The sequence below is a fragment of the Siphateles boraxobius genome, unplaced genomic scaffold, assembly GCF_051911475.1.
Source record: "Siphateles boraxobius isolate OS27281-9 unplaced genomic scaffold, OSU_SipBor_1 56, whole genome shotgun sequence".
In the NCBI taxonomy this organism is placed as follows: Eukaryota; Metazoa; Chordata; class Actinopteri; order Cypriniformes; family Leuciscidae; genus Siphateles; species Siphateles boraxobius.
The window spans coordinates 9966630-10027577 of record NW_027509182.1 but is presented as its reverse complement, the minus strand read 5'-3'; the positions used below and the strand labels follow the sequence as shown (position 1 = coordinate 10027577).

Here is a 60948-nt window from a genome sequence, read left to right as displayed (position 1 = left end):
ATGACAGAATAGCCCATGTTAAATTGTAAATTTAAGTTTTTACTGTATTTTTGATCAAATAAATGCAGAAGAGAATTAAAAATTGTCAAATCATGACATACTGCTCTAGCACAGGAAAGTGCATGTAAGTTCAAGTGCATGCTTTTAAAATTAAAAAGTATTGGTATCGGTATCGATATATCGGCGATACTGGTCCTGTATTTCCTTGGTATCGGATCGATACCGAATTTTGCAGTATCGCCCACCCCTAGACTCCAGGCCAGTTGGTGTCAGTAGAGAGAGCTGAATCCGGCACTCCCGCACAGGAGGGGGCGCTGTGCACTTCTGCTGGTTTACACACGCTAGTAAACACAAGAATCAGATGCTGGAGACGTGCGTCGTGAATTTGATTTCACAGAGTGAAATCGTGTCTTTCAGAATTACATATGTATAACATGTTGGTCTTTCGGAGTTAACGGACATATTGACTTTCGAGATCTCTGATTCTACAAAGCAGGTCGAGGATACATGAGAGAAATCCACAGTTTTTACGCTTCTGTTGGACACGTGGTTAAACTGCAGCATGGCCAAATCAAGCTCTCTTCAGAAAACAACATTAAGGTTAGCTCGTGTCTTCTTTATCTTGTTACCTATCTTTTCAGACATCTAATGTTTTGTTTTTCTTGCATATTTATACGAAACATTGGCTAAAACCAGCACCAGTCTAAAATAACGTTACTTGTTTAACGTTAACTTCTATCCGTGGTTGTCCTTAATATGAGCATCAACGCTTTCCTCTAGCATCTCTTGTTTTGTGTTCCTCCACAGTAAAGGAGTGAAGGTGACTTTCACTATGGCTGCTGATGAAGAGGAGCTTCCCGATGACGAAGAGGAGCTTCCCATTGATGACGAAGAAGCCATCAGTGCCAGTGAAGATGAGGTACTCGTCATCACCGTGGGATGCTGTTATGACTAGTGTACTTTCCATAATGTACATATTTATTTATCTGATGTTTATTTATTTTTTGCCACAAAGAGTTTGTGTGATAAAATTGCCCGTTGTTTTATCTATATAGGACTTGGGTTTCTTCCTGAAGCCAGGAATGGTTTTAAACAAGATATTATTTTATATTATTATTTTAATGTTCCTTGAGGTTCACTTATAATGTTTTTGCACCTTTATTTATATATATATATATATATATTATATATTATCATTTTTATATATGTATATGTGTGTATAATATGTGTATAATCTAAAAGTTTGTGTTTATATAAACATCATGCAACATTATATATACATACATATGCATACATGCGCGCGTATACTAAAATGTATAATGTATTTTGATTAATTTAAATGTTTTGGAGATATAGGCTGATGATAATCGGCCTATATCTTATTAATGCCTATATTATTATTATGCAGTGTCCAAACCTCACAAAACTTGGCACACTTGGACAACAGGAAAGTTTGAGGAAATGTGCCAATTTTCATGAATTTCCGATGCTCAGTGATTTCTTTTTTCTTTTCACAATGAGCCGTCTCAATGTGAATGATAATTTAGGGGCTGCAATACTAATGTTGTCTACTGGAGAATAATATATCCTTTTAGGTCTAATCTTTCTCCAATTTGAATGGTTGATGTTGTTTATGTTTTTTTCTTTAAGTTTTTGGAACTGTCATGTATTTTTGCAAGCGGTTTCATCAACCCATGAACCATGTACCTGTGCAAAATTAACCCAAAATATTTAATTCGTCTTTTTTTTTTTTATACAGGAGGGCAGTGATGATGAGAGAAAACACAACAAGCTCCTGGAAGCCATCAGTTCTCTGGGTGGAAGAAATAGGTTTGAGACATTTGAGATTTATCTTTTTAGAACTGGTCCGTTTAAATGAAAATGCTTCACTGACAAAAGCAAAATTCTGGACAGACTGGACCAGAATATGAAAATTGTAATGTTTGGAATATGGAATAAGTAAATAATTCGAATTGGCCTAATTCCGAATTTGGAAAGGTAGGAAAAATGAATAACACATTCTATGGAGCCCCTAAAGGGACATGGTTATACTTGCTGCGGTTACAGTACATCAGATTTCACTTATCAGGTGAAGATAGTAAGGAGAGATTACTGTGAGGACGATGTGGGAGGATTTGGTGCGCAACAGTTCCTGAGCATTATTGACAAATATAATCTTGTAAAATGTGTGGTCGGTGCCGCTGCTCACTGTACACAGAGGACACATGATTGCGAATTGGAAAGTGACAGGTAAGAGCGATTTCAAAACCCCAAATATTGATAGCAGCTCCCTGATACCTGCGAATTATATTCAATATAAATTACCCAACTATACAATTGTGAGAGAACGCAAAAGCATTGAAATATATTTTTTCCTCCCATCTTGTAATGGATTTATTTATTTTTTTATGCACATTGTGCATATTTTTTTACATTTCTTTTTTAGTTTAGAGCTTTATTAATACCCATTTGGCAATTAGTTTGAGCTTACATGGTGCCTCATAAAACACTTAAACACATTTAAAAAAAATCACCTAAGTTTATTACATAGCCGTATTGCTTCAGGCACGAAAGTAAATTTATAGCGATTTGTAGAACACTTAATTGCCCTTAGACATCGTCCCAGGGGCATCCACTCAAAGTCCAAATGTAGCGGGTGTGTACTATCTCCTATTATTTAATATTTTATGAGCCATCCTCAGCACCTGCTGTTCGTAATAAGATGTAAGGCTTCGTAAGGGAACACCCATAATTTTAGAGCACGCTAACAATTCCCTGCAACCTATTTTTGTTCTTTGTAGACAATGATGAAAACCAACAAACAAAAGAAAAAGACAGGATACTTTCAACAAATGAATTATAAAATAACTTAAGAACAACTCTCTGTACATTAAAAGAATTAAAGGGTTAGTTCACCCAAAAATGAAAATTAAGTCATTAATTACTCACCCCCATGCTGTACCAACCCCGTAAGACCTTCGTTCATCTTCGGAACACAAAGGAAGATATTTCTGATTAAATCTGAGAGGTGGATCACTGCTACATAGGCTTCTTTAGGGATTGAAACTTGACGGCCCAGAAAGTCATTAAAGAACATGTTTAAATATTCCATGTGCCTACAGTGGCTCAACTATAAGTTTATCAAGCGACGAGAATACTTTTTTCCGAAAAAAAAAAACATAAATAACGACTTTATTCGACTATTCCTTTTCTTCCTTGTGGGCCTGAGACGAGAGTTCAAGAGATTTCCACGACGCATGCGCGAGAACTGAGAAGAGGACGTTCTTCTACTACTACTTCTTGTTCAGTTCTCGCGCATGCGTCGTGGAAATCTCTTGAACTCTCGTCTCAGGCCCACAAGGAAGAAAAGGAATAGTCGAATAAAGTCGTTATTTATGTTGTTATTTTCGGGAAAAAAGTAGTCTCGTCGCTTGATAAACTTATTGTTGAGCCACTGTAGGCACATGGAATATTTAAATTTTTAAATAATTTTCATTTTTGGGTGAACTAACCCTTTAAGCTTTATCAGCATGAACAATCTTTGGTGTGACTTTTTGACAATTGCATCAGAATTTTGGTCAAACTTTAAATTATCAAAAACTAGTGGTCGACCTATTTGGGTTTTTTTGATGGCCGATGCCGATATCTTAAAGAGCAGGGTGGTCGATATAAAGCCGATATTTATATATCAAACATATATACACATATATACATACACACACATATATAATATATATATATATATATATATATACACACACACTTTTATATTTATATAAATCAATATTTAATAAATTTAATAAATATTTAAAAATATTTGAAATAAATATGCTTAGGCCTTATACTTTAGATGGCAACTTCTTGAATCTGCAATCCTATTACAGTATTTTTCGCAAATAAAGTAGTTGTTTAAAAATATATGAATATGTGAATAATATGTGAAAAAATGACTTTTGACAAGGTAACGCTAATTTTACATACAGCACACGGTGAAAATGACATGAATATGACGCAACTGGATATAGCACAGCATATTTTAAAATGAAGGATTTAAAGTTTTTCGATCGCGTCTCCTGTGAAGTTGATCTTCTGTTCGCAACTTCGCATTCAATCACTTCGCACGGACCGTCACTCGCAGGAACACTTTATGCAGGCTGCAAATGCACACATCACAAGATATCACAGCTGCATTCGATTAAATCTGCAAGGTTTGTGAAATCAAATGTTTATTAGATATTCAGAGATTTGTTTAAATTATGTAGATGCACATTTGCTGAATGTTGATGGTAAATGAGAAAGTATTTTAGCCTGATTGTTTGCCTTTTCGGTTACAAATAATATAAAAGCAAACGCATTACTTTTTCACATAGCATTTACTTTCTTTGATTACCAGTTCTGTAGCCAGTTCTCTGCGCCGCCCGTCAAAATAAAAGTACCGCTTCAACACATCGGCCAATCAGAAAAACTTATCGGCCGTGGCGATATATCGGTCGACCACTATCAAAAACCGTTCCCAGGTACTTATATTGCTCTACTTCCTCCACAAGTGTGCCATTAATGACAATAGGTTGAAGTGCCAATGTTCTCCTACTAAAATTAATTATCATTTCTTTAGTTTTTGAGACATTCAGATCTAGTTTCATACTATTACACCAAGAAATGAAATTGTACAAAACAGAACCATATTCCTGATCTGAATGTGAAGGCAACACAGTATCATCCGCATATTTCACCAAATAAATATTATCTTGTAAACTCTGACAGTCATTTGTGTATAATGTAAACAAGATAGGAGAGAGCACACATCCTTGAGGGGTACCTGTGGAGTGTAAACAATGCACATTTTTCATTGTTTAAACTCAGTTTTCTAGATAAAGCCCCTCTTGGAATAAATCAGTCGTCCTGAACGATGATGTAAGTTACTTTGGCAATTTTCAATGCAGCATGAATGACTTACAATGGCTAAATGTTTGGCAATCACAAAAGAAAATCAAAACGTACATTAAACTCACCAGCAGGAAGACCTCGCGATCCTCTAAACAAGACAGTTACGCAGAATACAACACGTCAGCTTCACATTCTCCACTATAGATCTATTTCCAGCAGTCAAGAGTTTACCTGCTTGTGTACTAAGTATGTTGATGTACATTGTTCTTATTAACAGTTTGATTCTTGTTTATCCAAGGAAAAAGCAGAACGAGCGTTCTGAAGCAAGTGTGCAGGTCTCCGAGTTCTCTGTCAATGCAGAGGGTAAAAGCAGAATGCATCGCACTTTATTCACATCTTGATCAAGATGGAACATCAGTCTTAGGTTTTATTTATTCTGTATAAAGGCACTGGAGAGAAAGTCAACCTTTCGGACCTCCTGGGAACCGTGGAGAAAGCACCAGGAACCTCTAACAAGACCAAGAAACAGCTGAGGAACCTACAAAACAGTAAAGAGACTTTGGAGCTGCCTCTCAACAAACAGCAGACAGAGAAGGTCATGAAACGCTACGTTTTCAGTTCAGTCACTCGCTCTGATAAACAGAAGCTTGTCACTTTCTTTTTAAATCAGAATGTTTTTAAATGATTAGCAATCATCAAGGATATAATTGTAATCATGTATTCCATATAATCCTCAAATTCACGTCAAAGCAAGTAGCAATCAGGGGTTCATTTCCCAAAAGCATCGTTCGCTAACTATGGTCGCAAGTTCAGTTTAACTCTGTTTGGTAACGATGGATCTTGCGATCATAGTTGCTGTATGGAATCGCACCCCTGAATGGGATCAGTGACATTTAGTTTCAATAATCACTGTCTGGGACCAAGTCATTTACTCTGCTTTGTGCTCAAGACTCAATTTAATGTGATTTTTCTAGTCTGTTTTATTCTGATGCACACTTGAAGAGGGTTTTAGCAAAGTCAGGCCACTTTCAGTTTGAGTTTTTACTAAAAATAGATCTTACACATTCTTGAATATCCTTGAGTGACTTTAGCCTTAGAAGCTGGAATGGGGTGAACATTTTTTTATTTGCTGAATGTTTTCTCTCTACAATGTCCACAGATTCAGAGAGGCATAGCGTATGAGAAGACCGCTCAAGAGGTGTCCTGCTGGAACAACATCATAGTGCAGAACCGTAAGGCTGAACAAGTGGTGTTTCCTCTGAACCAAGAACCCTTAGGACCTAAACGGGTGGAGCAGGTCGTGGCTGGATGGAAGGTGTGGATGTTTGTTTGTTTGTTTATTTATGCACAATTAGACCCTTTGAGGCAGATTCTGATATCCAATGTTGTAACACTGAACGGTTCATTATTTATTTTCAAAAGAGCCTCTTTACCACATTTTTGTGTGTAATAACTTAATAAGCTATGTTGCAGTGAAATGCACCACATTGTACAATTGACCCTTCGCAGGGAGCTTGATTGACAGGTCATCTGACCAATCATACTTCGCCATCCGCCATTTTGTCTGACAAAGCAGTCAGGAGAGTTATTAGATTAACATGGGAGGATTTGAACTTGAAAAACTGAATATACTGACGCCTTTCCGCGGTTAAAACAACATTCCTTCCGATGTTCATTCATGTTTATTTGATGCTATAAATGAACTAGAAGGAAGAGATGATCGGTTCAAGAGCAGCTTTAACTGAGGCTCTACAGCGATCTGTCACGACACATTAAAGAGCCACAAAACGGTATTTATTGTTTAAATATCTTTTTAAAAATGACCAAATTTGAAAGGTGAGACTTTGTTTAATATGTTTAATATCGAAAGTAACCTGGTCTGTCCTGTCTGTCAGCGTATTGTCAGTCTCCTCTCTGATCCGCGATGTATTTTTCACTGCGTGAGAACATGGTGTGTGCGTGAGAGCGGCGTAGCTTGTCGGACATAGCGACAGTAACTAAGGGGGGCTCTCCCTAGTTACTGTTGCTACGGCTGACAAGCTTTCGCGCCTGGCTCGTCTATTACAGTGTGTATGCACGCACCGGTGTCAGACATTCCCAATGAGATAATTAGTAATTTTTGGAGAACATGTGAAATATCTGAGAGAGCAAGACAAAAGGGACTGCAGTATGCATTCGAGGGATATATCCACGACATATTATGCAACCGATTAGAGAATAATTCCATAATTGAAGCTAAAGCCTATAGTCGCAGCAGCAGCCGCCTCATACGCTGACCATTCAAATGGGAACAGCTATGTTTGTGCACAGCAGAGTAGGTGAAATGTAACGGTGTAACACTAACACCGGGAGAGTCGCGATCGGATTGGGTTAAAGTTACTCAGTCAGGGGTAGTAGGCCGTCGATTAACAAAATGCTGAAATATATTTTAAAGTATATCAATAGCCTCCTTCTTGTCTTTAATTGTTTTATTTTACATTAATATATATGCATTATGCATTATATGCATTATAACAAAGAACCGTCATTATTTTCAAGCAATAGGTGTTTTTGTTAATCCTGTCGACATATAGTTGTGAATGGGGTCTCCCACACTGCTGATCCACGCACATCATTTCTCACCTTGGCTTTTAGATTTTCGGGAAGGAAAAAAATTCCGCTCCCCCGTCCAAACTTTTAGGATACCGGGTATCAGATTTGCACAATCCATACGCACAACGCTTCGGCATGTTTCCCTCGCTCGAAAGCTTGCCAGACCTCCCGCGCCTAGTTACGGTTGCTAAGACACGATTGGCCAGTGGCGGTTTTCGGTCGTGGCTTAGCGAAGGGTCAATTGACCGTTCGCAAAGACCCTCCCTCTTTATTTACCGTTGCTATGTCCGGCAAGCCACGCCCCTCTCACGCCACACATGTTCTCACACAGTGAAAAATACACTGCGGAGCAGAGAGGACACTGACAACACACTGAGACCGGACAGACCAGGGGCCTGTACCATGATGGTAGATGAACAAACTCAGGGTTGCAGGATTAGTTTCGAGTTGACAAAACCAAACCAATCCAACCAGGCTTTGTTGGTACCATGATGCTGATCATCAACTTTCTCTGTCAACTCAGGCTTTGATCCTGAGTTTAGGAGTGACATCAGTAGCGAACAGCCAATCACATGCTGAGAAAGAGTGGAACTAGGGCTGTCGCGATAACCGCAATATTGCAGTACCTCGCTACTGACAGGCCAACCGCAGAGGAATGCAAGTAACCGCAGCAACCGCGAACCGCGTTTTCTTTTTTCAGAAGGCCACCCTTCGTGTTTCGTACCATGTGTATTGAATGTTAAATAAGTTAATAATGATAACAAGATTGTTTATCATGGTGATTTGTACAGAGGATTCGTGGATTTGGACTTAAGCCTAAACAGACAGTGAATGTGATCGACTGAGCGCGTGCGATTACCTGCGTCTGTCTTTGAAGTCAAGTCATGTATATTCGTGAAAAGTTTGCCGTTTCCAAGGAACGCGAAATATTTGTCGTAGGCTATTATCATTTTAACGTTTAAGGGTATTTACCATTAATGGCGTCAGCGCTGGTCAGCATTACACAGCGCGAGGAAGCCGTGGGGGGAAAGCAGCGAGTCACGCATTGAATCAATGCCATTGGTCTCTATTAAGTGAAGCATTGCTTCAGCTTTGCCCAAAAGTGAAGCTTTGCTGGGCAGCTGAGCCTTGAAAAGTGGAGCTCAAAGTTAAACAATAATTAGCACCTTGTTTTATTACATCTATCATTTAAGGAATCAGCTTTTTTGAACGTTTTCGTTGAATGAACGGTTTAATGACTCACTCAAAGACAGTCCGTTGGCATAACAACTGCGCGCTGAGTGACAGCCTTTCAATGCGCAGAGACGCTGTTTAGTTTCGGTTACATTGGTTACATTGTTTTTGTGTATGCTGACCACATCATAACACGTATTTATATAGCAACAAATAAATATAAATAAATAAATGGCGGTAAAACCGCATATCGCGCTATTGAGCAACTCAAAATTACCGCAAGGGAAATTCCTTCACCGCGACAGCCCTAAGTGAAACTGCGATTCATTTTCGCGAGAGAAGCAGCGTGATTCCCTTCTCTCTTCTGCATAATATTACGAGAACAAATTTACACAGCAAGAAGAAAATAGCAGTCTAGGAAACGCAACAACCAAAAGAAAAAGTCTTTCTATATCAGTGTAAGTAAAAGTTGTGTAGTTAGTAGGGCCCTATGAAATCCGTTCTATTTTTTTTTCATATTCCGTTTTTTTGGATTTATTTTTAGCCCTTTCGGATTTTTCGGATTTGCTCGTTTTCTTTTCACTTCTAAGCAGTATTGACCGTTAAAAATTCAGTTACACAAACTCACAATTCAGCTTTTTTATTTAAACTGTTAATATATTCAGCAAAGCACATTCAAAATTCAGCCAAACCTTCAACAAATCTCTGGCCAAAAATAACAGTAACATGAAGGTAACCGTTACAAGGTAGGATTGATGAATATTAAATTAAAGATTAAATGCAGACATGCTGCAGGGAGACAGAAACATTGAAACAACGATATGTGCCTGACAGAAAGCCAACACCATTACATTAAAACCACTTTTCCTAAAGTAAAAAATTATTTATAACTACTTGCATACATCATTTATTCTTTCAAGCAGACATATTTATTTGTATGAATTAAATATAATTAATCCTTAAAGCTATTAACAAACAGTGAATGCTTCTCTCTTTTTCTTTTGTTGCTTGACCAATATTAAGGACATGGACCGCATTACGTTTATTACCCACTGTCACTTTAAGACGTCGGATCATGTCCAATGACATGCGGATCCGATACACTCACAACTGTTTAAGACATAACCGACATAGTTTACGTGAATACTCTCCAAAACGGACATTTAGACATAATGTTGTGTGTATTTGTCTATTTAGACACGAAAGAGAGCTCAATTCAGGACTCGCGCGCTGTAGGTCTATTGTGCATGGCTGCACGCTTCGGGTTGGGTGTGTGCGCACAGAAAACCGTACCGAATAGTGCTCTTTTTTGCATCATCACTCTTATTCAGATCGCCTGCTCTAATCATTCTCCCAGACTTTTACATTTTTTAACGTTTTATGAGAACGCTGGTTAGATCAGCACGTTAGAGTATACAAATGGGCGCATCTACCACAAACGCAGCCACCGTTAGCTTATCAGGAGCCACTCGCTTCGACATTTTTTTCCGCGTGACCGTGAGGTCGTATGGTTACTATGCAACATGTTTATCAATGCCATTTGGCCACGGTTTAGGTAGAGACATTTCTACATTTGTTGTTTTAAACTGAAAAATGAGAAGGAAGTAAAAAAAAGTTTATTTAATATGTCAACAAAATATATGCAAATTCCGTTTTCATGTGTAAATTCCGTGATTCCGTCCGCGTTTTCCGCATCACGGAAATCATAGGGCCCTAAGTTAGTTGATGAAGTTATAGAGGGAATTGAACATTTAAACTAACATGTAGTCATTTTATAGCTTTATCTATTGATTCTAAAGCTTATATATTACCGTTATATATTTCTTCCTTTAAACTGTGCGTAAAAATAATTGATAAACTAAAATTGTACATGTGTGATTGATTATTAATTACATAAATAATATCTAAATCATACAAATTATTATTCTAAATAAGCGTTACTAAAAGCCAAAGGCGATTTTGTCTTTAAAATCATTTGCTATGTAGTGACCTTTAATTTGGAGTAGAAACAGGTGGAGTGGCTTTATCCTTTGCTCACAGCTGATTGGTCCAATTTCGGTTTGCGATCTCTTACCTGGAACATCACCTGACCCGGACCAGGTTAGCCGTGGAGCATAAGTTACTATGGTGATGAACACTGCTAAAAGCCATACCACTTTCATGGTGCCTAAAACCAGTGTTGGTGCAAACTTAACAGAAATATACATGGCTTCTAGGGCTGCAGCTATCGATTCTTTTTGTAATTGATTAATCTAGCACTTAATCGATCGATTAATCGAGTAATCAGATATTTTTTTGTGTTTTATTAACAGAATAGTTATATTAAACTTGTGTCTATTTCAGTTAAAGCTGTTACAAGTTATATACTATAAGTTATATAGTATGCAAGTTATAAAGCTATCTCATATGTGAATTTTCCTTTAAGATGTTATAATATAACCACTAAGCATATTTGTGTATTCTGGTAGTTTAACGCTGAAGAAGAGCTGTAACGTGACTTGTTGTTGAAAACACAGTAAAAGCTGACGTACTTTGTTCTGTGCGTTTTAACTGAAAAATGAGTACTCCGAATCTTTATTAAAAACCAACAGGCTGGGGACTTAATTTTTTTGTTGTTGTCTGTATTTGGCCGACGTGAAATACAAACAAGGTCTCGCAAAGACTGCAATACAATATTTGTTCCTCCATCACATCCCGGTGTGTAACGTTACAGTGAATGCATGCTGAAATTATTGTTGCGTGGCTACATAAAAGTTTAAGCATATGTGATGCATTGCTGCAGTGTGTGTGTGTGTGTGTGTGTGTGTGTGTGTGTGTGTGTGTGTGTGTGTGTGTGTGTGTGTGTGTGTGTGTGTGTGTGTGTGTGTGTGTGTGTGTGTGTGTGTGTGTGAGAAGGGTTTCTTTTTTAGGATATACTCTTGCAATTGAACGTGATAGTTACGTTTACTAAAAAATGTCATCAAAGCTAAAAATCATATCTAGTCAAACCGCATCACGACATCGCTACAAATACAGTATGGGATTAAAATCAGCGAACATCAATAGGCTTAGACTACGTTACCTTGTTTCCGCGAGTTAAGTGTATAAAGTGAATTAAGTGTGTAATGATCCCACACTTTAGACAATTTCTGCCGTTTATTTACATATTTATTCTCCGCCATCGCGCCAACTAAATTCAAAATATAAGCTTCCTGAACAGGTCCGTGTGAATAAACGGTCCGTGTGAAACAATCAAATCCCTGCGCCGCGCGTCATAGGAATTTAACGAGGCTTCGAGGCAGAGTTTTTGCCTCGAGGAATTTTTGTAATCGAGTAACTCGAGGAATCGTTTCAGCCCTAATGGCTACCCCCCTTTACCGGCTTCATGGTATAGACCCCAGGTTACATTTGATATGAAACAGTCTCAACATTGGTCTTTTAAAAAAAAAAGAAATTTAAACAATAAATACCGTTTTGTGGCTCTTCAATGTGTCTGACAGATCGCTGTAGAGCCTCAGTTAAAGCTGCTTGTGAACCAGAGTATGTGAGCGGAGTGGAGCGGCAACAATTTCCCCTCCGCGCTCCAAGCATTTAATAATCACTCCGCTCCGGGTTCACCATTTACCGCTCCTGCTCCACTCCTCGCTCACTGATATCTGAAACACCCCTCCGTCTTCGCTCCCACAGGAAATTGCGAATAATGTAGTTAAGTATGCTTTGAAATCTCACAAAATTTCTCCTCATCATAATATATAGGCATATTAAATAAAAATAAATAAAAAACAACATTAGGAGAATAGTTTAAATGTGGTTTATTGGATAATGTGCAAACTTTTCCTGTGACATGCATCTTATTACATGGTTATCATGGTTATCAGCCAGAAATCGATACACACAGGCGGTCAGGTATGCTAAGGCTAGTTTTTTCAAACAGAAATTTGCCAATTGCAGCACTAACTCTAGAAAGGTTTGGGATACAGTAAAATCTATGGAGAATAAGAACACCTTTGCACAGCTACCTACAGCTCTGAAGCTAGATAATGTTATTACCACTGACAAGCCTTCTATGGTTGATAGGGCTGTCACTTTTTATTCGATATTCGAATATGCATTCGAACATGACGTGAAATATCCGTATTCGAACTATAAATAAACTATCCGGTTTTTAAAGTGCCATGTTTAGCGCATTTTTTACAGTCTATGATTAGACCGTTTTTTTTTTTTATTATTGTTTGCCATCTCATCCAGGAGCGGGCGCTCTAAACGTATTGTAGCGTAAGCCCATGACCAAATCAAGCGAATAATAGCCTCCCTGTTTTGAAAATGGAAGATAACGCACAGAACGACAGCCCGAGCGGAGAATTACGACCTCAACTCATCTAAAAAGTCGAGTCTGGAAATATTTTGGGTTCTACAGCTACAGCGTATACCACTTCTCTCAACATTGACGCGCAAATCTGTGTGTGCCAGGCCCTTGTGCGCGCACTGAGCGCGTGTTCTCCACCGCGGGGAACATCGCCAATAAAAAGAGAGCCGCACTTGACCCAGATCAAGTTGATAAATTGGTGTTTCTAGCAAACAATATTAAGAAATGAATTGAAATAAGAAATGAGTCTAGGCTATAGGCCTTACTCCTGCTGTTTAAGCCGTCGTAGAAATTCGAAAATATTCAAATACATTACTTGATATTCGATAACCGTTCGAATTTGATTTTTCTCAAAAGTGACAGCCCCTAATGGTTGAGAACTTTAATAAGCATTTTGCCATGGCCGGTTGTGCTTTTCATTTGGCGAACCCGACCATAATTAATGGCCCCTCACCCTCTGTAGCATCTTGTAATAATCTCTGACGTTTCTCCTTTGCCCATGTCCAGACAGTAGATGTTCTAAGGGAGCTGCAGCATCTTGACCCCTTTAAATCATCAGGATTAGACAATCTGGACCCTTCCTTTTTAAGGTGGTCTGCGGCTACCCCCATCAACAGTCTCTTCAACCTTTCTTTCAATTCATCAGAACTACCGAAAGATTGGAAATCTGCTGCAGTAATTCCGTTATTTAACCCTTCGGAGTCTTGGGCTATTTTGGACGTTTTTGAGTACTTTTATTTTTTTTAAATTTTGCAACATAAACAAATGTTTACCATACCAATGTTTGGTATAATTTTTTTCAGCACAACATCACCTATATGATCAGACAATTAGTTTTTCACTTTGATGTACTCTATCAACATACTGGACCCAAAATCACACAAAAAACACAAAATCCGAATAGAAAAATTATAGCTTTTCTACTACAAAAAACACAAACATGCTCAATGAAGCATTTTAAAATGTTTAAAATGTAAACACAAGTTGTAAATGTCAACATATACAGGTACAATTCAGATATAATCAACCTATATACAAAAAAAATATGATTTACAAAAAAAAGCGGGTGTAGCCATAGGCTTTTTTTCTTTCTTATTAGCTCAGCCACTTTTTAAAAAAATGTTGTGCACACAATTATTCAGAGAGCCATATTTAAGGCCTTGCATTCCCAGAGTATGAGGGTTCGCAAATAGTGCAAAGACAACATAAAAAAAATGTAAAATTGAGATAAAATTAAACTAAATGCAGCAAAAAGCAGGTGTGGCAATAGGCGTTTTTTCTTTTCTTTTTTGCTTAGAAACTCTACAAAACACTTCATGTACAATTACACAGATAGCTACATTACAGGGATTTCATTCCTTGAGTAAGAGGGGTTCCTCAATAGTGCAAATATACCATACAAAAGGTAAAATTAACACAAAATCAAATTATACATACAACTATTTACAACAAATATCAGGTTTTTTTATTTTTATTTTTTATCTGTGCCTCTCCTCAAAACAGTTTATCTAAATCTACTCCTAAACTACCTAAACTACTCCTAAACTACCTAAACTATCTACACTACTCCTAAACTACTCTCAAAATCTACTCAAACTCTTCCAAAAACTAGCAATAATCTCTCTCTCTATGCATAACGTATATATGTCTCTCTTTATCAACTCCGTAAAATCCTCTGCCTTTCAATTTTGCGTCTTAGCTCAGTTGGCTCCTCCTCCATTCCCTAAAATGTGCAGCCTGAAGAGCAGAGTCAGCAGATTCACACATTTTTCTCCGTTTTGTTTTATGACAAAAAACGACGAAGTTATTAGAATAAATGCAACGCCTGACGCATCCCATCTTGCGTTCTTTTACGAACGCGTCAGTATTTTTTTATATAAAGTTTAAATGATCATATCTCCGTTTTTACTTGGTCTATCAACACAAAACAAAAAGTAAAATATAATTTCAAGCCAGCACTTTCGACAAAAGTGGACGGCAGCGCTCAACGTGACTTTGTTTTTATGCTTCGACGTCTTAAACTGGTCATGTAACTTGATCACGCCGGCGTGATCGGCGACCCCGAAGAGTTAAAGGGGATAGATTAGACCCAAACTGCTATAGACCAATCTCTATCCTCCCTTGCATTGCAAAGGTTTTCGAAAGAATTGTTAATAAACAAATTATTCATCATTTCGAATCCCATCGCAGTCTTTCTGACATGCAATCTGGTTTTCGAGCTGGTCATGGGTGCACTTCTGCCACACTTAAAGTCATAAATGATATCATAACTGCTCTTGATCAAAGACACTATTGCGCAGCAGTATTTATTGACCTGCCCAAGGCCTTTGATTCCGTCAATCACAACATTCTAATTGATAGATTGAATAACCTAGGTTTCTCAAATAATTGCCTTGCTTGGTTCACAAATTATTTTTCTGACAGGTTTCAATGCGTTAAGTCAGAGGGACTACTCTCCAGTCCTCTGGCTGTCTCCATGGGGGTGCCTCAGGGTTCTATCCTCGGGCCGACTTTATTTTCTGTATATATCAATGACGTTGCTCTTGCTGCAGGAGATTCAATGATTCACCTCTATGCAGATGACACCATCCTTTATACGGCTGGTCCGGTGTTGGAAACTGTGTTAAAAAACCTCCAAGAAAGTTTTAATAAGATACAACATTCTTTCCGTTCCCTTCAACTGCTTTTAAATTCTAGCAAAACGAAATTTATGTTTTTTAATCGATCTCACACTGTGTTTGACTGTTCAAAAAGTATCACAACACTAGATGGGTTTGCAATAGAGCAGGTAGATACCTATAAATACCTAGGGGTCTGGTTAGACTCTTCACTCTCTTTCCAGACCCACATCAATCAGCTTCAAGCTAAAATCAAAGCTAGGATTGGGTTCTTATTTGGTAATAAAGCCTCCTTCACTTTCCCAGCCAAACTTGCCCTTGTAAAAATGACTATCCTTCCAATTATTGATTTTGGTGATGTTATTTACAGAATTGCTTCAAGTTCTCTCCTTAGGAAATTGGATGTGGTATATCATAGTCTTATCCGCTTTGTCACCAATGCTCCATATAACACTCACCACCATTGTAACCTTTACAGTTTAATTGGCTGGCCTTCATTACATACCCGGCGTCAAAAACATTGGTATCTTTTTATTTATAAATGCTTACTGTGTAACACCCCACCCTATCTACGGTCATTAATTTCCAGAGCAATCCCGTCTATGAACCTTCGTTCAAGCAGGTATGTCACCCTGGTGGCTACTAAAGCTCGTACTTCTTTTGGACGCCTCTACTTCCAGTTCTCTGCTGCTAATGACTGGAATACACTTCAAAAATCCTTGAAGCTTGAATCCATTGTCCCGTTAATCACTTTTAAATTATTGTTAGCAAATTTATTGTCGGACCATTGTACATGCTAACCCGATCTGTGCACATGCTCTACGGATCTGTATATTAATCTTCTATGTTTATTGAGTCTTGTAATTATATGTGTAACTAATGTTTTTGTACCCCAACGCTTTTTTGGCCAGGTCGCCATTGTAAATGAGAAAGTGTTCTCAATGTGCTTACCTGGTTAAATAAAGGTTTTATTATTATTATTATTATTATTATTATAAGTTAAATATCACTACTGCTTTTTGCAGAGTACATTTTGTTTGGAAAGAAGAAAATGACAACTTTTTCATCATTTATTTTATCTACGGGTCACTACATTTCTTACAGATTTCTCCTTATTCAAAATCAAATACCGACAGTAGCCCGCAGTAAGATTACATTTGTTTGAATGCAATGCATTAGTAAGAAAGCGATTGCGTGTGTGACTAAGTGTTACCTGTTTAAAATGTGGTTTTGCCCGATCCATCTCGATCTCATGAAAGTGCGTATAGCCTAGCACAAATTTTATTTCTCGTACCATATACGCCAAAAATAGTTTTTGCTTGCATAGCACGCAGTTTTCGCGTGCATATGATACGCACTTTACACCCCTAATCCTAACCAAGGGGGTTAAGTGCATTTCATTTGCACGCAAAAACTATTCTTTGGTATATAAATGGCACAAGAAATAAAACGTGTGCTATAGATACGCACTTTCATGAGATCGTGTTGCCTGATCATTTTCAGTAGGCTTGAACTAACCTCCCGCAGCCACTCATCTCCATCGGCGTAATCATAACCTTCAAATTTTTCTCTGATTTGAGTGATCCATCTGTACCATGCTAGAGTAATGTGTTTAACGTGTGAATCCTTACTAAAAATGCAGTTCTATAATGAGCCGTTGGAATGAATTGTACTCGTGATGGAGCGGTAGTGGAGCGCTCTCGGAGCGAGTGAAAGCCACAACGCTCCGACTTTTAAAAAATCGGAAGGAATGTTTTTTAACCGCGGAAAGACGTCAGTACACTTTTTCAAGTTCAAATCCTCCAACGTTAATCTACTAACTCTCCCGACTGCTTTGTCAGACAAAAATGGCGGATTATAGATTATGATTGGTCAGATCGGCTGTCAGTCAAACTCCCTGCGAAGAGTCAATTTCAGACAAGAATTTACGTTTAGAAAAATGTCAACATTTAATGTATATAGACTGTTTAAAAGATAGATAAGAATATCAAACACGCCAGATATACTTCTACACTAAAAAGACATGCAATCCAATTTTGGCCTCAACTCTAGTCAGAAATTGGTTTAAATGCAGAACCCGCAACAATGTGAAAGTGTATGATATTGTGGCAAGTCTAAATATATATTTGTGTACATTATTTTCTTACATATCTACAAGTGGGTTGGATTTTATTATTAGGAGCAGGGCCTGTGGATAAATCACTTATTTTATCATGAATTTACTTATTTACTAATTTATTTCATTATTTATTAGTCATTATTAATCGTTGTCTTATCATTTTACGAGAAAAGATGGATTTGGTGATAGAAGAAAAATGTCAATTATACAGTACAGTATTTCGGGGGCCTTAAAGGTGCATTGTGAAATATTTAGGAGGATCTGTTGACAGAAATGGTTGCAATTTGCAACCTCACCACTAGATGCAGCTAAAAATCACACACTGCACCTTAGCGCTGTGTATTGGCAAGAATCTGGCGATACGATACGCATCACGATACATGGGTCACGATTCAATATATTGCAATATATTTTGATACTGTGCATAAGGCGATATATTGGGATTTTTTTAAAGTAGGACTATAATTTTAGAAAAGGTATTTAAAAAAAGAAATGATGTGCATAAAGTCAAACAAGTTTACTTTAGGTAAACAATTCAGTGCACCGAAAATCAAACTGCCAGTTTGGGATTGTGGTTCACAGGTTCTTAGTGAGCAAATTTTTATATGCTCAAGTAGGCCATAATAAAAGAAAATGCAAAGCCCCTGTCACAATACATAACACATACACATTATGTGCAATCTGAAAAAAGAAAAGACATCTGTCTGTCAATAAAAAAAAATGCTTGCACTATTCCTAGTACACAGGGTATCCAACACGTTTTGTTGCAAAACACAAACACGATTCCTTAAGGAAACATTGAGGAACAAATGTAAGTCTAGGCTAATGCATAACACGTAAGGTGCAATCTGTCATGCACCATATAACGGAAACCTTTGGTTTCAACCACACTGAGCGGGCGCATGCAGGTTTCCCATACGTTCATTTATTTGTGGCGGCCCGCCACAATATCAACGCTGACTGCCACGTATTGATTTTCGATTTGTTTTTTAATTAATCTTTTTACTAAGCCTATTTAAAATCGTATTTGATTGCAGAGCGCCGTAGCGCATTCGCGCAGCACTACCTCTTGCTCGTCCCTTTCTCTCTCTTTCTCACTCACTCACCCGTACCTCGCGCGCTCTCTCACTCATCTGTACCTTCTCGCGCTCTCTCCTATCCTATTTTTGCACGTAAACAAAAAAAAACCATATTGCGTTTTTGAAAATCGATACAGTATTGCAAAATAAAATATCGCGATATACTCAAGTGTATCGATTTTTTTCTTACACCTCTACTGCACCTTTATGTAACAGTTCATTCACATTAATAACATGGCTTTCAAAAACTAATGGCCATTTTTTCATGTTTTGTCTTTATGCATTGTTTATTTGAGGGTTTTTTTTTCATCCAACTGTACTGTAATTCAGTGACACGGATAATTACTATTATCTTGAATACAATTCACAAATTGTATTTGTATAGTGCTTTTCACAATAGCTCGTTTCAAAGCAGCTTTACAGAAAATTCATGTTTCTTCAGTAGGCTACAATTTTTAGTGTTATCATCATTGCAAATGTTTCTTCAATGTAATTGTGTTTCTTTGCATGCTGACCAGATGGAACTAAAACATGTTTGATAAAAGCACTTGCTTTTGTTTTATTAATAACTCTGTGTTCTCTGTGACAGGTTCAAACTCCTCTTGAACAAGAGATTTTCAGACTCTTACACAACAACAGCCAGCCGGCGGTTGACCCTGTTTTGACTCCCATCGAGGAGGCATCACTTAAAGCCATGAGCTTGGAGGAGGTATGACTTTGATAAGGGCATGTTGACATCACATGAGTTACTATTGCAACTACTAAGGTGGGGGAAAAATCTATTCTTAGATGCATCGCGATGCGGACGTGGACGATTCTGAATCGATTCACAAATGTCAAAAATCGATTTTCAAAAAAAAAAAATTTTTTTTTTTTTTTTTTTTTAGATATGTAGCCTATTTATAATGACGTAATATTGACGGAACGCAAAAGACGGAACTCTGAAGCGCGGAAGTGCAGTGCCAAGACCGTCTGTCTGTGGCGTGTGCACAAAGCTGACGTGTGGAAATATTTTGGCTTCTATGAAGTTGAAGGGGGAAAGGAGCTGGACAAGAGCCACACTAGTTGTAAGCTTTGTAGAATAAAACTAAAATATTTCGGCAACACGACAAATATGAGAAGCCATATGACACGTTTCCACCCAGAGGAGGAAAAACACTCGGCTGTACCAGAGCCGTGTCTCTCTATGGCTCTGGGTTGCACCGGTGTTCAGACGATTTCTGCTGCCTTGTCGAAAAATGCTACCCAAACGCGAATCGATCACAGATAATGTTGATTCATTCTCTATTGTTTCCATAATGGTGTAAATCTCACAATATTATGACATCGTTATTTCATTTTAATCAGGGTAAGTGTATGGGGAGCACATTTTGATATTTTAAATGAACAAGTAAAAACAAGTAATGAACAAGTTTTTAACAAGTAAAAATGATATTATTATATGAAATAAAATTATAATAAAATTCTAAGTTAATAGTACAGTATAATGTACTGTTTTTATTTTTAAAACGGTGTGAAAAGTAAAAATTATCATCAAATATTCATCTTTGACCTGTCAAAAGTTTCCTACAAGTCTCCACAGCAAGGACGCATAGATTTATGTGCGTGATAAGCAGAAGAAATGAGTCTGCACATGCACATAACCAGAAAGTAGTATCTCGATGGGTAGCATGAATCGTCAGAACACCTGTTGTTATATTATTAATTTACTACAAGTATGCTGCTAGTTCAGGCACACATTTATTTTCCTGTTGGTTCTTTGCAATGTTAATAAAATATATTGTACGTTAATTCCTTATGGGTCACTACTTTGTACTTTTAAAGCAAAGTATTTATATTCACACACACACACACACACACACACACACAAAGATTCAGATAATCGCTTTAGAATCGGATCGCAGGCCTCTGAATCGGAATCGAATCGTGAGGTGCCTAGAGATTCCCACCCCTACACTAAGACTACTACCAGTGCTCAGGGTGCACAAACACAATGGCATGGATCTGCATGTGTGCTTTTCACCACACAGTTCAAACAGAATGTGTTCAACTGGGAAAATGTACAAGCACAATAATCCACAGCTTCCGTACTGTAGAGCTTAGATCGGGCCCAAAAAATCAAGCCCAACCCGACCGGAGCCCGTGCACGTTGTGTCCGAGACCGGCCCAGCCCAACACATTAACTGTGATTATGAGCCCGAGCCCGATTTAAACACGACCATTTTTTAACGCAGGTAATGACTGGGTGCTAGACCATTGACGGGGGATCTGCGCAATTTATATATATATATATATATATATATATATATATATATATATATTATATAAATACTATTAATAAATGTGCAAAAATTGGCCACTTAATATTTAATATTCAGTTATTTTAATTATCACAATGAATGTTTTAATTTTATTAATTTGAACAAGCACAACATTCAGCTTTCAATCAAATATTCTTAAGATTCATTATTATTAATAATGTTATTTCGACATATGTGTGCGTGCAACAAGCAAGATTGTAAATTCAGTGACAAGCGTGCCGAGAATTGATTTAATTTATGATGAGATGGCTCCAGTTCACTTGCTATGGTGACCGCGGCTCACCGGCGCCTCCATGTCATGATTATATTGTCTGCTATATTTGCTTCTTATTAATTAAATCCAGGCAATTGGTTCATGAAAAATGTATTAAAATTAAAGTACAATTTATACAAAACGAAATTCACTTTAAAGAAAGGCTTTCTACAAAACAACAAAACATAATGAAGCGGCCAAAATCATGCCTGAACCACTCCATGTCTCCCGATATTGCGCATCCTCCCATCTACTGTTCACTTTCATAATCAACATAGATGGAAAAAATAACATTATAATATCTTAATAAATATGAAACTAAATGCGCTTATTTAATGGCTACAACACGTAGGCTACAGACTCTCTAGCAGCGCGCCACACTTGCACTCAACAAAGCCAACACATATATGTTGTCACTGCCCACGACTAGTTTAAAATATTTCCATACCTCTGACTTTCCTTCATACTTGCTCAGTTAATTCTCCTGTTTAAATTTTTTTCTTTACTTTTTCAAGCTCCATGTTGCACTTAAGCTACACAGCACAGCGTGCGAGTGGAGGAGACGCTGCGCGTGACACGTGACGTGCTTGATCAAGGGCCCGACCCGAGCATAGTGGCGGGAAATATCGGCCCGGCCCGCGGGTCGTTCTTGGGCAGAGAATCTAAGCTCTACCGTACAGATATTAAGAATAAGCAGCATAGCATCAAGCACTGATCACAGGAGCACAGGAATTGAGATGGAATCTAACAATGTATTAATTATATGCTATGTATTTAATGGATATAAACATAAGGAACAAGAAGCTTTAGTATGGAGGGCTGCCACATCTCAGGCGTCAGCAGAGCGTGAGCAGCACGTGTTAATGAATGAGAGGGTTGGCCGTCACGCTTCCGATGTGAACGCCTTCATTCATTGATATGGGCAGCGACAGAGATGTGAAACACGTTGGTGTTCGAATCGAGATTTCAACCTTTTAATGGATAATAGTGCAGCTCTAGTATGTGCTTCTTTTGCTTTAATGACAACATGTACTTGAGCTAGCATGGACTCCATTGATAGGTGTCCATTTCTATAAGGAAGCCCTTTAGTATGTTGCAGTTATAAATAAAATCTGGTTAGGTAGAATCCACATTTTAGGATAGGATACTGTAGTTTCTTTTCCAGTTGGCACATTTCTGCCGTTGCACTGTGTATATATGAATCCAAATGTATGCTTAGGTTTTCAAGCAGAGCATTAACTATTCTATCTTTGTTTTTAGTCCTGCTCTTATACTCAACACTCTTTTTGTATTTCACTTTGTAACAATTTGTTTTGCCTGGCAGGCGAAGATTCGTCGTGCTGAGCTTCAAAAGGCAAGAGCGCTCCAGTCATACTATGAGGCAAAAGCCAAAAGAGAAAAGAAAATCAAGAGTAAAAAGTGAGTTCTACAGGTGAACGTTTCTGACAACTTTTTGTTCGTCTGTCTATTAATTTAACTACAAAATATATCTTTCTCAGGTATCACAGGGTTCAGAAGAAAGCCAGACGCAAGGAGTTTCTGAAGCAGTTTGAAGATATGTGTAAGACAAATCCTGAAGTTGCTTTGGAAGAGCTCAAAAAGATGGAACTGTCCAGGATGACGGTGTGTGGTGAAACATGGAAAGAGATTATCAATAAGTGAGAATCATTTGGGCTAAAATATCTTTTCCTTACATGTTTTCACTACAGGAGAGGATGTCTCTCAAACATCAGAACAAAGGCAAGTGGGCCAAATCAAAGGCCATCATGGCAAAATATGATGATTCGGTAAGTTATTATTTTTATACCGGAATGAGACTGATATCAAGGGATGGAAATCATGAGTAATATTTAATGTGATTACTAAAACTCAATGGTGATATTTGGGTTGCTCCCATCAGGCACGTAAAGCAATGCAGGAGCAGTTGCAGATGAATAAGGATCTTACACAGAAGATGGTGGTGCTTTCTGATGATGAACATGAAAGTAAGGACGAAGAATTGGAGACCGTTCCTGATTTTGTGAACGATCCTGAGCCGATCATTGACTCGGTCAATCCCTGGATGAAAGGCCAACTTACACGTGAACAGCCCGAGGTCAGGTGCGTCACACCCGAGGAGGCTGAACCCGCAGGAGAGGAACACGAGGAAGAGGAACTTCTTGGAGAATTTGAGAGGAAGAGGAAGCTAAGGCAAGCTGATGAAGAGGGCTCGACTCCTGCGGAAGAGAATGGTATGAGACAAGAAAATAGTTTACACACAAATTACAATTCTTCCATTGTTAACTCGCCCTCATGCTATGATTTCTATCTGCTTGTCCAACATCTTTATATGAGCACTGCTTATTCTTGTCAAACATTTTAGCTAAGCTTGTAAAAAGTCACAGTATACACTACAGTCTCTGGGCTCACGGTGTCCCGAACACCAATATTGAATTGACTGTCTGGCCAACTAAGATTTTTGTATAGAGATAAAGTTTAGGATCATGATTTTTATGTAGTGTTACAGCACGCCGTGAGTGTATATTAGCACAGTTTGTTGTTTGCTTTTGGCATATGACCCAGGCCCTATTCAAAATCGCCCCCTATGACCCTTATTCACTATTACCTTCATTACTCCAGTAATATAGTCCACTTAAAGGATTGAATGAGAACTAACGCGTGGATCGTTGAGCTGCGGGCGCCATCTTCTGGACAGATGCGGGAATACAATTGACACTCTACTCTCCACCTCTCCACAATTGACTACGCTACAATTATTTAAGGGTATAGGGGGCGATTTCGGACACAGCCCTAGAAACGGTGATGCATGACATCAAACTTGACGTGCGAAGTCCAAACATCTAAAGTAGACTGAATCACTGCTTTTGACTCAAAACTATTGAATGTCTTCAGAAGACTTGAATAGTAAATTTGGACCGCTTGACAGACTGACAGTCGCAGTCTACTTGGAAAAGAGCAGATTAAATATTCTGCACAATATCTGCATGTGTTCCACAGGAGAAAGTCGTACAGGTTTTCATCTAAATGTTAATGCAGAGTGTTCAGCATAAAAATTCTGTTCTATTTTTGCATGTTACCAATAAGTAATAAATGACAGACGGTCTGATTGAAATTCACTCTCTGAAAGTTGGTGGCACTTGTAGAAAAGTAGAAATAAAACCAGACAACCGTGATCGTCATGCTGAAGGATGTACAGTATTTAAATGTTTTCAAACGGCCATTCAGTTTTTTGTATTCACTTATGGTGTTTATCAAACAGCACCAACTTCTTATTGTCCATCCACTGAAAGTCCACACAACCAAAATTGTCAAACTTTATAAAGTTTTTGTAAAAAGACATTGTAAAATTGATCCATAGGAATCAAGCAGTTTAATTTAAGTCTTCTGAAGAGAAAATTGCCTTGTTTTAATTCAGGCTTTTATTCAGATATAAACATTGATCAATACACTCATATAAAGCACATCAGATATGGTCAACAACAGAATCTCAACTATTCTGACCTGAAACTGCATTGGTTCTCGCACATCAAGCTAGTACATTTGAGATTCTGTTTGCTGTATTTGATGTGTTTTATATGAGTGAATTGATCAATGTTTTTATCTGAAGAAAAGCCTACATTAAATCTGTTCATCATGTAAAGTGGTCGTGTCTCTTTATGAATGTTTTGAAGCTTGCAAATGTGAATGGACTTTCAGTGGGTGGACTAAAAGGAGTAGGTGCTGTTTGATTATATTTTCACCTGTGTTTTGAAGATGAATGAAATGCTTACGGGTTTGGAATGACATGAGGATAAGTAAATGATGACCATTCTCATTTTGGGGTGAATTAACTCTTTAATTCATTACTTGTTCGTTGAAAAATACCTTGTTCCTTTAACCTCTTGGCAGCTTACTGCTTACTTTTGTAAAATTTTAGGTGATTTAATAGACTTGACCTACTTGAAATTGAATAAAAAATGTAAAAGTTAGAAGTTTAAACTGGCAGTGTATGTGATGATTTTCATTCAAACTATTTGTCTTGTATTCTTGTAGCAGAACATGCAAGCGAGGTGGTTGGTGAAGATGTGGTGGAGATTTCTGACAAGGAGGAGAATGATGATAAAGAAGAAGATGAGGAAGAGGAGGAGGTGGATGTTTCTGAGTTTAACACCCTTTTCAAGCTTATGAGGACTGAGAAGTCACAGGAAGGGCAAGAAGATGGAGAGGGACTTTTGGATGAAGGACCGATTCGAGTCCAGAATATAGAAGATCTGGAGGTTTTGGGTGAGGTTTTCGAGCCCCAGCCTACTGTTGCTCCATCTCGGCCTCAAACAGCTGTTGCAGAGACTCCTTCAGCGCCAACTAATAAAAAGAACAAGGAAATCAACCTCCGTGAAGTTCTTACCAAAGAAGCCAAAGTCATCAAAGTTCCCTTTTTGCCAACAGTGGTTGAAGATGTGAGTTGAATGGGGGGGGTGTATGTAACCAATAGATCTTGAGGGTAGACAACACATTTTATTTTACCAACGTGAAAACAAGACTGTCAGATATAGATGTATAATGTGTTCTCGTGGACAAAAATACTCGAGCATGGGTTGTAAAAATAGACCTAATATTCTGTACATCCCATTGAATCATCAACAATGACTATCTGTCTCCATTAACTTTGACATTTAGTTTTTGAGTTGTTGCAGGAAACATCAAGTGCTGCTTTTTCCTGTTTAAAATGGTTTTACTTTCTTGTTAGGAACATGATGAACAGATTTCTATCATCAAGGAGGCTTTTGCTGGGGATGATGTCATTTCTGATTTCATGAAAGACAAAAGGAAACAGGAAGCTGCAGCGAGGCCCAAAGTGGTGGACCTGACCCTGCCAGGCTGGGGGGAGTGGGGGGGTGTTGGTCTCAAACCCTCCCGCTGGAAACGCAAAAGGTACGAGTGATAAATCTGTTTTTTTATAAAATTTCAAAACGTTTCCCATCTTTCTGGTTTGTGATTGACACGATTATATGTTTTTCTGATTGGTTTGGAGCGATATCCTAAGATCTGACAGCATGCCGTCCAGACCGGCAATTGAAGTAAAACTATAGCCCTATTCGCACGGGATTAGTATTACCTGGTGACCTCTAGTCATTTGTAATAATGGCGGAGGTTGTCTGTGATCTTAATCCCGTGCGAATCGGCCATGTTCATAATTTTTTAAGTAAAAATTCCCCCGCAAATGACCTACCATATTTGGCCGAACACCGAGGTCCTTTGATAATATTAGTCCCATGCGAATCGGCATCTCTGTGATTTGGCCAGGTCGTATATAATTTTTCCAAGGTTTTTGTTTCCCGTGCACCTTTTTTATCCATCTTTCGCGAAGAATGGAGGCTGTGCTGGAGTGTTTTGATAGTAATTTGATATGTTGGGACATATCGCTATACCTACACCACAACTATACAATTGGCAGAAAGACGAGGGTGAAAATCATCAGAAAAGCGAAAACAAAAAGAATGATTAGATGGAGATGGATGACATGCGGTAAGGAACATTATTCTGTTTATGATCATACAGCTAGACCTATAACGACAAGACATTTTCAAGCAATAGCCTATTGACATCATATCCGGGAGATAAGTCAGTAAATTTGAGTAAAATCACAGGCTTCGGTTATCCTGTGCGAATGCGTCACACGAAATTCAGGTGTGAGGGGGTAATGTCTAAATCACACGAGGTCCCCAGATAATACTAATCCCGTGCGAATAGGGCTTCAGACTTTGGATTTCTTTGAATCACTGTAATGATGAAAATCGTTAAGTGCAGTATGTGCACTGGTAATCTTTCATATGCATAACATGGTTATGAGAACAGTATTGAAATGGAATTTTGTTTTCTCAGATTGAATAGCTCTCCGATCGTGAGAAGAGCCGGTGTAAATGCCCTCTGAAACAGGTTTAAAGGTCACTCAAACCACTTCATGAGGTTATCTGAGACGCATTCCTGACGGAACTGGACAAGTGCAAATGCATCTGGTTGTTGAAACCACATTATGTAAATTTTATTAAGACAGTGACTTGCTGCCACCTATTGGCGGTTTTAGTTTCATATTTAAAGCAGCCTTTATTAAAATATAAAAATTAGAAATCATTTCATATTTAAATATTGAATTAAAAAAAAACTCATAGCTTTATTTATGCAATTGTAAATGCAGTGTAAATATATTAATGCCAGTTCTGATGCCGCTTCTGTGTCACCTCTGCACTGCAAAGATGGATTTTGATTTAATGATTTAATTTGACTGGTAACAGTGGTATTATGTTGTTATTCTTATAGAATTTAGTTTTAATGTTAGAATTTGACATAAAAGGTGATGCATACATCTAAAAATGTCCATATATAGCTGAAAATGCCCCAGGAAATTTATTTAATGTGACAAATATTGCCCGTTAATAAAAAAAGTTAATTTCTGTCAATCGAATATGAAAAATTTGAATATCTTCTTGAGTCCGCTGTCAACAACATGCCTAAACCAGCCATGGCACCAGCACAAAAACACAATCAGTAAAATATCAACTAGTTATTATCACCAAAACTTTGAAAGCATCACGTTATGTTTTTAGTAATATTGCACACCCCTAATGTACGGTATTAATTTTGATTTCTCCAGGTCTTAAAAAGACTTAAATTTGACTTAAAAAAATGTGCAACCACCCTGGTTTTGTAAAAACACATTTATGTGACCGAGTGTAAGTGGAATCGTTTTGATAAATCAGATAGCTATCTGATCAGTAAAAACACATGAAGTGACCAGGTGTAAACAGGCCCTTAAATCCAATAGCATTTGCGTCATTTAGCATTGATAAAATTCAATTCCATTTAATTTATAATTTTACATTTGTTGTGTATATGTCTGATGAATCTCATAGAAAGCATTTAATAGCCCTCCATCAAAACAGTTTTTTTGTTCATTCACTCTTCAGCTCACACAACTCAAATGGCAATTCACAAAATTGACTAATTTATTTGCAACAATCTTTTTTTTTAAACTGTTGATGCATTAATAATCTAGCAGTGTAGAATTTACATGATATCATCAATATTACAGAGACCACTACTGATAACTTAGTACAAGTTTTTAAGTCAGCCATCTTGCATGTTTTTGCTGTACCCACAATGCACAGTATTGAAGTGGACTAGGTTTTACATTTACACACAATATTCTATGAACAATGTCAGACATCTTAATTTCTTACAAAACCTTGGAATTTTAAATGTATGCTAAATGCTACTGGCTTTTTTCTTTTTTTTTCTTTTTTTAAAAAGGCAAGTGCTCTTCATGCTTAAATTGGTAATGTCAACACTTCGAGATAAAACCGCTCTTATGAAGCTGATCCACATGGACTTTAATAAGCACAGACAGCTATAAGCCATTTGTTGATTACAATGCAAAACACTGTGTGAGACTCAATGTTCCGTTTGTCTGAGCATTTAACGACCCTAAATGGCGACACTGACTCACACACCGCTTCATTTCAAACTCAAGCTATTGGTTGAGACAAGGGGAGTGTTTGAAAACAGTCATTGTTTTAGCAGTTCTGTCTGGTGATACAAGTTGACCAGAAATTACACACTTGACCTTTAAACGTATAGTCAACATGCAATCCAAATTTTCCCCTTTTTTCTGTTCCTGGTGCACATTATTCCTGAGGAATTTTTTTTTTTTTAATTTGTGATCAAAATGTATCAACTTTCCTTTTTTAACTGATATCAGCTTGGCCACACCGACAGAGAAAATAATGCTAACTAAAGTGATGTAACATTGAGTTGAATGTAACCAATTGACTTTATATTGAATGTATTGTTTTGGGCTGCAGTTTAAGGTAATGCAGCTTTTCTGTTACCAATAGTTAACAACACAGTAATTTAATACTAGAGCCCGACCGATATGGATTTTTGGGGGCCGATGCCGATACCGATATTAGGGAGTAAAAAAAGCCCGATACCGATATATCGGCCGATATTATTTATGTGTATATTATAATACAGTAGCAATATTATTTATGTGTATTATAGTACAGTATACCAGTCAAAAGTTTGGACACTTTCCTATTGGTGTGTACAAACTTTTGATGGGTACTTTACACAGTAGCTATAAACAGAATAAATATGTTTTATAAACACGTTTTGCAATGATCACTCAAATGTGGTAATCAAACACTTGTGTGACACAGATATGTAATGGAGGCAGGGGGAATGATAGAATGAGAATTATACAGCTGAGCTGTAACCAAACTAGTTTGCATTGAATGTTATATTATATTATATTATATTCTAAATACTGTTGCATAATCTTCACTAATGACGACTTTGTCTTTTAATTTAGTCATACCTTGTATCAATAAATATATAAAAAGTGTCACTGACAAAACCTTATTATCTTCTATTTTTACTCTTAATTCCTCTAATCTCTACCAGTGGAGGAAGAACTCAGATCTTTTTACTAAAGTAAAATGAATAATATCATAATGAAAACGTTTTTAATTACATATGTACAGTACTTTTATACTATTTTAAATAATTAGTAAGCAAAATGTACTAAACGTGAAACTAGGCTACTCTTAATGCTAAATGGCCCTATATAAAGTGTTATAATTATATACATTTTTGGAATATTGCTTGATGTTGTAACGTAGCGTTATCAGGCAGAATGAGCTTTAACACTGTGTCTACACCGGACACGGCCGTTACTGCTCGCGTCGCAACAGCTGTTTACCCTAGACAAAGCAGAATCAGTTTACTGTCGGAGATCGCTCGCGCCACGCATTTTAATCAATGTTTCATCAACCAATTGCCTTAATAAATAAGAAGGCCTAAATATAGCAGACTATATAATCAGGACTTCTCAGCTGCGCGCTTGCAATAGTCACAAGCTCACACAATACGTGACAGAGGCTTGTAGCAGAGAAATCAATTCTGTGAATTACACTGCGCAAATCACAAGTAGGCTACTACCCACCGGATGAAGAAGGGTTGGCTCTCAGTCTCCACAGGCTACATAAAATATTCATTTTATTTTATTTTTCGTGTTTGCATTTATGAGGAAAAAACAATGTTACAGACGCGACAGTTCAGCACTACGGACGTGAGCGCTCTGAAAGCGGCACTAATGCTTTGAAACTTTCACATAGACATCAAACAGAAAGCACAAAACCTTTCGTTTCAAAGTGAATTTCGTTTTGTATTAATTGTATCTTAATTTTAATCAATGTTTCATCAGCCATTTGCCTGGATTTAATTTATAAGAAGTAAATTTAGCAGACGATAGATAATCTCGACACAGAGGCGCCTGCGGGTGAACTGGAGCTCGTCTCGTGAACCGAAACTCAGCGTATAGACCTGAGAATTGAAATATATCTATATTGAAATGTCTACTTTTAAACAGAACAATTCAAAACGAAACACAGACAGACTCATGTAATCGTATGAAATGTGCATTTCTCTCTGGCGCGTGCTCACTGAAGATCGCGAGTCAGCATCGTCAACTTCATCTTTGGCTGACACTGACTGAAAACACTTGTTTATTAATAAACAATTAAAATGTCTCCTTGCTATATTTGTTGTATTCATAATCATTATTTTTGCCAGTTCTTGTGACAGCTTTTAGGTGCTTTATTGGCAGCGCCACCCTAACATGAATCACCGTACCCGCATTTTTTAAAATATTCATTTATCGGCCATTATAAATGCCGATACCGATAGTTAGGAAAATGCCTAAAATCGGCCGATAATATCGGCCCTCCGATATATCGGTCGGGCTCTATTTAATACTGTTCATGTAAAAAGGGTTACAACAATAAAAACATAATGAAAGGTTTGAAACAAGTGCCACCGTTAAAGATGACCTGTAATGCCCTTTTACAAAGTCTTGGTTTAGTTTTTGGGCTCTACTTGAATGGGTTTTCGTGAAATAGAAATAGAATGACATTGCTTGAATGTAAAAAATTTTTTATTATTTCTCACATATTTGACATTGTTGCAGCTCCTCTCTTCTCAGTCTGTCAGTATCGCTTGGTTTAGCTTCTGTCTCTATGAAGCCCCTTCTTCCGAAAAGTGAAAAGTCTCTGATTGGCCGGCTGGACCAGTGTTTCGTGATTGGTTAAGGCTTTTGCGAAATGGTCCTAACGGTTAATTTGTCTCTGTAGGTTTAGGGTGAAGATGCCCCCACCGCCTCCAAGGCAAGACCAGAAACTGCCTGATGTCATCATATCGGTGAAGAGAAATGCATCACTCGCTCCACATCAGGTAAACAATCGTCTGGCAAATGCATGCAACACTCAAAAATATGAAATTGATAGTATGATACATTGAGTATTAGAATCCCATTCTTGTGAGGGTGCATTGAATTTGAGATGCAAAAATCTCAACAAAAAAATTTTTTTTGCAAGTGTAACAAGTGTCAGGAGCTGAAATTCAATTCAACATCTTGAGTGCGGTCAATTCAAATGCTATCTGATGAATTAAAAGGAAGTCCAATCCTGCATTTCTCTAATTATTATAGTTTTTTTTTTCTTAGGTTAGTCATCTACCATTCCCCTTTGAAAACACGGCACAGTTCGAATCTTGCATTCGTACTCCTATTGGACCGACGTGGAACACACAGAATGTTGTGAAGAAGATGACGAAACCTAAAGTTGTCACTACAATGGGTGCGATCATCGAGCCTATGGTCAAAGAGGACTTCATAAAGAATAGGACCACAACGCCAGCGGCTAAAGGACCAGCAATCATGTTTAGAGAGGACAAAGGGGCGAGAAGGGGTGCAAAACGGCCGTCAGAAAGAAATCAAAGGAGATCACAGAAGAGGAAAAAGTAACAGACTTGGAAATTTGTGACTTCCGTCAATGGGTATATAAATTTTATTTGTGAGGAAAATGTTTCAAGAAGTCATCTCTAATAAATCACCAAACAAACTTTTTGTATTTCTTTTTATTTCACACATATATCGATTTGTATGTAACTGAGGAATGATAGATGAGTGGACACCCACTACAGGGGCCAGTTGTGTAAACAGCCTCTAAATTCAGACTGTTGTAAGATTAGAAGAGAGGGCTACTCTGAGAAAACAAAGGAAATTATCATTTGAACTCTCTCTAGAAAACTAGCATCCCCGCCATAGATGAAATCAATCACCTCAGTATTGTATTAATGTACATTTCTTTCCCTTCACTTCTTTCCCCCATCTCTTCTCTCTCTCATGCTGAGATCACCTGAAATCCACCCAAAAAGCTATGGTTTAATGTGAACAATTATCATACAACACTATACTACATGTTTGGTATCATTTGAAATGTCTGTGTGACTGGTGCAAAGGTCTCATCCCCTAAGAATTCAAATAAAGGATAATACGTTTTTAAGAGTTTAGAGAGATCTTGCTTACAAAGGAGGGTGTGTCTTCAATACAAATGGTATCTGGCCCTCAAAAGGTGTCAAGTCTGGAGACCATAGTTAACGCAAATTCCCATTGTTAGCACCGGGTTCAGGTTTCAGTCGTGGGCTGAGTTTATAAAGAAATGTCTGAAGAGGCTCAGGGCGATTTGTAATGAGATCAGGCCGTAATGCTGAATGTCTTGCAGACACTTCAGCCTTATGTATAATATTTTCCTGAGTCAGGTACATCTTTTACTTTTCATCTCTGAGCATTTTATGTTTTGTATAGATTATCTTTGAATTGACTATGTAATTGGCATAATAAATTTACCTGACATGATAAATTTTTACATTTGATTTTATTATGACTTAAGTGAATGCGTATGTTGTGGTAAAGCTGTGTCAGATTAGTAACGTACTAAGGTCCAGGTTTGAGTGGAGGATAGGGCACACCAACTGTGATTTTAGAGTTCCGGCTAATATTTGGCACTAATTCAAGTGTACTTTGACTGTAAGGGTATTTTCGTTTAGGACAGCAAACTGTTTCTCGACCAATCTAAATAGGATGAGTCTTACCTCTGTTTTAATGTAATGTTACTCTAGTTAAGTGTACGTGGGAAACCATATGACAAACCAAAGCTACTATCAGAGAAGTAATATTGGTCAGCTTATATCTGTGGTAGTGGCCATGACCTCTGACTAGAGATAGTTATACAGATCCATTGGGGCTGTACAAAATATATTAAGCGTGAATGCGACCATCTAGGATATTAGCCAATTACCTGTTTAGTGACCAAAAACTGGTGAGTTTGTGATCGTGAGACCCGCGGCCATACAGAGGACCTCAGTACAGAGTTGAATAGAATAATCAAATGTGTAGCCAAACTGTTTATATAAATGACCAAAAACCAACGGCCATTCCAACCTAAATTCGTGGTCGTGACCACATGGAGTCAGATAAAAGTTTAAATGGAACTAAATTACTTTTCCACGCTGACAAGACAGTAACGCAGAAACCTTTACCCGCTTACCGGAAACTGTTGTTGGGCCGATTTGGCAGGCCAAGAACAACTAGCTATTAGTTAAGGCTAATCAGTCTTAGACCAATCTACCTTTTTGTGTGACTGCCTTAAAGAAAATTATGACCAGTATGGAAGAAACCTTTTAGAAGACCAACTTAAAGACGCAGCAGTAAAAATCTTTTTAGTTAAAACTAAAATTGTGCCATTTACTCACTCAGTTGTTCCAAACCTATTGTGATAAACCACCTGTGTGAACATGCCTTCAAAAAATCACCTTCACTCCAACTGGTTAACTTTAAGTCATTGCCAAGACGAGTAGAAACGTCTGTCTTCATTTGTTTGCATCTGGTAATTTATTTATTTATTTTTGTGATCATGACTATAAATACTTTAAGGCTGCAGTAGGTCTGTGTACATTTTCTGAATAATAAAGCCTTTAACGTACGTTTTTAACTCTTTAAATAGTGAATGACATCACACTTAAGAAAAAAGGCTGTAGCCTAAATCAAACACAATTCTTAGATCCCCCCCACCCCCCACCGGCCAACCAACCAACCAACCCACCCTCATATCAGTGGGACAGAGCATGAGTCTGGCAAGGAGAATTACACATTTCCATGCCTTTTTCCTTCCCAACAGAGGCTGTCTTTGTTTCTTTGTCCAGATCAATGACAGATTCCCGAAACTGAGGAGAATCGCTCAGTCTCACCTGACCCCACGTGAATACTTCATGCACGGGAGGGGCAGCATGTCGTGTTGCCGTGAAGTATCCGTTTTTTATGCAATTATGACTCAGCAAAAGTGCCTTTCAAAAGGCAAATGTCCACTGCAGGATTTGTATTCATAAATTTGTTTGTGTTGGATGTTGTTATTTCAAATGAGCTGTTAAAAAAGCTGTTTCAGGAACGATGGACGCTGTGTTTTTCGGGTTTGTCGTACTTCAAGTTTTGACGTCTGTTCTGTCCTTTCCAAACGGCGCTCCAGCTTCAACATGTGTGGATATGATGCCGAGGCATGGAGGAATACAGCCCCAGCCGAACCCTGCTCCATACACCATCCAGACCAGCAGCACCACTTTACAGCCTGGAAAACCCATCACAGGTAAGTACCATTTAGAGAAAATGCGACGGGTCACTGCTGTTTTTAGGAGAAACATTTTATAAATTCATTCTTGACATTCTAAATGCATGATTTCTAACAAATTATGCGTGACTGAATTCAAAGTTCTCACTAAACTGTCATGTAAATCATCTATATTTGGAATACCAAGAAGTTTTATGTCATGGAAAAATCTCAATCAAGAAATAAAAGTGTATTTTAAAAAAAATAACAGAGATGACTTGGTTTGGTCCTGTTTTACCTTGTTTATTTAATTGCATCTTCGTCACCATGAAGTTCTTAACACTTAGGCTAATTCCTGTTAATATATTAACTGCATTAATAAGTTATTTTACTATTTCATTTCTTAGGCATACGTACAGTAGTGGCCTTCACCCTATTTTCGAATGATATTCTTCTTTTTTTAAGCATATTGCGTAGATGTGCTTGGTGTAAATTGTTTTATTTCATTATTTTTATTGACAATGCAATGAAACATGGCAAATAATAATTTTGGCCAGGCTGACATACAAAGAAACTAGTAACACATGCAGAAACAAGAGAGAACCAACAAAATATTAATAAATGATTATGTTGTAGTCAGTGTATGCTTTTTCCTGTGAGCTTTTGAGTTTTTTTTTTTTTTTTTGCAATTCTTTTTTATAAAATAAAACCTGTTGCTACAGTTTGCCTTTTTTTTATTTGCTAAATAATATTGTCAGATAAATACCTTAACAAGGTTTAGTTGTGTTTAACCAGGTTTTTTGTTCTTCCCTCATATTTAAAATATATATTTTTTTAAATATAAAATAGTTTCCTCATATTTTGGTTTAATCAAACTTGTAGGTTCATTGAAAACAAATACAATAGTGGCCATAAGTGATGTCTGGAGGGAATATATCATATCAATACCTAAAATGGGGTTAAAGTGGTAATAGCATCTCCAATTGTAAATGTTTATTCATTTGTTGTTTGTCAGTTGTAATCAAAGGTCCAGACTATAGTGGCGTTCTCCTTGAGGCTCGCTCTGGATCCGACACAAAAGCATTAGGAACCTGGCAGACTCCTCCAAGTAACACAAAGTTCTTAGAGGTAAGGCTTTCTTCGGGCTATATCTGACACACACACAAACACACACACACACACACACATCATGGAGACGTCTATTTGATGTCTGCATTTAATGTCTGCATTTAATGTCTCTGTTTCCTGTCAGATGTTAAATTAGACATTTAGAAAATGTCTTTAAGATGTTTATGATTTAGAATGTATGTAAAACTTCTTTTTCTAAGATGCTTATCATATGTTTGTACACAACAGATGTTTTCCAGATTAAGGTCCCTTTAGCAGACATCGTACCTGTGCGATCTGGGGTATAAACATTGTGCTACAATAGAAGCTTAATATGATTAGATATGATTTAAATAATACAGAACCACTTCATTTAGAAATATTAGACTGCACCCCAAAAAATGACCATGATGATCAAAGTTTCTATGCTCCAATGTCATGCAAACTGCAATGCATGAAAGATTCTTCTGAGGGATTTCACATATGTAGCCATTTTGTAAGATTTACATTTACATTTAGTCATTTAGCAGATGCTTTTATCCAAAGCGACTTACAACTGAGGACTAAAGACAAGTAAAGTCATTGTGAAGAGGCAAAAACGCAAGAAGTGCTTAAAATACAAAGGTCAGGCATTGCTCAGAGTAGCATAGGCCAGACAAGGGGCAATTTAAAGGAAAAGGAAAGAATTTATTTTTCTTTTCTTTTTTTTCTTCTTCTGTTAAGTGCTCACGGAAGCACTGGCTTCCTTGTTTTTGTTTGGTGGTATAACCAATTTGTGTTATAAACTATTTTCTATGAATATGCGAGACTTTCGATTCATTGGGGACTAAGCCCTAAATAAGTAGAAGAATAACAAAGTGCAGTAAAGTTAAAACTATCTGCACTACAAACCAGTGTTTTACGACATTACATTCAAATAATATGGTAAGAAATACCAGTTTGCAATATCAAGCAGCATAACGAGCTATTTGTACATCTATAGATAACTGGAAGCGAATTACAGCGGAAGCCAGACACATTCAGTTTACAAATGGTTAACATTTCCACGCTTGTGTTGAAAATAAGGTTGATAGATTTGGTAATTGTAGTTACTGAATGTCACTTGTGTTTCCTAGTGTTCAGGAAACCAGCAAGGTGCCATCACCCATGCCAACACCAACATCAAAAACAGCTCCACCGTCTATACCTGGACTCCACCAGCTACAGCAAAAAGCATCTTCTTCATGTAAGAGTGAACAATTACAATCTCAAATCGATACTGCATGACTGTAGGCCTACTAATGATGTAAGTTGTATTTGGTTCAAATTGTGAAAAATGAAGAATATTCCTCTCTCAAATAATCCATAGAAATGTTTAAAACACTTCATTATTTGTCCCCTACTTCCTCAGGGCCACCGTAGCCCAGCAGCGCGCTGTGTTCTGGGTAAATGTGAAGTCGCCGACTCTGACCCAAAGTGAGTAACAATGGAAACAACTGGATAATTCTGGAATCCCTATAGTTTTGTACATTTTATGTAGAATTCAAACGCTGTCATAATGCCCTTCTACAAAGCCTTGATTTCGATTTTTGGGCTCTACTAGATTTCATGCTTGAATGTTTTCACATATTTTGCATATTTGATTTATTTTGCATATGCCTTGGGTGGGAATTATTTAAAAGAAGAATATTGTGACGTGTTTGTTCCCACAACTGAGGCGTTTCCGGGAGTTCAGAAACAGTGACACTGATATAGAGTGTCTTTGTAACTTTGCAGACCGTCATGCTCAAACAGCAACATTACACACTAAAGAAAGTTGAACATGTAAAACAGCATATTTGGCCCTCTTTAATAACACTCTATTCATATGTTTTCTCCTATCATCAGGTGGAGGAACATCGCTTGATGTAAACAACAGTGCTGAAAGATCTGGCACACCTGTCCTGATACTTCTTGTTGTTCTGATGGCAAATGTCCAATGTCTAGTTGCTTAAGAATGATCCAGACTGAGTAAATTATACCAGCTCAGTTACTCAGTATAAAATATTTAATCAGCATTGAATATTTAGATGCACAATTTCATTTGTCTGACTTATATTTAGTGGATAGTTAAAAAAAAAAGCGCAGTATTTTTTGCTTTGGGTTTTTGGGGGGTTTTATTTTAATGCCCAGCTGAATATACATTATGCCTTGTGCATACACTCAGATTTTGCTACTCTGGTGAAAAAATCACAAACATCATCCTGCTGATTGCACAAACTAATGACCAAATAATTAAAGGGATAGTTCATCCAAAAAGGAAAATGCTGTTATCATTTACAGTACTCACCTTTAAGTTGTTCCAAATCTGTTTGAGCTTCTTTTTTCTGTTGAACACAAAATAAGATATTTTGAAGAATGTGGGTAACCAAACAGTTGATGGACCTCATTGATTTCCATAGTTGTTGTTTTTTGCATACTTTAGAAGCCATCAACTGTTTGGTTTAATGACACATTGATGATTCAGTTATTGGGCGTCATATTTGACAGTAATTGTCATTTTGAAGACATTTATGTATCATAACTTCAATGGTGGACTACCGTTAACATATTTTAAATGGATGACCCATTATCTCAGTTAATAAACCACAGCTATTTTAAAACCCAGGAACCTCAGGAGCTCTGACCAGGTCCAGAAGATGTGATCGCATTAGTCCAATATGATCATGTCTACACTGGTCACCCATGTGTCTGGATTATATCTGCTCAAATTAACATTTCTATGTTTGTACCTATATTTGCATTAAATATGTGTCAGCTAGAGGCTGTGCTGTCTTCAATGGAGAGGATTAAAAAAATGTATTCCGCTGTAAAAAAAAAAAATATATATATATATATATTTCCATTAAAGCTGCTTGGGAACAATGTGTTGTAAAAAGCGCTGTAATTACTTCCAGTTCATTTATTGCACATGAAAATGTTCAGACAAGTACATTACACTGTGGAATATAGTATTCAATGAGTTCACTTGTAATTGCATATCTTGGAATATAGTAGGGTCACATATTCATATACGGAGAATTTGAATACCATACCAATTACACTTATTATTGCAGAAATACAAATAATACAATTCTTAATTTATTAAAAATTTAGATTCTGTTATTTTTTTTTATTTTTTCATTTCAGTTAGAGTTATAGTAATTTTGTTGCTTTTGTCCATTTTATTATTTTTTTAAGTCAGTCTATATAGTTTTTATTCATTTTTATTTAAATTTTTGTTATGTTACCTCAAGCTAAACTGCATTAAATTGATAAATGTTGCTTTGGCAACTCGCTGAAATAAAAATAAAATTATAAAATATGCTTATTTTATTTTTTTATGGTTTTAGTTAACTATAATAACCCTGATTCTTACTATTAGCTTGCTAGAGTTGTGGTCAGAATAATTGGCACCCCTGGTAAATATGATCAAAGATGGCTGTAAAAATAAATCTGCAGTTTATCCTTTTGATCTTTCATTAAAACAATTCACAAAAATCAAACCTTTCATTTAAGTAAATGAATTGAAAGTGTGGCATAAATCACATTATGAAATAAATTTTTAATAAAAAAAAAATAAAATTAATTAAATAAAAAAAGCAGACGCCGTCAGGTTTTTATTTTTTTATCAAAATGATTTTTATAGAATCAATGATTCCATGTATATGAACAAGATGTCAAGGACCTCCAGCAAAAAAATAGGCCCATAACATTAAAGTTCCAGCAGTGTATTTAACCACGGGTGTGGGGTACTTTTTATCCCTATTTGCACTAAACCCATCTGGTGTGTTTGCTGCCAAAAGCTCTTTTTTTTGTTTGTTTCATCTGACCACAGAATCCTGTCCCTATTGAAGTTCCAGTCATGTCTGACAACTGAATATGCTGGAGTTTGTTTTTGGATGAGCGAGGAGGATTTTTCTTGAAACCCTCCCAAACAACATGTGGGGATGTAGGGGTTGTTTGATATCTTTTTTTAGGCTTTCTGACCCCAAGACTCAAGTAATCTCTGCAATTCTCCATCTGTGATCCTTGAAGAGTCTTTGGCCATTCAAACTCTCCTCCTCACCGTGCATTAAAAGAATAGAGACACACGTCCTCTTCCTGGCAGATTCATAACATGTCTAGTTGATTGGAACTTCTTAATTATTGCCCTGACGGTGGACATCGTCCATTTGCTGCACATCAGAACCATAGTCTTTGGTTTTACTCATTGTGATTGATGATTAAGGGAATTTGGCCTTTGTGTTTCCTCATATTTAAACTCCTGTGGAACAAAAAGTCATCTTTGAACTTCATCTTTGTTTCCAAATGCACTGACTTCAGTTTTGTCTTAGTTTAACTGAAGAAGGTTTTGGCACATCCAACACTTCATCAATGCATTGGCACAGGGAGTCAATGGGGCTGTAATCATTAGGCGACAAGGCTAAGTAGAGCTGTGTGTCGTCTGCATGGCTGTGGTTAGAGATTTGGTTCTTTCTCATTATTTGGCTCATTGGGAGCATGTACAGGTTGGGTTCAGGAGTGGTGCAATAGTCACATAATAACCTCTCCCTCCTAAGTATGACCTGAACCATTTTAGGACTATCCCAGAAACCCCGGCCCAGTTTTCCAGCCTGTCAAGAAGTATGTAATGATCGACAGTGTCAAGTCGAGTAGTACCAGCACTGATAATTTGCCTGTATCAGTATTTAAATGAATTCATTTAAATGTATTCAGTATGTCTCTGTGCTGTGATCGGAAACCAGATTGAAAATTGTCAAAGTATCCATTTGAGATTAAGAATTTGTTCAGCTGAAGACAACTTTTTCCAATGATCTTGCCTATGAAAGGAAGATTTGAGATTGGTCTGTAATTGCTCAATATGTTGCTGTCCAGATTGCTCTTTTTCAGGAGGGGCTTGATAACTGCAGTTTTAAGGGAGTTTGGAAAAGTCCCAGAGAGAAGTGAGGAGTTTATCACTTCTAGGAGATCTGCTTCTAAACAGTCTAACAAGGAGGTGGGGATTGTGTCAAGAGCGCAGGTTGATCTTTTATGGTACTATACTGTTTCTTCCAATATTTTACCATTAATTTCTTCAAAATCAAACACAGTAACTTTCTGAGGATGTGGTCTGACCTGTCTGACCTCAGTGCCACACGAGGAAATGCTGATCGCCTTTCTGATATTATTGATTTTCTCAGAGAAGAAAGAAGCAAACTCACTGCACTTGCTCTCTGAGAGCATTTCACTGGGAATCTGGCTTGGGGGGTTTGCTAGACTTTCTACAGTAGCAAAAAGAGTGCGTGTGTTGTTTATGTTTCTGTTTATAATATTTAAGAAGAAAGTCTGTCTAGCTTTGCCTACGAGTAGTTCCACATTGAAAGCATGGAGGCTGTCTTTATAGATGTTATAATGGACTACAAGTTTTGTCCTCCGCCACATGCGCTCTGCTTTTCTGCATTGTCTTTTCATATTTTGCACTGCTGTTGAGTTTCTCCAAGGCGTTTTTTGTCTGCCACTTTTCTTCTTGACTTTCACAGGAGCAATATCATCTATTATTCTCTGTACTTTTGAGTTAAAGGACTCAAGGAGAACATCAACAGAGTCCGCAGATATTCTTGGTGTTAAAGATATGGCCTTCATAAACAGCACATAAAAAACATCTCTTCTTGACAGACACAGATCTAGCTTCAATAGTAGGAGAGATCAATATATCAAAGTGAATAGAGTTATGATCAGACAGTGCTACATCCTTAATAATAATTGATGAAATGTTTAGACCCTTACTGATAAGTAAATCTAGAGTGTGTCCACGATTGTGTGTGGGTCCGTGTACATGTTGAATCAGATCAAAGTATTTAAAACAGTTATGATTTCTTTTGCCATATTGGTTTCTGCATTATCTATGTGAATATTAAAATCCCCAGCAATAGCACAGCAGTCAAACTCTGAGATAATTGTTGATAACAGTTCTGTAAAGTCCTCAGCAAAGGCTGGAGAGTATTTAGTATTTTATTTCAAAGGGAGCACGGGGGAAAGGGGACGGTGTACAGTAAAGTCCCCTGAGATCGTTATGGGCCCAGAAAATGTTTTATAAATCTTAATGGAACAAGGGAATGGACCCTTTAGTTTATGTGATTCGTATTCATAAAAATAAAGAACCTTTATTTTTAAGAATGTAGTCCAGCCTCACGAGTAAAGCATTCACATAATACACAGGTTTGAACGCTTTTTCTTCGAATAGTGTAACTCTGTGAAGTGTTACATGTTCTTCTTGAGCTCGTCATACAGCACCAGGACGAAGGATCCACCCATGCTTCTGAGAACATTAGACCAGGCACCCTTGAAGAAGGCCTTGACACCTTCATCACTCGCAGTCTTCCTCCAGCAGTCCAGCGAGCCGCTGTACATTATATCAGCTAAAATAAAAGAATTAAACACTCATGACATTAAAGACTGAACATAACCAAACAAACACCGATTCTGGATGGAACATGGGAGGAAAACGTTTTTTGGATATTACCTCCTTTTCGTCCAGACTGCATCATCATGCAACGGCGTACCGTGTCGAAGGGATACGAGATGAACCCAGCGGATGCAGTGACTGTGTGAGCGATCATCCAGCTGACCACAATATGAGTGTTCTGAGGGTCGGGCAGCATGCCTGGAAAACACACACAAACAAATACCAAAATGGATGCCGTTGCCCAATAAGGGTTAACAATTTAAGACCAACAGCTAAGCAGGAGTTGTGAAAGTGCAAGTCTATTAAAGGGATAGTTCACCCAAAAATGAATATTCTGTCAGTAATTACTCACCCTCATGTTGTTCCAACCCCGTAAGACCTTTGTTCATCTTCGGAACACAAATTAAGATATTTTTGATTAAATCTGAGAACTGGATCATTCCTCCACTCCATCATTCCCTGAAAAGTTATTAAAGACATCGTTAAAATAGTCCAAGTGACTACAGTGGCTCAATCTTTTATCAAACCACGAGAATACGTTTTGTGCGCAAAACCCCCCAAAAATAACAACTTTATTTCAACTATTAATTTCCTTCTCTGTGGGCCTCGAGTCAGTTCATTAGTGTAACAGCGTAGTGTTTCTGTGTTGTACGTCACACGCATCACACACGACCAGCATCGGCCAATAGGGAGCCTGCGTGTGACGTACAACACAGAAGCGCTGCGCTATTACACTAGTGAATTAACTCGAGGCTCAGAGAGAAGGAAATGAATAGTTGAAATAAAGTCGTTATTTTGGGGGGGTTTTGCGCACAAAAAATATTCTCATCGCTTGATAAATTTAGGATTGAGCCACTGTAATCATTTGGACTATTTTAAGGATGTCTTTAATAACCTTTCAAGGCCGCCAAGTTTCAATCCCTTAAGAACCCTATGGAGGAGTGATCCAGCTCTCAGATTTAATCAAAAATATCTTAATTGGTGTTCCGAAGATGAACAAAGGTCTTACGGGGTTGAACAACATGAGGGAGAGTAATTACTGACAGAATTTTCATTTTTGGGTGAACTATCCCTTTAACTGGACCAGAAAAAAGGTTGTCCCAACAAAACTGTCCCAACCCCATGTAGAAGTGTTGAACAATAACTGCTCTGATTCAGTGTGGAAAGGCGGATTATTACGAATATTTGATGCATCATGCTTGGTTTAAACACAGTATGAAGGATCTCACTTCACATGAAGTGTTTTAGTTTGAAAACATTAATTAAAGTATATTTTTGGCTAAAGCAGAAAATGATCAACATCATTTTACATTTTACATGTTATAGCTTTCTTTACTTAACTGTTACAATATTACTATTTTATTACTATTTTATTTATTGTCTCATCACATTGACCTTTACAAATTAAATTACATGAATCACATAAATTGTATATTCTCAACTCAAAATGGCTAAATTAAACAAACTTGTATTAGTTTGCATCACTGATTACATTTCTATCGTAAAACAGCGGTCAAATATTAAATGTTTCATCGCACTCTGTGAACACAAATCTTTCTGTGATTTCTGTGAACATAAATCTTTAATCTGATTGATCATCTCAAACATTTTGACATTGACGAGTGGTGACAGACTGCTGACAGCTCAGATGAGAAGGTTGGTTATCTCGGTGTTGTGCAATATCCTTACAGCCCTAAAGTAGAGTTAATTTAGGCAATTATTTCACAACCTTTATTATATACAGATGTCTGGACCTCAGGGACCTCTATGGTGATTATGGCCCTGAGTGTAGAGCTGTGGGGCCCAAGAACTGAAAGTGTGAAGGGCCCTATTGTTTTCCAAAATATTATTTGTAACAAATTTTTATTTATTTTATTTGTTTTGTTTGTTTTTTTGTCCTAGGATTTGGGTGCTGTTGGGGCCCTCAACAGGGCCCTCACCAGTACATTGGTGTGGTGGGGGACCCTTTAACTGTCCACCTGTTCAAGAAAATGAAAGCCAAAAATCTGAACAAGTTGTGTTCCAAATTTTAGGTTGATATCTCAAAAAATAAGCTTTCAGTAAGATTTTCTTTGAGCGCAGTACCAAACTTTTTCACTAGATGGACAGCCAAGCTTCCTTACTGACCATATAAGGGCACCTCCATTTTCATATGTTTTTAGTGATCTGAACCATAAATTGTATGAACATTATGGAAATACATGAAGTAGACATCCTATTCAGAAGTAGTATGGGTAGTTTGGCAGTATTTGATTTGAATTCAACCTCTAATAAATGCATAAAAAGAGCACATATTTGTGGTATCGCTCGCTGCCACATCACAAATCGAGAATCCGTAATATTTTTCTTTATATTTAAAACATTTTCAGACCTTTTTTTCTCATAAAATTGAATTGGTGTTATCTTTTGAACTCTTAGCATGAAAACAAACTGAGTTTTCTACCAATCTTTCATGATTTTTCATGTTTACTGCTATTTCAAAATAAAGGCCTAAACACGCCTAATTAATATGAAATTTACTTGTTGCAAATTGATAAATTACTGCTCCTCTGTAATTTATTTTAGAAAACATTGAAAAGATTGTAAGCTTTGTAATGATATATAGTTTGTCAATATTACTTTAGGTTTTTACTAAGATATTATTGTTCTAAATAAATAATGGCGGGACGGTGACAGTTAGCCTCGAGAGTCTTAGTTGGATGTCGTGACAGATGCAGAATGTTGCCACCAGTAGTACATACACATCTACTCATATTTTAAAGACGTGGTGCTGTAAAAAAATACAATCTTTGTACTAACAATTGCATTTGTCTTTGAAATAAAAAAATTATAATTTTTTTTATAAAAGACGTGGTGCTACTCGTTCAGTGTGCCACCCTCTTTACGCTTTGTTTTGCAAATGTTGCAGGCTCCTGGTTTGAGGACATAATGAACAAATTGGTTACAGAGTTGATTTGGTTGATCTCATGTGAGTGACAGGTTGCCCGCCCTCGAGCCAGTAAATATCAGAAGAAAAGAGATGTCGCTGCAACTTGGAGGGGAAAATACTCTGAGTAAAATTTGAGTTAAGATTATGAGGTCACATGAATTCTTTGAAAAAAATAATGATGTGCATGGATAAATACTTTATAATAAATACTGCAAGGTAACGCTTTATTTTAGAATGTCCTTGTTACACATGTTACATACATGTAATTACTGAAGTAATAACTCTAAAATATGTATAACTACATTCAACCAATCCTAAACCAAACCCTATTCCTAACCCTAAGTACATGTAGTAAATTAATATTACTCAGTACTTAAATGTATAACTACACTGTAACAAGGACACTTTAAAATAAACGGTTACACTTTATTTTAAAGTGTATTTGTTACACTCTAATTATAATTTAAGTATTGAAGTATTGAGTAATATTAATTAACTACATGTACTTACTATTAATACTGTTAGGATTAGGGTTTGGTTTGGTTTAGGGTTAGTTGCATGTAATTCTACTTAATTTATAGTATTAGTAACATGATGTAACATATGTAACAATGACACTGTAAAATAAAGTGTTACCATTTCTCAAATGAAAAATGATTAATAATCACAATTATAATTCGAGTAAAACAATCCTGATTATCGTCCAGCCCTAAACCCCTGATAGTGGCAGATTCTAGTCCTGAAAAGCTACCTTTTGCAGTGTCATATATGCCGAAGTATGCCGCCCTATAGATGATGATGCCTTGCACAGACACGTTGAAGCCCTGATACAAGCCCTTCACACCATCAGACTTGAAGATCTTTCCTAAACAGTTTGCGAGGCCTGTGAATTCTCTCTCCGCACAAGTCTTTCCGATATCAGCAGCCAAACGGGTTCTGGCAAAGTCGAGCGGGTAGACGAGGCACAGAGACGTGGCTCCAGCTGCTCCACCAGAGGCCAGGTTACCAGCGAAGTACCTCCAAAACTGAGTACGACTGTCAACGCCATCCAGGAAAATCTTCTTATACTTATCCTTGAAAGCAAAGTTGAGAGCCTGAGTTAGGAAGTACCTAATGACATTGGCCGAGTTGCCTCTCCAGAAGGACAGGAAGCCCTGCTCCTTGGGAATACGTACTAAACAGTCTACAATACCTTTGTATTGCTTGTCTACTGCGATTTGCTTGCTGGAATGCTGGATCTGTAAGAAAATGGCACAGTTTTTCAAACAATTAAATAGCAGCACAACATTTAAAGAATTATAATTGTCTGCACGATCTTGTCGCCAGTTGCAAGGCAAGTTGTCAGTCAGTCAACACAATATGTCAATACCTGTTTGCAACTTTTTCCCTCCAAATTATGATTTTTAGATCGTTTTCAGTAGCATGGGAGCTACGGCCAATGCAGGACAGGTTAAACCAAGAGTTGAATTACATAGAGGCTGATCTTGAAAGATCTTACACCAGTGGAAACTGAGCAAGTCGACAAAAATAGATCGGTTTGATTATAATCTGTTTTGTTGTGTGATGCTGCTGCTCGCTGTCATTGTAGCAGAGTGGGAATAATGTAATAACGTAATATGTAGTTTATATACTCCCGTAATATTAAGCTTTAGCCTATTTATAAATATAAAGATGCATTTCTATAGCTCTGATTAACTTCTGATTGATTTATTATTGCACTTTTGGTCGCGTCTGAAATGAGGCATATGGGCATTCTATAATCAGGGGATGCCTATATTTGCTATATGCTATATACTACAATTCCCAAAACACAAAAATAATCTTACATAAAACCCTTAATCAAGTATGTATTCTATTAGCCAAACTCAGCGTTACATGGTTTTGGATTTTCTTTCTTTCTTTTTTTCTTTCTTTTCCAAAAAGTAGATTTTAGATGTTACTGACAAAATAATTTGTTCATAGCTTGGAAAAATACCCAGAACTATTTAGTCACAGATAATGTATCTTACTAAAATAAATTTTTTAATCATTAACACTTTATGGAAAAAATATTTAGAAATATAATAGCCTACTATTTTCACAAAAGTACTTTAAATCAAGAAAACGTCTACAATGCACAAGCACAACGCATGTTAAATGATAAAGTTCATTTTAACTTAATGCTGTTAAAATTATTAAGCAAACTGTTTGCTGAAATATCCTAACATTAACAACAGCTCTGAAATATTTCGCGCAGTTTGTGTCAGATGTGCGTGCATTGCAACAGTTTTGGCTCCAGTCCAGGCGAATCTAATTTCAGAATCGTCATTGGTCCAATATATTTTTTTATTATAGGCCATTTATAAAGATAAAGTTATGTAGTAGGCTACTAAACCATTAAGAACATGATCTTATAATGGACAAGCCATATTCATAAATGAATATCCTAGGGGAGACCGGAGACAGTTGCAACAGGGGATGGTTGCAACATGTCATTTTTCTCCAAACAGAAACAAGCTAGAGTAATGACACTCACACTGCACATGCTCAATTGGATGCTCCCCCTTGCAGAGAAAAATCAAGGAGATTGCTGAGCTTCTCCAGGATTTATTGAAGAAAAACTGTTTTTAGAGTATGAAAGTATTTTTTTTCTTGAGCTTTGTTTTTGTTAAACTGTTGTAACTGTTTTTGTGATTCAGTTCAAACTTATATGGTTTAAATGAGTGATATGTTAACTTTAAGCTAGTATGATTAGCATGTATCAAGGTCAATTGTTTAGCTAGCACAAGAGGTTTTATCATGGCTGACAGGAACGGGGTTGCAACAGTCCCCTTACAATGCATAAAAACAGACCACATAGCAGTATTTTTAACATTTTTTCATAAGTTGTATATATATATATATATATATATATATATATATATATATATATATATATATATATATATATATAATGTAAAATATAGTTAAAAAAATGTTTTACATGACAATAGTCTAAATAAAAGTAAATTGCCTTACAAATTGTTCCATTCTTCCTATATCACTAAAAGCCTGCTGTATTTTATATCAATTTGAATATTTGACATCTGCACATACGGCCTACTCATCTAGACAAACAATAATTTCCATCTAATCAAAGTTGATGAATAAATAACACTGTAATATTATTATAACTTACATTTTTGATAATAATAATTTTGCTAACACTGACATATATTTTAATATATTGTATTTGTAACATGTTGCAACCATCCCCAAACAATGTTGCAACTGTCCCCGCAACATCTGACTCCTTGCATTCAAATACAAATTGTGAAACATGTAGATTCTGTAATTAACTTTAAATGGTTTAGACTATTAACATACAGATGTAAGTTTATTCTATAAACAATTGGTTTGTCTAATCCAGACCGTCTCTGAGTAACAGAGCCAAATGCAAAAAGTGTTGCAACTGTGCCCGGTCTCCCCCTACTATTAACCAAGATGGACAAATGTGTGAAAAATATATTTTCCTCTAATTTAGAATTTGATAGCCTACATATTCCGTGTGTATATGGTAGCTACTTCGTAATAAAGCGTACCTGAAGGAGCAGCTTGACTCTTTCTATGGGCGCAACAGCAGTCTCAGAGATCGCGGCGGCGATTCCACCTGCTAAAAAGTCCTTGGCGAATGAAATGACTGAGTCACTCATTGTTGCGTGATGCTGCGTGATGCTGCGGCTGTCCTGGAAGCCTGTTCGCCAAACCCATAGGAATGACCCAATTTATAAACGCACTCAATGGCTTTTCTAGAGCCGCGATCGCGAGATCCAGCGGGAAGTCAGGTGTATTTTGTTATTGGTCCATTTGTAGCCTACTGTAGGGTGGAGGAAACACGAACTGTTCTGTGATATTCGAGTGCATTCCACGCGTCCTTCGTGGAAAACCCAGTTAGACCAGCTTGTAAACCAGCATGACCAGCTCGATCTGCGTTTTGGAACATGGTCACACCAAACCAGCTTAATTTGAAGCTGGTTTCTACAACTGGTCAGTAGGATATAGGCTTAATTTGAATAATTTCTGATAACTGGCAGCACTAATAAATAAAAGTATAGCCCTACAACTTTCTTGCAAAGTTAAAGTTATAGAAGTTTAACTTATTGTAGTTAAATAAGTTATACCCTCTATGGCATGACTTTTTATTTTTTGGGGAAAAAAATCTTTCACACAATTTTTTGGGAGCTTGGGGGTCCCTGATAATATATCCATCATAAAATGTGTTTTATAGGTGGAATAGGGAAAATAACCAATATGTGGTTTAGAAAAAGTTTTATTTTGACAAACATCAATCACAAATGGTTTCAACCAATCACAAAAATCAAACAATCAACAAAAAACTACTATTAATTACAACTAACACCTCATAACAGCTCATGTATAAATGTTCAAATTCATACAGTATAAACATTTACACCAAACAACCACTACACACACACACACACACACACACACACACACACACACACACACACACACACACATGTTTTTTATACTTACACTAATCCTACCCCTAAACCTACCCATCACAGAAAACTTCATGCATTTTTAAATGTTCAAAATTAAACCATTTCCCTCGTGGGGACTGCTGGGTGGTCCACACAATGTAGGTGATCTCAGGTTTTACTATCTTTGTGGGGACATTTGGTCCCCGCAATGTAATATAAACAAAGGCACACACACACATACACACACACACACACACACACACACACACACACACACACACACACACACACACACACACACACACACACACACATTACTTTTCAGACTGACCCCTAACTGACCCCCAACTGACCCCAGACCTCCTTACTGTATCTCAAACCTGATTCAGAGACCCACTCTTCCTGACGCACCTCAAGCTCACTGTCCTCACACTCAGAAAAAAATGACCCTAATCATGTTCCTTTCGCCCATAAAATGTTCCTGTGTCCATTTCCTGCAAGTATCAGTAGATCGCAAAAACATTATGAACTATGACTATTGGTGCGTTCAAGTCATGTCAGAAATATTGTAATTACCATTTGAATTACGATTTGAGCCGCCATTGTAGCAGAACTTCACCTGCTGTTAGCATTCCATTGACTCCCATTCATTTAGGCGTCACTTTGACAGCGAATAACTTTACATCTGAGGCGTCCAAAGACTTCATTTGTCCATTATTTATTTCTAAAGAAACACGACAATGTATAAAAGGCTCCATTACTTTGTATCTTACGTTATGGCCCCGTAGAAGCCGTTTTTGTAAAAATAGGCTAACGATTGCGTCATAACCATGCGACTTTCTGGCGCACAATAGAGAAATTACTCTATAGACAGGAGGAGAAGCTCGCAGGCAATCTTTTACTGTCTATGAGGCAATCGGGGGGACATAGAGACATAAAGTCAAGGGAGAAGCCCATAGATGGAGAGTCCATAAAAGCAACCGGACAAAATATTTCAACAACGTTTTTGAGGAATTAGGTGATTCAGATTTGTCTTGGCACAGCTACTAGAAGATTTACAACTGTCAGACTGTCGTCAAGCTCAGTTTGAGCCTGCGCAGTCGCTCAGCCATCAGGAAGTGAGTGCTCAAATCGGGCTTCAGTTTTCTCCGTTGAAATCAAGGGGGGCGCTGTGTCCATTTCTTTTACTGTCTATGGGAGGGACAGAGCAGTGTAGAATAAAGGTAAAATATATAAAAAATAATGCAATTTTTTAAAAACGAAGCATGAACACATGTTACAATGCACCCCACAAACACAATCAAGCCTTCGAAAAAATGTGTTTTACCACCCCTTTAATATAAAGTTATTTCAACATGTGGCTTTGCTTCATTAAAGGACTACTCCACACCCAAACAAAAGGTCACACCCACTTCAGCCCCTCGTTTAATTGAACAGACAGATCAGGTGATATTATATATTTAAAAAATATACTGCACTAAACATTATTTATTTTATACATTTTATAAATATTGAAGCTCCTTCAGGTAAGTAGCATCTGCAAATGTATACCTCACAATAACGAGTTTATGACACAGTACCTCTCAGCTTTCAACCAGGCAGTTTTTGTGGGGCATTTAAACAAATGTTTAATCTATACTTGCATTTTATTTGTTTATTCCCAAAATATTAGGGGGAGACCTGAATTTCTCATGTCAAATATAAATATGAGTCCCACATTGCACTCATGTGTAAACATTCAGGTAACTCTGAATGCATCACATCTTGTGTAAAAGCGCATTTTTCCATCTTAAAAATATATCTAAATTACGTCATATGCTCTCATTGACAAATGCGGAAAAAATTAGTTCATGCGTTCATGACATCAAGGCTAGATTATTGTAATGCTCTACTGGGTGGTTGCCCTGCACGCTTAATAAACAAACTACAGCTGATCCAAAACGCAGCCGCTAGAGTTCTTATCAGAACCAGGAAGTAAGACCATATTAGCCCGGTTCTGTCAACACTGCATTGGCTCCCTATTAAACATCGTATACATTTTAAAATATTGCTGATTACTTACAAAGCACTAAATGGTCTAGCTCCGCAGTACTTGAGCGAGCTCTTAACTCATTACAGTCCTTCACGTCTATTGCGATCTCAGAATTCTGGCCAGTTGATATTACCTAGAATATCAAAATCAACTGCTGGCGGTAGATCATTTTCCTATCTGGCACCAAAACTTTGGAACAATCTTCCTCACATTGTCCGGGAAGCAGACACAGTCTGTGAGTTCAAATGTAGACCAAAAACACATCTCTTTGGCTTAGCATACACATAACACATTATAGATTGCATTATTTCAATGTTAGGCTGCATAGTTTAGATCAGCCGGAACCGGGAACACTTCCCATAAATCCTGATGTACTTTGTACATCATAAGAAGGATGGCGTCTACGCTAATATTAGTCTCTCTGTTTATCCCGAGGTTTACCGCAGTCCGCCGAATCCAGGCCATATCCAGATCTGATGAAGGACCATCACATGGACACGACGACAACGCATCCCTGAAGTGCCAGCCTCATTAACACTGTGAAGTCCTCATGGACACCTCAACAAACTCATCTCCATACCGGCGTGATGACTCCGACCCCTAACCAGATGAACTGGATAAATATTGTGAAAGTTCTGTTCCAATCTGACTTCTGACCTATTATGCCGCCTAAATCATAATCATACACTGTTCGTTTGTTGGCCAAAGGAGGACTGGCCCCCCGACGGAGCCTGGGTTCTCCCAAGGTTTTTTTCTCCATTCTGTCACCTGATGGAGTTTTGGTTCCTTGCCACTGTCGGCTTTTTTTCACCTTCATTCGCCATTGGCTTTTGGCTTGCTTAGTTGGGGACATTCAACATTTAATTTTGAATTTAACAATACTATTACAACTTTACTTTCCTGTTATCTCTGTAAAGCTGCTTTGAAAAAAATTGTATTGTAAAAGCGCTATATAAATAAAGGTGACTTGACTTGACTTGACTTGTTTTTTGTTGTTGTTGTTGTTTTTTACTACTTTGAGTTCAATTTCATCTCCTGTGTTTAGTTAATAGATCCTGGCCTTAATTCTGTCTTTGCAACCACGTTGTTGTGACAGAAGAACAGATGTATTTGGATCTATCAGCAGTAGCTACAGATCCTCCTCACTCAGGGGGATCGTCCCCTTGAGGAACATGTGAGTTTTTAGACCTGATCACATGTGCATCACCCAGACGACTACCTCCGAGTGTTTTTCCATGCTGGATTAAATGCACATACAAAATCTCCTCTGCTTGGGGCTGGTCCTCCAGGGACCTTCTGTGAGTCAATGGAGTGGGTACTTCAGCAAAATGGATCCCTCTTCACAGTGGGTGAGGTGAAGGAGAATCTCAACCTCCCCAAATCTGTCCTGGATGTCCTTACAGAGACCTCCCCGAGTCCCAGGCCCTCGTCATGCTCATCATAGACCCTGAACCAGTGTAGATGCGCTTGTCTAACAGAGGCCCCAGCCCGTCCTGGAGCCAGAACTTATTGACCTGTCTGTACTGGATTTAATGCTGGTTACCTCGGAGGAGAGATGTCGTAGCTTGGAATGACGTCACGCCCAAGTTGACTGCGTTCCAATAAAGGGGGGTTGTGTCTCATCTTGTTTGTGTTTTTCCAATTTGAGTTCAGTTTCATCCCATGTTTCGTCACGATTTCATCTGTTCCCATGGTTACTGGTTTGTTAATTGGTTAGTCCCACCTGTTCCTTGTTTTCTCTCACATTGTTTTCTCCCATATATATATACATACATACATAGATGAACCTGTTTGGTTCTTGGTCTGTTCTCATCGTGTATGGTGTTTTATTCCCATTTGTTGTTTCCTGGTTCTCAATAATATAATATAATATAATATAACAATATAACCAATATGACAAGTTTTGGAGCAATTATCATTTGTCCAGTATGATAAGACTATTTATTTGTTAATATGTATAGAAATTCCAAATTATTTGTTCCAAATTAATGTCTTGTGTTTTCTCATTTGAGAATGAATCTTTAACACATAGCTTTATCAGTTGTTTATCAGTTGTTCTCTTTATTTAGCAAAAAATTAAAATAAAATAAGAACCCGACTCTATTGAGTAACTTTTATATTTGACATTTACAATAAATGTGCATAATTAATATGTGACCTTACAATTATTATTATTTAATTGTTTAATGATTATTGTAGACTAGAACTAAAAGTTAAAAGTAGGCTACTGCATGGTTGCTTATTTCACAAATTGACTAACACAATAATAGTTCCATTACTTTGTCAAACTGATCTGATTCACATTGCATCAGGTGTTTTTTTTTGTCTCTAAAATGATGGTGCATTGTTTTCAATAAAAAATAAAAAATAATTAAAGACAGAAAAAAAAAAGATGTCAATATGGTGCTCCAGTTCATGGTTAAAACATGAATGGCCGGTTTCACAGACCAGGTTTAAGCCTAGTCACAGACTAAAATGCATGTTTGAGCTGTTTTAACTGAAAGCAACTTTCACAGAATTGTCTTAAAATATGTCAGTGCTATTGTTTTGTCTTAAGATGCACAGCAGTAATGTTTTTAAGGCACATTTATAAAAGCTACTTAAATGCCCTAATTGAACTAAAGACTAATCTAATCTGTGTCTGTGAAACCAGGCCTTAGATTTCATAATTTAATATTAAAGCCTTTTTAAATGATTTACCAACTCTTTTTTCCCCCTCTAGTGTGAGGTGAAACGCTTCTTGAATGAGAAAAAAAAGAAACATAGGGTAGAAATTGATTATGTCGATTGGGAATTGATTGGATCATTGTCGTCTGCAGGTTTCTGAGGGAAGAGGTTACTGTCCCACCTCTGCTCTGGTGCAAACATCACCAGAGAAGAGATGTTGTTGCAAGAGGAAGTTATTTTGCTTAAAAATTATGAGGGCGTGTGAATAAAAAATATATAATGTGCACTGATAATTCATTATAATAATAACTGCATTATCCCATATAAAATTATAAGTGTAAATTTTGATTTCATGGTAACTGCATGAAACAGGAAACTCATGAATATTCATGTTTGCTCCACACGTTGCAACCAAATATCTCCGATATTTTACACCTCTAACACAACATCTCTCCTTACCTCTAACAATAAATGCCACACCTCCTAACGCCATTGGCTGTTTTTTTTTTTGTTAGATTTTTTACGTAGACAGATTTTGCATTCTTTAAAAAAAAATTGTAATAGCAAGAATATAGAATATTGAGGGTTCCAGTGTGACAAATGAACTGGAAGTAATAATAACAGCTGGGATTTTTCATTATTTAAACATTTTTGTTTGAAATGCAAAATTGGAGATATAAGCATTGATCTTTCTGTCAGATGTCAATTCTCTTCTCGGGCGACTTTAATTTTAGTCTTTCCCATATAAGGAGGTTAGTATTATATCCGTTAGTGTTATCATAATTATCTTAATAATAATTGCTCAGCTGGCACGTGACCTCCTGGAATTATGCTACCTGCTTGCTGCCATATTTTTTCATAAGCACTCTTTTCTAGATACGTTTATTATAGTAAATCATAGACCACATTGAGCATTTTAGAGATGGACGGTGGGATAGTTCACATTTGTTGAATCAGGCGCGGAGAGAGAGAGAGATTGGGAGATGTGTGCGGTAAGGGAACACCTGTGTGTAACTGAGACTAACCTGTGTTATCAAAAAACCTGCTGTCTGCCAGCGAGAGCCGAGAGTGACTCTGCGTTTGTTGTTGATTCAAGCCATTGTTGTGTCCGTGTTTTATTTTTGTGTTCAATAAACAGAGATTTTCTGGCCTTCCCTACCAGTTTCTGGCCTTCCCTACCCATCTTTGTTGATGTTCAATCAAACCTCTCCATCAGAGCCCTTGACATTTGAAAACTATTTACACACAAGTATATCTGTCTATCTATATATCGTCCTGGTTGTGTATGCAACCCACCATTCCCTGAAGGAGGGAACGGAGGACGTAGTCGACGTAGACTGAATGTGGATCACGCCAGGGAGCCTAACCTACTATCATCTTTGAGTACTATTGAACGAGCCAATGGAATTGGCGTGCATGATTCACATCACACACTCCGCCCCCGCGGCGCGGGTATAAATACGGAAGTGGATGCACGCACCAGTTGCTTTTTCGCTGAGGAGCGGAGCGTAACCCGGAGTCAGCGGTGGTCCAGCGGTAGTGGCAAGGAGACTACGTCCTCCGTTCCCTCCGTCAGGGAACGGTGGGTTGCATTCGCAACCAGGACGTTCCCTTTCAGTCGATAACGTCAGACGTAGTCGACGTCGACTGAATGGGGATAACCTTTGAAAACCTCACTAAAGCTGCCACCTTCCAGTGCCTAGACAAAAGCCTCCTGATGCCCCCGCAATTTTAAGGCAGGGAAGGACAGGGCTTAGGCCAGGGAAGTCACTGCTGTTCCTACAGGACCACTGGGAGAGCGTTCCCCGTACATTGGAAGGAAGGGACGCTACGGAAGCCACATGCTACCCAGAGGGAGGTAACATGGAGAATACACATATGAACTGGGCGGAAGTACCAGGCAGTATAACATATGAAATGTCACTGGGGTGGCTCCAGCCTGAGACGGGGGGAGACTCACCGGACAGTGATGGCAGAGAGACTCTGCCGAGGGAAGACATGGGCTCGCCGTAGGGAGCCGTATCTCGGAAGAATACACATATGGGATCACAGTAGGGACCGCAACATATGGACCTAGCCTAACACAGGTTCCACACTGCTTACGAGTGGTAGGCCTGACACCAGACGTTCCGCAAGTCCGGCGTCGGAGGGGTATGGAGGAACTCAACAGGGTTCGGCCTAAGGGAACTCAACTGGAGTCGAAAGCGCACGTATCCAGTCCATAGGAGGGGAATGGCACAGCAAGCCGACACTTGAACCGGGCTCACGGTGAAACTGGCTTCATGAGAAGGGAGCCCACGGGAAGCAGCGCTTCAGCAAGTGTCGCCCAGCCCCCAAGTCTAATCTGTCAGCAAAGGACTCTGTCGACGCCTAGGTGGAGCAAAAACACTCATCATAGAGGAACTCAACACCTAAGTGGACATGAGCATCTCAGAATCTTTCACCGAAAATAAGGCAACCTCATCCGTGGGCCACTTTGCTTGGAAACAGCCTTCCCTCTCTGCTGAATCCTGACAGATAAGAGCTGGTCTGAGGTCTAAGGCTGCGTTCTGTACACGTCTAACCGCTATGAAGTTGACGGACAGAGAAGCCAGGGCTGGGTCTGCCTCCTCCGGGCAGCGCTTGCAGTCTCACCACCTGATCCTATTATGGGAGAGGTAGGAACCTTGGGCACAATCCAGGCCGGGGTCTCAGTTCGTGAGAGTTAGCCGACCCGAACTCCAGGCATAATACGTTGACCGAAAGTGAGCAAGTCCCTACCCTCTAGTAGAGACCATGCAAGCAGGAGAACTGATTTAACAGAATTTTTAACTCACTGCCTGCAGTGGCTCAGGGGCGGTCTCTGCAGTGCAGTTGCACCAGAGATAAGGCCCAAGAGAATAAAGAGGGGTGCAAGGGTTTATATTACCTTGCTCCCTCAGGAACCTGACGATCAGGACGTGCTTCCCATGCTTCTGCATCATGACGTGCATCAAGAACACAGAGGCAACATCACTTAGAGGCAGTGTTGTGGGTAACGCGTTATAAAGTAACGCATAAGAGTACTCTAATTACCTTTTCCGTGATATGTGTAACTTAACGCGTTAGTTTTGTGCTTAGTAATCAGTAACTTCGTTATTTTTTTTAAAAGTAATCCGTTATTTTAAGGAAAAGAAAATCCCGACTGCAGCCTGTTTTTTGTCCGACAGTAGTATGCCTAGGTCTACTGTGCCACCTCCGGATGTATCAGCGTAGCCGAAACGCTGTAATCATAAAGTCAATGGCTGTGATACGTCTGTGCCCTGGCCTGCTCCCCCCCATAGACATGATGTCTATGCTCCCCCCTGTGTGTGTGTGTGTGTGTGTGTGTGTGTGTGTGTGTGCGTGCGTGCGTGCGTGCGTGCGTGCATGCGTGCGCGCGCGCGTGCGTGCGTGTGTGTGTGTGTGTGTGTGTGTGTTTTCGAACTCCCGGCAAGATGGCAGAGAGGACAGCGTTTGTAGTATGGAAGTACACACATTATTTTAAATTTTTCAACGAAAAGGAAAAGAACATAACGGTGACGTTGGACACTGAAATTGCTGAGTATTTTAAGTCAGGTGTCGAGATCGATATGTTGAACAAGTTCCCCAAGATCAAGACAGTGTTTCTGCGCTTCAATACCCCACCACCCTCCAGCGCACCTGTGGAGAGACTTTTCAGCCTTGGGAGTCTCGATCTTACTCCCAGGAGAAATCGTGTCGGACAAACGTTTCGAAATTCTGCTTCTTCTACGTTTTAATCACTAGTTTGAAGAGTAAATGTAAGAGGAGAGGACTATGTTAAAGCGAATTTAGGTGTGTCACAAACGTTGTTACACTTTATTAATATTTAGTTCGGCTATTAAGCGATTTGTCATTTGCCTGTGTGGCAGTGAATTCGGTTTGTAATCATTTTTGTTTGACAGACAGCTGTTAATTTCTGTTAGATCGTTGACTGGTTGTTAATTTCTAACTGCATTAGAGTTAAAGAAAAACTCTAACTGCATTAGAGTTAAAGAAAAACTGTAACTGCATTAGAGTTAAAGAAAAACTCTAACTGGATTAGAGTTAAAGAAAAACTCTAAATGCATTAGAGTTAAAGAAAAAATCAGGAGTTATCTTGTTGTATGGTGCTCATAGGCTACCCGGGCTGGGAAGGTGTGAATTTTGATTAATATGTTCTGTGATAATAAATAAATAAAACGCAATGTGGAATAGCCTATTGATAACTGTCTTTCCTGTTATTGTTATCCCGCAGTGTTAATTTAGTCGGATGACTGACGTTATTCATTGCCAGGAGAGTTCTATCAGTGGGACCCTTTCTCACTTCAACACCAGCTGATTTTCAACACCAGCACTCTCATTGGAGAGACGTGTTGGACCGAGTCCATCTCCAAAACTGAAAAAGAGATACTCAACCCGTGGGCGAGATTACTCTCTCCCAGTTGAACTGAAGACCCAACGGGCTCTGGAGCACTCGAAGGGAAGTACTCTGTACTGACACTTCAACCCTCACATGCAACACACATGATGGCCTGCGGCGCGGAAGGTAGAGATCTGAAGCACATGTCTTTCAGGTCGGAGCTGCAGACCAATCTTGGGCCAAGATGATCACGACCCACCACCTAGTACCATGAAGAACGAGTTTACAACTGGCCCTCATACTGGCTGGAGGAGCGGCTATATCAAATCCTTCGCCAGCAGGAAAAGATAAGCACGCACAAGTCAGGAGCCCTGCTCAACACTAGGTGTGATGAATATCACTGGATTTTCAGGAGCACGTCTGCTCAACACCTAATGTGAGGATTATTACTGACTTGAGCGGGATAGCCTAGCCTGAGGTGGGGCAGCAAGGTGGAGAGTGTGGTGTTAGTGTGCTGTGCAACACTTACCTGTCTCCACTATCAGCAGGGGGCGCGGGAGAAGGCGGATGTCCGGGTCCTCGAACGCACCAAGCTGCCTGCTGGCGACCAAGGGGGGGCTGAGGGGTGTAAGGCTATACAGGGTCACACCCGCCAGACTGGCCCCCTTGGGACCCAGGGACAGATGAAATTGCTCTTTCTTTGAAGTGTGGCTACCACTTGCTCCGCTTTTTCTTTTTTTTTTAGGGAGCCAGCTGCGGAAGAGACACACAACAAAGACTCCACCCGGCCCTCAACCGAGGGGAGGGAGTGACCAACTGGGCGGCCTGCTCCGGAGTGCTTTCGCTGTCGCTTGCCACCTGGCTTGGCAGCGCCTCGAGCGGGCTGGGCGTCTCTCCTATGGTCGGCTCCATGCTGAGGCCTGGGTGGAGGCTGCTGCGGAGGCCCAGCGGGAGCGGTGGCCGGGGAACGCCCTCGGCGATGAGCAGGGGAGGAACTGCCACCGGCGGCGGAGTGGAGGCAGCAGCTGGCCGCCGGGGCAGGATGTGCCGGATGACCTCCGTCTGCGCTTATGCGGCAGAGAACTGTTGGATGCAGTTCTCCGCCGCGTCGCTGATCAGCCCAACCTGGGAAATTGGGGAGACCAGGAACCGAACCTTGTCTGCATCTGCCATATCAACCAGAATGAGCCAACGATGGCGCTCCTGGACCACTACGGTGGACATCACCAGACCGATCGCGCACGCCACGACACTAGTGCCCCGAAGGGCATGGTTGGATGCAGCGCGGTGCTCACCTATGAGCGCGCGGTCTGGGCTACCCTCGTGCATGTCCACGGGTGCCCTGGCCTGACAGACCTGAAGCAACGTCATGGCACGCAAGAGGAAGCGGCTTGCCCACAGGCTTTGTAAGCTCTGCCCGTCGGAACGGACGAAAACTCACAGGCCTTAGGGGGAGACGAGGATCCCCCAAAAGGCAGCGTCCGTCGGACACAGGTGCACCTGTGTCGACAGACCGCTCCAATGGAGGGACACCTCGCAACCCTTCACCGTTCCTCCATCAAGGGTATTGAGGGGGAAAAGCTATTCAGGCAGTTTCTGGCAGAGAAAGGTGCCGTTCACCACCTGATAAGCTCTCCATGCATTTCGGAAAAGAAAAGCACTGGGGCGACGAGCTGAGAACCAGCGCGGCCCGCCCCGAAATACCAATCCTCCAACCGAGACTGAACGGGACACGGTGGAGTTTCTACTCGAGCCCGGCAGCCTCGGCGGCCCGTTTCATCATAGCTGACATTTCTGGATCTGGTTCGGGCAATGTTACACTCCCAGAGGGAGATAACACAGCCGAGTCGTCATCTCCAGAGCCAAGCTCACACTCCGATGCTGCTATCGAAATTTTATCCTCTGGGGGAACCCCCATTGAAACAGCTGATCGGTCCATTACAGAGGGACCAGCATGCTCAACAGGAATTTCATCGGCTGCGGTGTGATGGAGGAGTGAAGAGCCTACAGGGAATGGTTACCGGGCGAGACATCCATCACTATCCTCCAATCACCCATTCTACACGGCACCGGGGGGTGGGGC

The 60948-nt window shown here is 38.6% G+C and overlaps 3 protein-coding genes across 6 annotated transcripts; 2 read left to right on the top strand and 1 right to left on the bottom strand.

Moving 5' to 3' along the window:
* Positions 1-251: 251 nt before the first annotated feature.
* LOC143715064 (U3 small nucleolar RNA-associated protein 14 homolog A) lies at positions 252-33122 on the top strand. Of its 2 annotated transcripts, none has more exons than XM_077206670.1 (15): positions 252-600; positions 808-919; positions 1760-1830; positions 5186-5250; positions 5334-5482; positions 6047-6202; positions 19403-19522; positions 22712-22806; positions 22887-23010; positions 23097-23174; positions 23288-23618; positions 25420-25823; positions 26114-26298; positions 31554-31653; positions 31925-33122. In XM_077206670.1, exons 1-15 carry the CDS (start codon positions 563-565, stop codon positions 32222-32224), a joined length of 2328 nt encoding a protein of 775 aa, XP_077062785.1. In that variant the 5' UTR covers positions 252-562; the 3' UTR covers positions 32225-33122. The 2 variants fall into 2 exon arrangements, with proteins under 2 accessions (XP_077062785.1, XP_077062786.1); XM_077206671.1 differs by having other exon boundaries at positions 321-600; positions 25423-25823.
* Positions 33123-34369: 1247 nt separating this feature from the next.
* Positions 34370-38852, top strand: LOC143715062 (putative defense protein 3). Of its 3 annotated transcripts, none has more exons than XM_077206667.1 (6): positions 34370-34519; positions 34785-34901; positions 35878-35990; positions 37085-37194; positions 37360-37424; positions 37836-38852. In XM_077206667.1, the coding sequence occupies exons 1-6, from the start codon at positions 34387-34389 to the stop codon at positions 37940-37942; spliced, it is 645 nt and encodes a 214-aa protein (XP_077062782.1). In that variant the 5' UTR covers positions 34370-34386; the 3' UTR covers positions 37943-38852. The 3 variants fall into 3 exon arrangements, with proteins under 3 accessions (XP_077062782.1, XP_077062784.1, XP_077062783.1); XM_077206669.1 differs by lacking the exon at positions 34370-34519 and adding an exon at positions 34542-34615; XM_077206668.1 differs by lacking the exon at positions 34370-34519 and having other exon boundaries at positions 34542-34901.
* Positions 38853-39583: 731 nt separating this feature from the next.
* LOC143715061 (ADP/ATP translocase 3) lies at positions 39584-49187 on the bottom strand. Its single transcript, XM_077206666.1, has 4 exons — positions 48904-49187; positions 46095-46581; positions 42472-42612; positions 39584-42367 (listed from the first exon to the last, which is right to left on the bottom strand). The coding sequence occupies exons 1-4, from the start codon at positions 49012-49014 to the stop codon at positions 42210-42212; spliced, it is 897 nt and encodes a 298-aa protein (XP_077062781.1). The 5' UTR covers positions 49015-49187; the 3' UTR covers positions 39584-42209.
* Between the last annotated feature and the right edge of the window lie 11761 nt (positions 49188-60948).

Excerpts from the sequence above, each read along its gene's own strand:
- LOC143715064 (XM_077206670.1), top strand. The coding sequence starts at position 563 with ATGGCCAAATCAAGCTCTCTTCAGAAAACAACATTAAG. Across the intron at positions 920-1,759 it reads TCAGTGCCAGTGAAGATGAG|GAGGGCAGTGATGATGAGAG; the intron begins GTACTCGTCATC and ends TTTTTTATACAG. Across the intron at positions 25,824-26,113 it reads TGCCAACAGTGGTTGAAGAT|GAACATGATGAACAGATTTC; the intron begins GTGAGTTGAATG and ends CTTTCTTGTTAG.
- LOC143715061 (XM_077206666.1), bottom strand. The coding sequence starts at position 49,014 with ATGAGTGACTCAGTCATTTCATTCGCCAAGGACTTTTTAGCAGGTGGA. Across the intron at positions 46,582-48,903 it reads GAGTCAAGCTGCTCCTTCAG|ATCCAGCATTCCAGCAAGCA; the intron begins GTACGCTTTATT and ends ATTTTCTTACAG. Across the intron at positions 42,613-46,094 it reads CATATATGACACTGCAAAAG|GCATGCTGCCCGACCCTCAG; the intron begins GTAGCTTTTCAG and ends TGTGTTTTCCAG.
- LOC143715062 (XM_077206667.1), top strand. The coding sequence starts at position 34,387 with ATGAGTCTGGCAAGGAGAATTACACATTTCCATGCCTTTTTCCTTCCC. Across the intron at positions 34,520-34,784 it reads TCAGTCTCACCTGACCCCAC|CTTCAACATGTGTGGATATG; the intron begins GTGAATACTTCA and ends ACGGCGCTCCAG. Across the intron at positions 37,425-37,835 it reads GTCGCCGACTCTGACCCAAA|GTGGAGGAACATCGCTTGAT; the intron begins GTGAGTAACAAT and ends TCCTATCATCAG.